The sequence below is a fragment of the Larus michahellis genome, chromosome 4 (genome assembly GCF_964199755.1).
Source record: "Larus michahellis chromosome 4, bLarMic1.1, whole genome shotgun sequence".
NCBI classification, from domain to species: domain Eukaryota; kingdom Metazoa; phylum Chordata; class Aves; order Charadriiformes; family Laridae; genus Larus; species Larus michahellis.
The window spans coordinates 85,493,125-85,565,213 of record NC_133899.1 but is presented as its reverse complement, the minus strand read 5'-3'; the positions used below and the strand labels follow the sequence as shown (position 1 = coordinate 85,565,213).

Sequence of the window (72,089 nt, the reverse complement as noted above, 5' to 3'; positions counted from 1 at the left end):
TTTTAACAAGTATCAGTCAATTAAAAAAGCCTTATATTTATTGTCTTTCTTATTGTATGCAGGCTTGTTTATGATCTTGTTTCTAAAGAGAAAAAAGCAATATAAAGTCACACTCCCCAGATTAGAATAAAACCATCTCGGGAACCCTAATTATACCTTTGCCTTAGTAACTTTTTCTCATTTGGATTCACAGAGAGCTCCTGAAATCAAAGGCTGTTAAAAGCAAAAGATCAGGGTTATTATTATCAAGCACTTAACGTTGTGTGTAAATTTACTTAGTGCTTTACAAGCAGAGATAAGATACACTTCCTAACCCAAAGAGCTTAGAATCAACATAAGATAAGGACCGCAAAGAATCGGGTGTAAAAGGGAGAATGCAAGGCTAAAAGAGGGTGATAAGAGATAGGGTAATCTGAAGTGACTCACTTTTATCACACAATCAGACTGCCTTAAAGGACCAAGCCGCTTCCTTCCTATCCGACGGCAGGTGGGGCTGCTGCAGTGCCAACCTCCGCTCGGGAGGGCCGGGATGCGCTGCCGTTACAGCCTGGCCAGGGCCGGCACAGCCGGGAACCTCCCGCATTTCCCGCTCACCTGCGGAAAACCGAAGTCTCAAACTCAAAACCACTGTACAAAGGGGCCTGATTTTCAGACGACTTATTGCATCATTCCCCTTGGCTTCAGCAAGGTTAACCGAAACTCCAGAGCGCGTTTTTGCGCGTGACCAGCACGCGCAACTTCAGAAATACACTTGTCCCCAGTCTGGATCAGACCTTTAGTGGCAAAGCTCCACTGGCTTGTGATACAAAGTCAGTCTGCGCCAGTTGAGGAGCACACCTGAATGACTCCTGAAAACTTCAGAACTTTAGAACATATACTGCAGATCGAAACTAACCATTTATAATATAAAGGTCAACTCTGTGTGCGGGTTGTTCCCGTCACCTTCTCAAAGTGAGAAGCACATAGAAATGACATTCAAAGTAGAATGCAAGAAAAAGTCCTGAGGACAAATCTTGTTAGCCGAAAGACGGAGATTATTTTCAAGTCCAAAAGTCCAATTCTTCTGGACTGAATGGGAAGCTGAGCCCTTTTTCAGGAGAGGCAATGGGCACAGAAATGTAGTGGCTTAGCACCCAAAAACTACTTGCAAGGATGAAAGATCCACGTTCTAGACTCCACCAAGCAGGCACAGTTCAGCAAGGAGAAGTCCTGGCTGCCACTGCAGAGCCCAGATGCTCAGTTCAGCTCCGTGGACCTTCTTGAGCCTGTCAGTTTACATAAGCCACGCCACAGGGTAAAACACGAGAGCCCCAGGGATCAGTCTGTGGCAGGTAACATCCGTATATTGCTGTCCGGGGTCTGAGGCCCAGTTTTCATGCTCTATTTCTACCACTCCTGAGTCAGTGGCAGGTTGTTCTGCAGCATGACACAGTCTCTGCCAGTGCTTTGCTTCTTCCAGAGTCAGGCACCATGGGAGGGTTTTAACAGTCCTGGTCATCATTTCTCTGGCATGGGCTCGTACTGGAGCACTGGAGTGGAAGCATCACTGTGTCCCCATCCCTCCTCTGACGTACCAGCTATAAAGTTGCTCTACATAGGAACCAGTCTTCTCTTTGTTTGCCTCATTTTTTTTATCGTTAGCCTCTTAGCATTTATCCCATATGTGCTGAGGATGTGTCTGGATGGACATTTACACTGTTCACCCAGAACACCATCACTGTTTCCTGTTAGCTAAAACAGGTACATCCCATCCATAGCAGTGTGGTACCCAGGACAAGCTGCAAAAGCCACCCAAAAAGCAGAATAAATGTTGTGGCAGTTATTTAACTTGGTCATTGCTCAGTAACAATTCACTCATTGTGAAATCGTTAACAGCTATCTCAGGGTATCCCTGCAAGCAGCAGTTGCTGCAGTGTCAACATACCTTGAGATATACACACAAGGTCTCCGGAGACTTTATAACTTGGTTGCTAGCCAGTGCTGCTGCATCCTCACTGCTACTATTACCTCTGCCAGTTAAATTAAGACAGGCCAACACGCTACAATCACACCTTCATTTTGCCGGGTAGACCTATGGAGATAAAGACAGCCCCAAATCAAAAGAGAGTCCCTGATCACAGCGAGAGACAGATCCATAAAAGACAGATCAAACTGTAATTTTTCTAGTGAACATAATAATTCTACTCTTTGAAGAGCAGCGCGCAGAACCCAAAGATGCTAAACCAAGCGTGGGGCTGGCCATGTCTCAGACACTGCTGAGGTAGATAAAGCTGCTTCCTAACAAGAACACAGCACTTCTCAGGCCCAGGTTCCCTGCCAGCCGGCCACAGCAAGACAGCAAGGGGGTGTGGAGAACAGGAACAGTAAGAGGGCATGGTGCCAAGTTAAGGAATCTCTTGACCTTTTTTCCTCTGAGTGATGCTACCTTTTCTCACCTTGCCATCAGGTGTGTGATACCCCTACATGTAGGGCCATGCACGGCTCCCTGATGGCCACAGTGGAGAGACAGCAGGGTTTTCCACTGACACAGGAAAAATGGCCAGATGGAAGCACGAGGGACAGTCAAAGGAAGAAACAAACAGTTGGAGTCACCTTCAGAGGGAAAACAGACCAAAGAAAGCACTGCTCTTTATCCAGCAATTTTTGCATTCCCTGAAAAATGCTTGTCAGTAGAGGCACTCAACAGGGAGAGGAGGAAGAAGTTGCTGTCTGAACGACGGTATCAGAGCTTCAGGTTTGCATACACACCCCTTTGGCCAGTCCGTGCATCACAAGTTTAGCAAATCTGCCCCCTCCAACACATGGCCTGTTTTCTCGCTGACTTGCATTGCAAGGAGCCTTTGAAAGCAGAGAGTCTGATTCTTCCCCAAAGCCATTTTTATACCAGGCTAATTTCATTTTCTTCAGCAGGCTTAGTCCAGATTTGCACTTTTTTTCAAGAAGCATCATTCCAAATAGACGCCTACCCCTCACAGAAGGGCACACTCTTAAATGTGGTAATTAACAGGCAGCACTACAACAAATGCTGTAAACATTAATAATGTGAAATCTTTAGCAGACTTTTTGCATCTGCTTGTAGAGGGTTTGTTTTTCATGGAAGACAAAGCAGTGACTGCGTGTAAATTACTCTCATGTCAAGTGCTAAAATGCAATAATGTACCGCTCTAGAACATGCATAGAAATGACTGCTTTGCCATGTATTTTTGTACTAAAAGCAGTAACCTAATCATCTGAGTAAAGCTGAATGGGCTGTTACGCACCCTCAGCACAGCCCAGGAGATCTTACATGTCGTAATTTGGAATTGGCAATTCACATTTCTCACGGAAAGCCAAGATCAAGTGGCACAGAGAAACTCCCTCACCCACATCAGATGAATGCCTGCAAAGAAGCCCAACTAGACCATCTAAAATAATGTCCCATGCTTAGTCCTTGTGGCAGTCAAGGCTGCAATATCCAAACAACAGAACTGGCGGTCCACTCTCTCCATCCAGCTTGGATATTGCTCTCTCTAGCTGTGCTGAACTACAAGGAGCCTCATCCATGGACAAAATTACGTAGCATCCCTGCCTCAGGACACCCCTGACTCCCTTGTGAGCTGCTCCAACACAGAAATCCAAGAAGAGCCATTTGCAAAGGGGATTTCTTCCTTCTCATCATGCATGCCTTGAGGCAGTGGAGAAAAATGTCACAGCCAAAACCTGGTCTCTTGTGAAGAAGTCTGGATTTGCCAATGCAACAGCTCTCTTCCCCCCTAACACTTGTCCTGTTCCTCTAACTCTGTGCTCTGGAGTTGCCAGCGCAGGGCAGAGATTGCTGCCACTTATCTGCTGGGGAAATCCCTGCCGGGAAGGGTGAGTTGTGGTTTGAGAACTGGCACAGCCGGCATCTGACATTTCCTCGCTGCGGTTGCCCTCACAGGGGGAAGTTGACTTTGGCGGGAGCACTGTGTGTTCTGGCTAACCCAGCTGGCAGACAAATCCCCAGGGACTCCTGGCAGCGCGAACCAGAGCAGCCTGAGGCTGCACTCCCGTGTTCAGGAAAGCCTGGGGCAGAGACACCGAGTCCAGCGCAGAGCCCAGCCTTCACTGCCCCCATAAAAGCCCGAGCCAGCTTACAGTGAGGTTGGTGCCAAGGCTCCTGTACGAAAGGGAATCCAGCTTGTTCAGAACAGCGTCTTCTGTGTCACTGCCAAAGCCCACAGGATCTCGAGTCCAGGGTTAGTCATGCTGCTGGTGGTAGTACACGTTTATGGGGTCTGTTGTTGAGGCTCTGCCATTTACTCCTTTGTTCATTCAAGGAAGTCAAGTTGGCTTAATCTTATTGTGTTAATAGGTCTAAATACGGACATAAAGAACTTGAGCATACATAAGCACAATGAATATGAGTCTCTCATTCATTCCTGTATAGTACACGGTAAATTGCCAGTGCAGTCCTTTCAGCTTACTAACATCTTTAGACTTTGCCTCACAAAGATTACATTCCCCACTCAGCAATTCAACCTCCTTCTAATACTTTTAAAACAGACGAAAGGCCAAGACCCCTAGAGAAGATGCCAAAGATCGACTGGTTGGCCCTGAAAGCAGATGAACAGCAGCAGCCAGTAAAGCAAGCAAACCATGCCAACAGTGGTGCGCTCAGCAAAGGCAGTACAGTCTCTGTTCTGGCACCCACGTAACCCGAACACTTACGCACACAACACAGATCTCTGCAAGGCAACAGCAACTATCTGCTTGGAAGGAGTCTTTGCTACTTGGAACTTTTTCAGGTTTTCTCGATGCTGTGGCTTTTCTTACGCTTCCCTCACCCTTCTGGTCATTTTGGAAGAATAAATTCACTGGAGCCCAGCCTGCCACTCTTACTGGACCCCAGAAAGCTGCAGCAGCTAAAGGCTGGAATGCACTGGATGATAATTTGTTTTCTTTCTAACAAAAAAGGACTTCCATTTCCCTCTGAACCACACTAAGCACACATCAGAAACGAGCATTTGCAAAGCTGAAATCTCAGCATCGAGCATTATTTAAATTTGTAGGGCTATTTAATGATCATCACACACTTGATCCTAACAGTGCAAGTGATTTTCTATCCGAGCATTTTTTTAACCACTTCAAAAAGGGAAACTGCCCCTCCAAATATAAGCACTGCTTGTTATTTTGAGGCAGTGAGGCAAAACATACAGCACATACACCACATTTGGCTTGCTTAGCAGATGTCTACAGATCACTTGATGTTAATTTCAACATAAAAGCTATTATATTTCTGGCCTTGCCCTATTAGTTGTTAAATAATTATTTATGCTTGGCAGATAAATTCTAGGAACGTTGAATAAAGCCCATCAACCCTACTAAACTAACCGTATTTGACACAACAGTTTTCACTCACAGAAGACCCTGGATGTAATATTTGTTGCCTATATGATTCTGCTTCACAACCTAAAAGGCAATCCCATATCTATGTTTAAACATAAACTGCATATAATATGCATTCCAACATTACTTCATAGGCAAGGAATTAGCTTGTCTGGTTCACTGGCATTTACGACTGTGTACTATAGCTAGTTTCAGTTCATAACTCAGTTTATCTAAATAATCTCCTATTCACTTCACAGTTCTGACACGAGTTAATATGTTTTTCCACAGCTGCTTTGGCTTTGCCTATCTAGTTGGCTGTATTTGTGATCAGTTAGGAACCGGTGTGCTGCAGCCTTGACGGCTACAAAACAAAGCAATAATTGGAAACGCAGACCTCCTTTAATTAATATACTTACGCAGCTAACCCTTCTTACATGTGTGCTATTTATACACACTCAGACTGCAATTGTTGTGCATTCTGGTTGAACGGTTTGTAAATTCCAAATAGTCAATCTACGACAAAACTCAGAAAAGGTATTGAGTGCAAGGCCCTGTACGAAAGCCTTTCAGCCAAGTCTTTGGACATCCGTATGTTGTTGTCTGAAGAAATTTAGTTGATGCGCTGTCCTTTGTGAGCATATTTTAGTGTAATTACACTTTCACGTCCTTAACAGACATGTTAGAATTTAAAGATTTGGAAAAATAAGGAAGTTGAGTGTTTCGCTGAGGAGAACTCATTCAATATGCCTATTTCTATTTCATCTGTCGGGTTAAAAGAGCACAGCTTCTCTATGATCGCAGTAATGTACATTATGTCTGCATTTAAGGTTGTGCGCAGTTTATGATTTGTTTGCGTGATAAACTTAAATAAAAATTAGTGATCCAAAAAAAGAGGAAAAGGAATTCATATTGCTTACAGCATGCTACGCTTCCTGTCCTAAAAGCTGCGCAGTATTGTTTGGCACTGTTGACAATTAAACTAAACTCACTAAAGTTACTCAAATGCTTTCAGCTGATTTCAGTGGATATCGGACAGACCCCTTTCGCAGTTGGTGTGCCTCTGTTCTAAGGTACCTTAATTTCAGTGGGTGACGGTGCTATATATTATCAATAGAAAATGTCTAAGCTTAGAGGCAGTTTCCCCCTTTAATTTCCAAGCCAGCCCTGTTCTGCTTCTCCCAGAAAGCCAGCTGCCTAATGAGAGCTAAGTCTTCGCGTTTCTTCCCACTTACACCCCGAACCACCGAGGTGTGAGCCGGCAGCACCTCTGCTGCAGCTTGCTTTAGAACTACAAGCTATTTTGTTAGGCCGCAGTATATGTCAAAATGAGGACCTTAATCCAAGCAGAGAAATCACTGTCAGGTCTGAAGTTTGAGATACAGGAGGAACCTGGAGGCAGCCACTAGAAGGTGTTCCCCATGGCCACCGTTGCTCGTAGCCAAACCAGCCTTTCAGAAATCTCTACAGGAGCAGTGCAGGAATCCACAGGTGCTTCAGGAAGCCAACTGTCACCAGGGCTTCTTGTGCCATTTCTCCCCTAGCACAAGAGACACAAAATGGTCAGTCTTAACCAGGAGCTTGCCATTTAATGATACCCTAAGAAGGACCTAGCAAAGAAAGCTGAGTTCCCCTGTTCGCCTGGATTCCTACATTACAGGCTGCTCTGTGGCTACGGCCTTTATGCATCTCTTCGCCCCATGATGAGCCCTGTCTACACTTGACCTTTGCACATGGAGATTTTAAGCCTCGGTTAAAAATGATCAACAGATGAGAGCTATGGATGTTGTTTCACTTCTGCACCCAGGAAGCAGAGGTTGTGGCCAAAAGCAGGGTTTATTGTAGGGTTGGTTTTACAATTATTATTAATGACAAGCCAATTTCTCTTTGTTGATGTCTGCTGCATGTGATAACGCAATGTTTCCTTGAACGTCATGTCATAAACTAGCAAAGGTGAGCAACTGGCGGGGTGGAAAAAGTGAGGAGGAGACAGAAAATAAAATCATGCACATCAAATGCTATTTATTGAACACGTATGCTTTTTTGACATACGAGTTTGATGTTATTATTTCCTTTGCTTTCTGATAAAATATACCCACTTGTTAAATACAAAATGCATAGCTGGCTAATATAGCACTTTTTCACATGCCCGCAGGTTCCCTTAGATTTGTTAGCTAGAAGCAAATAAAAATATGGAGACCATGTAGCGCAGGGAGGAAGGCAAAACCCTTGCTAGAGCAGGGAACAAGAATCATTAAACCCAACGTTAACCCCACACGTGGCATTAACCTAGGCAAATCTTTTCTCATGCACACCTTTTTCCCTGTGTTGGAATGATACTGCAGCTCTGAGGGAAGCTTTGCAACATCAGCAATTTCTGGGATGAACTTCTAAGATCTTCAATCGCACACCCGTGCTATGAGTTTCATTAACTACTGACGCCATTTCTCAGACGTCCCTAGGTTACTTGCAGGCTTTTCATTTTTAATCCAGTGTTAATAATACCTCACCCTGTGAATAACCATAGGGAATCAAAATATTGTTATTCACGCCAGTGATGATCCCCACTGTCCCCTGAACTTATTTAGGAAGAGGCCAGTCCAGTCCTGAAGAAGACATCCTAGCCATGGAAAGCAGAGGACTGGATAATTACAGTCAAGCATTTTGTCTGGCTGTGATATTGGTCAGTCAAAGAAACTGGCCTATAAACAAGGTTTCAGGAGGTCTAGCAGTGCTGTTATTACAAATCTGATTTTGCAAAGAGTGTGTATTTAACTTGCCAGGATCTCAGTTTGGCTATCCCTATAATTCCAAGGCATTGCCTATTCCCTTCAATGTGATACGGAGTCTGAGGAGAGGCCATCCTCAGACAATCACACGCTGAATACAGAAATGACAAAGAAATGTCCATTATAAGTGAAGTAGGCAGACAGGCAAAACCTCCAGCAGACAATTCGGCTTGATAGTTTCTGTCAGATGATAAAAAGCCTGACTTTGTATATTTTTTTTCTGGTACAGTTTGTTTTTCTTAGGTAGGCACCCTAGCAGACGCTTTTTAAAAATCAGGGATGTCTGTAGCTCCAAGCGCTGTTGCAAGGTTTAACAACAAACCAGATTACCCAGACATGGGTACCTTTCAAATTCCACTGGCATCAATAGCAATTCTTGGCAGGCTGGCACAGCTGAGAAGTGCTATCAGTGCTGCCATTGGGTAAAGTATTGAATTGCTAGTTCACAGAGAAATTAGAGGGGAAAAGATTAAACCTTACAATCTGGGAGTTGTAGGCAGGCCTGTAAGAGTGGCAAACGCCCCTGTACAGATACCAGGGGATACAGATTGGCAGTATTTTAATCTCCAATTAATTAACACTCTCCACATCTACTACCTCTAGCACAAATAAAGTTGCTCAGTGACTTCAATAATTTTGTTTCCACTCCCTACCACGGTTCTGTTTGAGAGAGACCGTGTTTTTATGATGAAGACAATTCAGTGCTGGCCTAAAGCTTCCCAACTTGCTTTGGGAACATTTTCCTTACAAACTGGGATCTGACTAGGTACGTGCCTCTGGCTGCCTGCAGTCTTTCTCTGACTCTACAAATCTCCACTCTCTTTAATCAGGGCATTTCCTCATTTAATGGCTGGGGCAGCGCAGCCTTCAGTAATGAGTAACTTGAGCACTGATTGCAGGACTAAAACACCCACATTCCTACTATTTAACCACAAAGCAAAAAGAATTCAGCAACAATTTCATTCTTCACCAGAAAAGCAGAACCTTTACTTAACCAATTTTCTTGCCTGCTTTTTTTTTTACATCTTTAACAAAAGACTCTAGTTACAGGTTAGAGGCTTATCTTATTTTCATACCTCCAGGGTTCTAAGGTTACACAAGGACTAGCGTGTATGCAGATCAGCATTCATATCGATTCTTTTGTTTCTCTTGCTTATGACCAAACAAGGGATAACTATTACGAGCTTCCTCTCTGCTATTTCTTCTTTTCAGTAACAATGCACTGGCCCTTACAAGTATTCAGCCACAGCATGTCTGCCTTGAAAAACAAAGCTGCTCTCCCCTATCCTCTGTAAATGATTTGAGGAGGTTTACACCTCGGTACAAACATCTGTGGCTACAATTCCACCCCTGCACGCTCGCACTCCATGTTTACAAATGCAAGAACTTGGGTTTAAGCAAAACGCGGCCCTGCGGTGTATCCAAGTCTCTAGACTTTTATGCCCTACATACACTGTGGAATTTCCACTGTGCATACAAAATTATTCATGACAGAAACGTTGAAGGACCACCCTCCCCCTCCCTCTGTGTGAATACCAATGAGAAAAATAGCAAGAGGTTTTCTTTTCCTTCCCGATCATAGGGAGGAAAAGAAATTTAACAACAACGTGTATGGGGGAGGGGAAGGGAGAGTCACTGCAAAATGTTGAAGACCAGGGGTGCGAGTACATACTTGTATTAACATCTTCCATCCCTGGAGCTGCAGTAATTTGCATGACATTATCTACCTGGGATGTTGCTATGGTTATCACCATACATAAGTAATTACCAGGGCAAATTGCACATACAGCGCACAGATTCATGCTGTCAGAAGCAAAGGATCTTTTTATACACTTGAAAATGTAAATGTTTGAAAAAACACTAATTACAAAGATTCCTGATAAGAGAAAAACTTCAAGACTGCTCCTGAGTAATCTATAACGGTTGTTAACTGTGCTTATTGACAACAGTACCCTGAGGGTCAACTCAGACGGTGACCAAGTGAGCCAGACACTGCACAGGCTCAGTAGAAAATCAGTAGAAACAGTTACCAGTAGTAGTAACCAGAAACTAATCAGTAGAAACAGTAGAAAATCCCTGCCCAAAGAGTTTACAGCATGATTAGATGAAAGGTACAGAGCAAGAGAAGCGATGTATCACACAGAGCAAAGAAGGTTGTCAACCTCATGGCATTGGCATGATTATTTTGGGTAGATTATGTCAAGAAAACTTGCTTCTGGCAAGCTAGCCACAAAAAAATGAAAATAAGAGAAGGATGAGGGACTGATGCAGGCTACACACATGCAAAAAAAATAAAATAAAAGGGACACGGTGTTGTGATGAAGCAGTTAGTTGGGACAGGCCAAACCTAAGTCTAATCAAAGGGGTTCTCTGAAAGTTCTCCCACTTCCCCTCCTGCAAAGCTTCTGCTGCTGTTTGCAGGTTGAGATCTGACTGTGCTCTGATCTCTTAACTTCCAGTTTCCTACAGCAGCTGAGACAAAAGTTACAGTTCACCCAAGCTGAAAAGAGCAATTAACACCTTGGCTGAAAGTACAAATACAGGGTATCTAATGCTAGATCATCCAAAATAAATTAGACATAAAAAGTTCATTCTGAAATACTGCTACAATTACATTTCCAATAAAATAACAGCAGCACCATATAAAACCAGCTTGAGCTGCAGTCTATTGGTGTCAATGGAAGTTTTTCAAGAACTGTGATGGAGGTGTTCTGTGCCCTATGGAAAATACAAGGTTTTTTTAAAAAATAGTGCTGCTGCTGCGATCTAAGTAAAGCACATTAGGCTAACTGGAATGTAAAATATAAATCTGGAAAATACAAAATAGTTTTCTGTAATTTAATTTGAGGCGACATACATTAGCCTCATATCCATCCAAACCAATACGTTCTCTGTACAGAGGAATACTATAATTTAGTTATTCTGAATTTACAGAATGTCGTAGAATTGAGGAGACAAATTGTTATATTTTCCATTTCTAGCTTCTCTGAAAAACAAGTTATTTTGCTTACTTAGAAACCATCTGCTTCTCACCGACATTTACCTTTACCTCCTAATAATATTAATAGAGTTATCATCAAAGACCACCATTCTCCCTAACTGAGCTGCAGAATACATTTTTTCAGTGCTGAAATAGGCTCCAGTCCTAGACCCAGCCTTTCACGGTTCTCCCTGGGAAACCGGGCAGTCTGCCACACTGCCCCTGGGAATGCTGGTACTTCCCAACACTCACCACCAGTAAGTTACGCTCGCGTGTGTTTCAGCATCCAGCCCCAGAAAACCATCATTCCCTGATAACAAAGTGCCACCATGAGAGCCGGGACTGCTGAGTTAAATCTACTCTCTCATTCCTCCAGGATGCCTCAGGGGACTATTAATCATAGCTACACGAGACTCTGAAATGTACTTGATTTGTTGATGAGAAAACCAGTAACTGTACCAGTGTTTTACCTATTTACATAGCGATCTCTATGTAAATGGAGCCAAGCTCCATGAGGCACTCCATGGGAGCAGGAAATAAATGAATTTTGCAAAGGACAGAAGAAGAAAAGTATCAGCCCCAGGCATCAGCCAGGATAAGCGTACCTTTGCATGATGGTTAGGAGAGCTGCACAGTTCGTAAAGATTTAGACAACACAGAAGATTTCAAGCAGTTTTGGGGCCTGACTTTTTAACCGAAGATACCTTTGCACTCTAAGAACTGTTAGGTGCTACCTCACTCTTACCTTCACCATATCCTTTCAAACCAAACTACGACTCAGTCTTTAGGTCTGAATCTCATTCTACTTTTAACATGGACTTCAAATGTAAGTAAGAGTACACAAAGGTAAAAAGTAAAAAGGTAAAGAGTACACTTAGAAAGCTACACTATGACACCAAGTGTTTTGACTATTTTAGCAGATAGGACTCGAAAAACATACTAATAGAGATGATATGTTCCGAGAAGAGTTTTGCTCCTGAAAGCATGTTAAGAGCGGGTATTAGCCAGCAGGCAGTCAGAAACATGGCATCCCTTAGGGATCATTTACGTGGCCTCAGGAGAGGCACAATTAATGATGTCCAGAAATACTGACTAAAGATGCAAGACATAAATGTACCCTCATTAGGGTAAATACAGACTGAAGACAAAGTAGGATATGAAACAAGTCCTCTCAGACTTTATCCAGGTAACTGGACCCACATGATGACAGGCATATTGTAGGTCTTAGTATATTTCATACAAAATAGTTTGTTGACTGTAAATATATCAATGAAAGGGAAAGTAAATATGTGAAGAGCAAAATGCAAGATGGAAAAAGTGAGATAAATATTGCTAGATTCAGGGGAAAAATGCTATAAACAGTAAGCAAAGCTCTTTGATTTGCACTGTTTTCCAGCCCATAAAACCCTAATATCTGCCAGCGTTTCATTAAAAGCTTATAAACTACCCAGCATGCCTGCTGCTGCATGAATGTATTGCTAAAAAACATTGTCGATGTTGCAGACCTGGTATTTTACAACGTTTCAAAGAAACCTTATGTGTATGAAACTCAGATGTGTTACTAAAAGAAGCGTGGATTACGAAAATAGCACCTTAAACTCTAAACCTAATTAATATTAACCATTCAGGAGCAGTAGGTTCCTCTCAGCAGAGATGTTCATAGTAATACTACTAAACCAGAAAATACCAGCATCTCAGAAAAAATCATTCAGTATTTTAAGAAACGAGTGTTGTGGATAAAAGGTTTAAGAGAAAACTTTTACCATTTTGTGAATTGGGTAAAAGGAGTAGAAGGCATGACTTTTTACAGAGAATTGAGAGTTGAAGGTGTTTGATGAGGTCACGATAGCCCAGCGGCAAAATCTGTAAATATTAATCTGAGTGATACAAAAATCTGGCAACACTAAGACCGACTGGATCAATGACTGTTTTACTGAATGTGCAGTCTATTCTCGGCATTAAAATGTAAGATTTCAGCGCTGTACGGACAAATAATTGCAGTATCTTTCCTTTTCCACAAAAAGTCATATTGGATCAATCAAATTTTTATTGTTATTACCAATGGTCCCAAACCAAGTCTAGAGGAATCGGAACATTCATGATTTCCCTGCTTTCGTAAGATCACCGCATTTCAGGGCTCGCTCACACTTGAACCCAAACACAGGGCAAAATTAAATTGTTCCGACCGCCAGAACCCATATCCCTGAGGCGAACCTTCCCAATGTCTGGAGGCTTTCAAATGAATGACCGCATCTGCACTTAGCCCATTCTGCATTGCTATTACTGTAGCTTTTCTCACAGAAGCAGCTCCGAATTGCTCGACAACAGAACTTATGGATTCATTTCCCACATCCCTCAAATAACTTCACGTTCCTCTAAGATCAAACAGCAAGCTACAACATTACAACACTGAGGGGATGAAGAAGCAGTAAAACATACCTGTTACTCACGCAAATGACTTATCTCTTAACTAGCGGCACGCTCTAGCAGCACATGGATCAAGAAGGTAAAAATTCAGCACCTCAGCAGAGCCTCACCTCTGGAGTAACATTAGAAACAATACTATAGATACAGGAATCAGGGACAGGAACGTTAGAAGACTGAGACACAAAAAAGGGCTGTATTTGAATTACCGCACAAAAATTAGATTCCTGAATATGCTAATGAAAACGCTAAAAAACTTTTTACAAGTATAGGCTTAATACAAAAAAAATACCAACCCAACAATAAAAGCATTGCATCTCACTTTGTAAACTCAAACACAGTTGGTATGATCAGCTGAACTATTTTCCAGCTGCCACATGCATACAAGAGCTCCCACCGAAACAGCACTGCAGCACTCGCTCGGCTGCGGACGTACAAACACACCTAGAGCACGGTCTGTCCGGGCCTAAAGAGAAGAGCAGCTCACACGACTGAAATGGAAAAGGTGCATTAGTGTTTCACTCTGTCTTGACTTAAGCAACAAACCAACATATTTGACTATTTTAATCTTTGAGATCTGCTACTGTCACCAACGGTTCCAAGGCAAACCCACCGTTAGCCGTGCACGGCTCTCGTTCACACTTTGCATGTGTCACAAAAGGCAGAAACCAGCAAACGTGGAAGTCTGTGACTCCAGGTTTTTGCTGTCATCACAGCCAAGCCCTGTGCCAAGCACGGTTTGTCTGAGCACGAGGTTTGGCTCAAAAGGGTGTCCACCAGGGTAACAACAGTGGGAGGGAGGTTGTGGTTGGGTTCAGCACCTTGCGTGTTAGTGGTCCAGCCAAAGGCCACATCATACACGTGGTTTACGCACTCCGATTCGCTAACAAATCAGACACTGCAATTTGAAACTAGGAGTACCCTCAGGTCCAAAGTACCGATGGACAGACAAGCCCCCGTGGTGGTGCTGAGCTGCACGGTTCGGTCATATAGCTTAAAACAGGACCCCTCAGCAACAGGATCATTAACGTACAACATGTGGCACAGGACAATCCTCCCTAGTAGTGAAGTAAGGATATAACATCAGAAAAGGAAATATACGAGGTGCAAATTTCTCTGTCTAGAGACTTTTACAATCTGGAGCAGAATTAATTGTAATTTCAGGGGAAAGAAAAAACAAAGCATTTTTGTATGCTAAATGGTTTGGGCTTTCTTTCTCCTGCAACTTTCAGGATCTTGAGATAGCTTCACTTACAGTAAACAAACGTTACAATAAATATCCCCTACGAGAGTGCTGACCACCTTTTTTATTTCCCTACCTTTTTTGGGCATCAGCTTGCTGTAACACTCAAGACAGAGCCAGGGGGTTGTGGGTTTTTTTTAACTTATAACCTTATTGTTACATGCCTTGAGAAGAAATCATACATTTGTCCTTCCCCAACTTAACTCAGGACGACAGCAGAGGCCATCAGCCTGATACTCTGGATGAACGAACTGCACCGCACAGACAGAACTGCTCCGCTGCTGTGTGCTGACGTGGCTTTTACCAGCGCTGGACGCGTCCCGCGATACGATGAGAACCGAGCGGAGCAGGACTTTGATTTGCCGAACGGGCTTCTCCGGCTTTTCTCCGCAAACCGCCCGGACCCCGCGGCGGCCGTTGGGCGGCTCGCGCCGCTCTGCAGACGTGGCGCCGGGCCGGGCCGCCCCGCGCCGCCGGCGGCCGCTGCCCAATCGCGTCCCGCCCCCGGCCGGCCGGGGGAGGAGCGGGGCCGGGCGGGCGCGGCGCGGGCAGCGAAGGGGTGCGGGCCGCCGCCTCGGCGGGGCTGTGGGTGCGCGGCGGGGCATGGGGAGCGGCGGCGGGGCCGGCTGGCGGCTGGCGCTGGCACTGCTGGTGCTGCCGGGCGGCCTGGGCAAACCGACGGCGCGGCAGGAGCGGGCCCGGCCCGGCGCCGCACAGCACGAGGACCGGCCGGGCTTCCAGTACGACCACGAGGCCTTCCTGGGCAAGGAGGAGGCGCGGAGCTTCGACCAGCTCAGCCCGGAGGAGAGCCGGGAGAGGCTGGGGTAAGAGGCGCGGGCGCGGGCCGATACGCCCCCCCCCCCCCCCCGCCATCCTTCCTTCGGTCGCGACAGCGCGGCGGCCTGCGGAAACGTGGCAGGGGGAGGGCCCGGCCGGGGAGGGGAGGTCTGCGTGTCCGAGGGGGCGGCGGGGGCGCTCGGCCGAAGGAAGGGAGAGCGGCTGGAGGGAGCTGGGCGCTGCCTGCCCCGCTCCGGCTCCCCGGCGAGCCTGGCCCCGTCCCACGTTGAAGGGGGTGGGTGGAGTAGCCCGTACGCCTCTGCACAGCCGGTTACAGAGTCCAGCCTCCTCGGTTACACTTCTTCCACGGCCCGCTGATTTTGCAAACGAGCAACCACCAGTTCATCACTTGTGCGTTTTTCTCTCCTGCCTTTTCTGGTCCTACAGCAATAAGGCTCTTGGAGCAGCTGCCGTGCGTGGTGCTGTGCCTGGTGTTGGAGAGACCTCACCCGCTGCTGGAGGGCTTTGCTGCTACAGCTCCTCACCTCTGGGGCACTCGCAACCGTGTTAGTTTGAACCAAGTTTACACCATTCCTTTTTCACAGCTCCATTTACCAGTCCACTTGAAGCCATCATCCCACAGCTTTTACACTTGTGACATCTTTGGCCACTGTCTTACAGTGTTGCTCTCGCTTCCATGCTGCTCTTTACGCCAGGAACAGAGTCCATGTTGCCGTATTTTACAGCTTTTCCTTCCTTTACATCTACAGGGAGTCAGATCATTAATTAGAACTAACTTTAGTTAAGGAAAGATCCTTTTATGTATTTACTAACAAGAAAACTGTAAAATATCTGCACGTTCTCACTAAGATGAGCTTTGCCTTTACTCCCCTTCAACAGGGAGTGGTTCTTACGCATTGTATGTCTGTCTAGTTCCATCATAAGCTCTTAGTGCAGTATCAGTGTTATCTCACAGGCTGACCTCTTGATCCTTCTGGAAACTGTCACTACTATTTACCTGTATCTCAAACAGATAAAGTGGTTATCAGAAATGACCAATTTCATCCACATTGTTTCAAGAAGGAGCAAAAGAAACCATGTTCTCAGCATACGTGATCTGTGACTTAGGTTCTCATAAAGTGGACATATCTTTTAAAAATTGTTTTACACTTACACAAGTACAGATGTTTTAATTGGGGATATGATTTAACAATCGAGTTTTAAAGTTCTTACACATGCTAACTCAGCAAGCGTGGAAGCTTAACTTTTAGTGATCTCACTGTGTGCATGTTGGAGACGTGACACAGACATGTTAAACTGCAGCCACAGTCAATAACCTTTTAAATGGAGGTGATTAAAGTGTCCCTCTGAGGACAAAACCACACTGTGGGGTGAACATTGGGCAGTAGAACATGAGACGTGGTTCTTGGGGGGCCTGTGGCACAGTTTCATAACTTTATTTCCTAACCTCATAATTTCAGATATTGTACTGGGAGGCAGAGGGGAGAGAGAATTTTTAAAACATTTCACTTTCTTCTTTTTATTGTGCTTTAATAATCAGATACACTGAGAAAAACAGGTTTGTTACGGGCAACCTCTGCAGTGAGGATTACAAATATTGTCACTTCTCAGGAAGTGAGTGATTTTTAGGAAGAAGACATTTAATGAAAAGCTCTTTTTTAATGCTTTCTGGGAGAAAACAGGAACATGTAGTCTGCTGCTCTAACCAAAGTGCATGCTGCTGCATTTGTAAGTCATTTTACCTTGCTTAGGAAGGGTGGCAGCACATTGGTCATACCAATGAACAATGCTGGGGTTGGAATCCCAGGGCTAGAGGCAGTAATGCAAAGCTACTCTCACCTTCTTCCAGCAAACAAAAAGGAACTAGCTAGTATACAGAAAATGCCCTGCAACTCAACTACCTGCAGCCTCAGTGGAGGAGCAGCTGCACAGTATGATCTTGGTTTGAGATCATGGCACATACCAGCCCATAACTGCGTCATGACCTGGGAGTGCACCTGCCTTTATGACAGATTCCATATCAGGGGCATCCCTTCTCCCTGTCCTCCCACACCGGATCACTCGACAAGGGAAGAAGAATCACATGTTGTCCACCCACGTGCAGTACCACAGCTCACCTGGATTTGGAGAAGCGTGACATAATCCTGGGGCAGCATCCAAGGACTGCATGAAGAGACTGGAGATGGGCTAAGAAGGAGGGGAGTGGGGCTGCAGTCCTCTGAACCTGCTCCCTGCCATTTGTAATGGGCCTGTCATTTTCAGAGAATATAGAAGATGATTACAGATCCTCACAGTATAAATGTTTCTCTTCTTTATGCAGGCCAGAGTGTATCAACATAGAGTTGTACTCACATCAGGTGCGGAGGGGAAACCTTCCTCTTTCAGCCACTTCATAGCAATGATTTCCTTGCCCCAACTTTATTTCATCACCAGATGTCTTTGCAGACTGGCAGCTTAAATGTCTGTAATAACAGGTTGTATGTACCTGTTGCATGTGCCCTCTAGCTCCTTCATTATGAGGTGGGAAATTAATATCTACTGTAATCCCACCTAAGTTAAAGGGATACAGTAAGCTTTCAGGTATTGCACACTCGTGCACGTAAATTCCGTGTATGAGCTAGCGTTTTGTGTCTGTTAACATGTTCCTTGAATTTTTGCTGTATTCCGGAATTAACTATTTAAAATAAAGGCACTAAGGCTTCTCAGACTGACCAATGTACATTAGTTTCGCTACAAACCTTAGAATGATCCTGAGCTGTTTTACAGGTGTAAAAAGTTAAGTCCTTTCCCATGGGAGCCTGTAGCTTCTTACCCATGGGTAAGATTGTCCATTGTGCAGTGAAAGGGACTTGACTCCCCATGAGATTTATACAAAAGAGAAAAGGTTTTCCAGTCAGTTAATTCATACTTCACTACTTCAGGAAGCAAATTCAGCAGCCCCCTTTTCCCCCTGTAGCTCAGAAATAGCATGTTTATAAATTCATATAAACTACAAGACTCACACAAGATTGCGGGAAATTCAGCAGAAGCTGCTGCTGTTATTTGACTGTACTTACCACTTTCATAACTAAGGCTTGGGAGAGACACTGCTTTGCTAGTTGAGTGGTTCCAGTTGGCCAGGGTCGGTTTCTTTGTGGAGAACCAAGATGTCGAATTGCAATGAATATGTAAAAGTGCAGAACATTTACCAGGGTCCTTTGGCTAGCTGGAGATTTAGGAAGCTCACCTGTTGAATCTCAAGTTGGAATTTAGACAAGTCAATTCCTGCTTTTACCGCTCCTTACAAATGTCGTATAACTAATCCATAGGCTTGGTGATTGAGCCTGTGGAGAATGGTCATTCACATTGTCCTGAGTTGGCCACCGGGTGGTCATCAAACTAAGTGCAATGCAACTACAGACAGTTTGCTCCTGTACCACAAGGGTTAAAACAGCTGATGTGTCTAAAGCCAATCTGGACACCCAGAAGAGACATGGTGCCAACTGCCCCAGTTCCAAGCGCAGGGTGCATAGTTTCCCACAGGCCAGTGCCCAGAATATAATACGCTTACCTACAAATTGTTGGATTAAAGCTGCATTCTTAGTTTAGATAAAGGTTTTTATCATCTGGGCTACAGCTGTAGCTGGGACAGAAGCCAGTTTTACAAGCTCAGTCCCAAACTGGTGGAGTTTAGCAATTACAGGCATGCCTTGAGAGATTTATTGCAGAGAACCTAAATGGTAGAGGAGAGCATTGCCTCTTTTTTTTTTTTTTAATATAGTTTTTCAGGTTGTTTTTATCTGCAGCTGTGTACAGAGCTTTTCAGAGATGGAAGTTTCCCTGGGAGCACACCAATACCTTCACTCCTGCTGATTTCAACAGGACTTGAGGCTAGCAGTTTTACAGAGGACAGGGGCTTATAGCCCAGCTGCCAGCAGTGACCGGAGACCTGCTGCAGGCTAGCTATTGCTTTAGCGAGTAACAGACATTCCTGGTAACACAAGCAATATTGCTTTTTTGCTGTGAAAGAAAGAAACAGAAACGGAGGAACAGGAATGGAAGGGAAGACTGTAAATGGTCTACATGCCCAGCATTACACAGTCATATAATTCACTCCGCCCTAGCATCAGTCTGCTGGACAGGCACAGAAGAAACTACAGGTATCCAGGAAATCCTATCTTTTTGCCCCGATTGCCTACAGCAAGCTGCAATACAGGCTTTCTCTCAGGGTGAAGTCAGTGTCTCCTGTGAGCTCAGCATGGCCACTCCCCGTCAACAGTGAAGAACAAGTCCCACTAAGTTAGTAGATACAACCTAAAGGTATTATCTGAGGTACTTTGATCACTAATTTTGATCGTGTGAGTTCCATTTCAATTATTCATAGAAATATTGAGTATATCCCTTAAGATAATCTGCAAAATGCAAGAAAGCCTTAGCCAGTAGGGCAGCTTTATATGTTTTAGGCACTGTGTTTTTGTAGAACATCAGGGCCAGGTAAAGATTATTAAAATTATTAAAGAACTGGCTTGACGGCCGCACCCAAAGGGTGGCTGTCAGTGGGTCCATGTCCAAGTGGAGGCCAGTGACAAGTGGAGTCCCTCAAGGATAAGTACTGGGACTGGTCTTGTTTAACATCTTCACCAGCAACATGGACAGTGTCATAGAGTGCACCCTCAGCAAGTTTGCTGATGACACCAAGCTGTGTGGGGCGGCTGACACGCTGGGGGGAAGGGATGCCATCCAGAGGGACCTTGACAGGCTGTAGAGGTGGGCCTATATCAACCTCATGAAGTTCAATAAGACCAAGTGCAAGGTCCTCCATCTGGGTCGGGGCAATCCCAAGCACCGATATAGACTGGGCAGTGACTGGCTCGAGAGCAGCCCTGAAGAAAAGGACTTGGGGGTGCTGGTGGACGAGAGGCTCAACATGAGCCGTCAGTGTGCACTAGCAGCCCAGAAGGCCAGTCGTATCCTGGGCTGCATCAGGAGAAGCGTGGCCAGCAGGTCAAGGGAGGTGATTCTCCCCCTCTACTCCACTCTCGTGAGACCCTACCTGGAGTACTGTGTCCAATTCTGGAGCCCCTACTGCAAGAGAGATATGGACGTGCTGGAACGTGTCCAGAGAAGGGCCATGAGGATGATCAGAGGGCTGGAGCACCTCTCCTATGAAGACAGACTGAGAGAGTTGGGGTTGTTCAGTCTGGAGAAAAGAAGGCTCCAAGGAGACCTTATAGTGGCCTACCAGTATCTTAAGGGGGCCTACAAGAAAGCTGGTGAGGGACTTTCTAGGATGTCGGGTAATGGTAGGACTAGAGGGAATGGATTAAAACTAGAGATGGGACGATTCAGACTGGACGATAGGAAGAAGTTCTTCACCATGAGGGTGGTGAGACACTGGAACAGGTTGCCCAGAGAGGTGGTGGAAGCCTCATCCCTGGAAGTTTTTAAGGCCAGGCTGGATGTGGCTCTGAGCAACCTCACCTAGTGGGAGATGTCCCTGCCCATGGTCCCTTCCAGCCCTAACAATTCTATAATTCTGTAAAAATTGGACTGACATGCAGTTTGTTTTTCTGTCAACTCTTAAGGATGCTGGTCTATTTTTACAGGAAGATTGTGGATAGAATAGATGACAACAAAGATGGCTATCTCACAACAGAGGAATTAAAAAACTGGATTAAACGGGTACAGAAACGCTATATCTATGAAAATGTGGCCAAAGTTTGGAAAGACTATGATCTAAACAAGGACAATAAAATTGCCTGGGAAGAATACAAACAAGCCACATATGGTTATTATCTAGGTAAGACAACATTTTCAGATTATATGATCAAAGACTATTGAGATTATAAGCCATGATTTCATGCTTTACAGTCAACAGGAGTTTGGTGTCACATTTAGGACCTTGAAAATTGCATTACATTTTATAGATGCTTAGAGGTCAAAAGTGCTTCTTAGTATTGCAGCCATTTCCACATGGGTCACCAGCACACAGAAGGTTTTGTAGAGATTATTAAATGTACTGACAAAGATGAATTAAAGTCTCCTCTAGTTAGAAATATGTTGGGTTTTTAATATTAAAAATGATACTTTAACTAAAAAAAAAATATATTGCAAGATTAACCAGTGTTTGTTAATTCAGTGTCTCTAAAATCTCAAGAGTCTGGATGCTAAAAATTTAGGCTGGGTCTAAGCTATAGCAAAGTTCTTGCAAAATAACATGCTTCAGACTGTGGTAACTGCAAATGAAAATCCTTAACAAATCAGGCAAAAGCAGCGCGTATTAAAAAAATATACCTGAATCTTCCCCACTCCCCCCCTACGTTCCCTTTGCTTTTTACAAGTTAATGAAGGGAAAGGAGGAGAAGAGATCACTTAAGCCAAAGGGCAATGCTGACAGAACAACAAATTGACAAATTGTTATTAATTGACCATTTATACTGGAAATGAGAAGACAATACCTACCTACCATAGAGGCAGTTCCTGGAGCAAGCTCCCAGTAGCAGTAATAAGTACAAAGTCTACTTTAGATTAAAGTGGATCTTACTACATTTGTGGAAGGAAATATTTTGACACGCAGTCCCTGCAGCAGTATCCCAGGGAGCCCTTCTCAGCTCCTTGTCTTTGCTCTCTGTAATCCCCAAGATTGAGAGAACAGCTACTCCACTGTGGTCTTGTGTTAATGCACGCTTAAAATTCCCATCTGTGATACCTGGCCTAGTCTTTTTCAACTGTGTTTTTCACCCCAACATGTGAATTGTGAAATTGTTACGAGTATTTTTCATTTTTGAAGTGAGTTTAGTGATCCTATTTTAAAAATTATATCAAATACCATTCATGTTATGCCACTGAACACCCTGAAAAAGTGTCATTGTTTTAAACTGAAAATAATTGTTATGTTCCCTGTAGCAGAGGCGTAGCAGTTAGATGGTTTCAGTCAGTCTGCCAGCTTCTGAAATGACTTTTCTTTGGTTTACTTGCTTTTTGGAACTGAAAAGTTGTGTAGAACATACTGATTCCTAAGAAGAATAAAACTTCTGTGAATGAAATCTACCCCAAATACTGCCTAAGCAATGCTTGTAAAAGCAGATTTAAAAAAAAAAAATCTATGAAGAATAATATACAATACTGCAAAATCCATTATCCTGGATTCCAACAGAAAGCTTACTTAGACATTTACCTATACTACTCAGTCACCTTTAAAAAAAAAAAAAATCAAACCAGGTGTTTGAATTTAAAACTTCAAAGGAAAGAAGTTCCATTTTAGCACAGCAGCTGTTCTGGCAATAAACCTTTGTGTTTCTAGACTCTTAACAGCAGATTGGGGTACTTGGTTGTGGTAATATGTTTTAAAAAGAACACAGTTTTGAGATCGTCCTGATTAATTTGCAGAAAATCCAGAAGAATTCCAAGATGCAACTGATCAGCACAGTTTTAAAAAAATGCTGCCCAGAGATGAAAGACGATTCAAAACTGCAGATCTGGATGGAGACTTAGCTGCCACTCGTGAAGAATTCACTGCTTTCCTTCACCCAGAGGAGTTCGAGCACATGAAAAACATCGTTGTCTTAGTAAGCAGAGCAAAACCAATGACATTTTTACTTTTATTTTTTGGATGAGCTGTGAAATGCTTCTCTGACCTTTCCATGCAAGGCTTTAAAAGAGACACACATAATAGCCAAGTGGGGAACAGAAAGGGATGCCTTTCATGAAATTCACTTGATTTAGATCTCTCAATATAAGAAAGACTTGTTAAATGCACTTAGACAGCTTCTAAATGGGATTAAGAAACAGTCTTGGGCCCCAGACTTAGACCAAAATAAAAAGAAGGGTATGCTGGCATGCTGCAGTTAAGTGTTTGATGCAAGCTTATATCTGCCCCTAACTTAAAACTTAAGCACGGTGTCCAGTTCATTCACGCTGGGAATTTTTTCAACATGAAAGGACATTTGTATATTCATTGCATAAACAACAGTCACACTGGAGTCCGTGAGAGTACATTTGCCTCTGTACAAGGGCAGGTCAAGGCCTTACAACGTGAAATGATCAGAGGGGCGAGTAGCCATAATGGTTAGTTCTCTCTTGATTACTTCGATGCAAAACTATTTTCCAGGAAACCTTAGAAGACATCGACAAAAACGGGGATGGTTTTGTGGATCAAGATGAGTACATTGGTAAGTGTTGGGATTTGTTTCTTATATCATCTCTGTCTCTTTTGTCCACCTTCACTCAAATTTGCAGCGGTAGTAACAACCCAAAAGATAAACGTTTCTGTGTCTCCAGTTCAACTATTTTAAACCAACCATCCAACCCAGAAGGTGTAATTTCATTTTAGGCAGACAGCAACGTCACCAGTAAAAGGTTCCTCACACTTTACAGCATAAGATTCTCCTCTTATTCTCATAAAATTTGGTTAAGAGGGTCTGGAATAGTGTTTTTCATGACAGGAATACTCTCTGTATACTTGACCGTATTAACAGCTTTTTGAAGGCATTGTTTAGAAATGCAAAAGGATCAGAAAGTGAATTAGTCTCTTCCCAAGTCTGAATGGTACTTGAATATGCAAAATAGCTGGGAAGCACACATTGCCAAAAAGCAAATTCACCTTTTTTGGACTATTTTCCTAATTTAATTAGTAAGTAAACCCCCACACTTCTCTAATGATTTGTATGGTGATGCCATTATGTTTCTTCTAGAAATGTAAGATGCATTAAAAATGAACTGTGTAAAAATAGCACTAAGGCTTAATATTCTCAGAGAAGTTGTGAAGTGTGTGAAAGTCAGCTGTGCGTTACCTCAGTGGCAGTAAGAGAACAAAATGGGAAACATCAACAGCAGATCAGTCCCAGTTAATTTGCACAAACTTCAGTCACACCAGGCAGTTGGCTGCTGTCTTGCGCTTAGGCCTATGAAGACAAAACAGAAGCGGGACTGGAGATCAGCAGTACATAATATGTTTTAGCCTTTTGAATCATTATGCTGATACCAAAAGCTAACTTCTCCCACTACACTCACTTTGATGGGTTTTAAATCAAGAAAGTAACACTAGGAAAGCATTAGTGTAAACTCAGATGAATCTTTCTGTTTCTAGTGGTGCTATAAAGATCACTTCACATATAATCAGGAACAATATACACACATTAATTAATGGCAGGGGGTTTCTATTCCTTGTAAATTATATTTAGCTTCAGAATGTGAATGCTATTCATTTATGACTGAAATAACAGAGCAGCATAATTTCCACAGTAATTTCAGTTCATTCAGTGACATTACCTACGTATAATTATAAGATAATTGTCAACATTTGTTACCATGTGAATGCTGGTTTTTCTTGTCTTCTATAGATAGGAATGTAGAATGTTCTAGTCACGATCACCCCACATCGGCAAGGATGATAAAAATCAAATTGACAGGACATGTCAGTTGCTTCAAATAAACAATATAATTTGCACTTTAAAAAACGAAAAAAGGAAGTGAATGTGTTGTCTGAAGTTTTCTTCATGAGTTGTGGAAAACTATGCTTAAAATATTCCCTTAAAATATTCCCACTTCCCTTTTTCAGGTGTAATATTTTTTATTTTTGATCAAGCTGGGGTTAAAAAACAAACAGAAAACCATATCTCTTTGGTAGTTTATAAGGAACAACAAAAAGAAGTAAAAAAATTTCAGTCTCTAGATTGGGTATTTGATGGGGAAATGTGCCAAAGGTTGTAGAGTGATTCTTCCCTCCTCCTCCTTCCTTCCTCCTATTTTGTCTTTTATAAAGTTTGGCTTAGATTTTACAGAAGCAGCGGAGCAAAATATCCCTAGTCACATTAAGCTGTGAGAACTATATTCTTATTGTGCCTGAGCAAGTAACAGAGGATTTCAGGGACACTGTGGAAAGTTGTACCAATAGAGAACTTCAGCCTAGTGAGCACACTCCCACTGAAGGGTGGGGGGAGCTTATTCCTAGATTTGAGACCAGCATTTATACTCCCTATAGATACCAGCCAGCCTCTGGCCCTAATGCCATCTACATGGAGTGGACTTTTCCTTAGCGCTTCCTTGAAAACTAAACCCACAAGGCAGAAGAGTAGTATCACAAAGCAGGTTTTAGTTATAAACAGAAAAGTGGAAGACTTGAGGAATAAGAATCCCTGATGAGCAGGAGACAATTGATTGGCCACAGTGACTAGAAGAATAAAGTAGACACACATAATTTGGAAGACCTATGCTGTAAAGAACAGATACAAATCACTGGCTTTTAATAATCACTGCTACTCTCCCAACCCTGTTTATACAGATAGCCGCTGCCACTGTGGCATTCTCCTACTGATGCTTCTTAAATATAGCACAGGACTGATGTACAGAACATGTGTACGTAATCTATGCATCCTATGTCACAAATGGTACTCCATCCCAAGGAACCAGTCTATGACAAGTGCACTGCCTGTGGTTTCTCACAACGCACCACTGATTAATGACTTCTCCGGGTCTGTTCTTTGTAGAAGAATGCCTTCTAGTAGAGCATGCTGCAGCACTGCATGGTTAAAAAAGGACTCATCTACTAAGATGAATTTCTCTTACATAGACCTCTCTAAAAGCAGGACAAAAGCATTCAAGTTCCATTTAGCAATTTTTGTTTTCCTAAATTTCCTCTGTGCCTTTTTTCCCCTTAACCACTCTGGTGGCTGGAGTCTGATCTTATTCACAAAGACATTTAGTGGCAGGGACAAGATTAAATTGCCAAGTTCCCTTCTCCCCATGCGATTGAGCCCCGCACTAAAGCTTATGATTGCTATTTAACTAAAGATCCTTAAAGATTTTTTTTCATTCTGAAGTTCAGTGGATGATGGCCTTTGGACAGGTTTACCTCTCATGTTAGCCTCACCAGCACAGTTACAATACAAGGGTAATGCAAGAATGGACAGAATCACCAGCAGTAAAGAAATAGGCCTGAGAGAAGATACACGCAGCTACTCTGTCCACAGCCCACATTTCATTTTTTGTACAAAGAAACACTGTGCAAAGATTGAAAAGCTTAGTCTTCCTCCGAGGAACACTGTGCAAATGTCTTTAGTTTGTGCGTATTTTGCAAATTAACTATAATTCGAGTGAGACCTTTATTTCCTCTCCAGCTGATATGTTTGCAAATGAAGACGGTGGACCGGAGCCTGACTGGGTGATTACAGAGCGTGAACAGTTTTCGGATTTTCGTGACCTCAACAAGGATGGAAAGATGGACAAAGAGGAGATTCAGCACTGGATTCTCCCACAAGACTATGATCATGCACTAGCTGAAGCCAGGCACTTAGTCTATGAATCGGATGTAGACAAGGTACTTAGTGTTCTACTATACCTTTTAAAAAAGTTGTATAAGATGATGTGTTTTTTTTAAACTTACCAGCTTGCAAGAACTTTTCGTATTAGTACAGTTTAAATGGAATTTTAGAGGCTAGAATTGCTAGTGCATGAATGTATCAATGCCAATTTCAGCTGGTAGGGTTAGAATCACAAAGTAAAAGTAGTAAATACAGGTTATCAGCTCCCAAAGTCCCCTTGTCTTTCATTTGGTTGGATAAGAAATTATATATCATCTTAAACCTGGAAATTTTTAACACAGTAGAAATACTCTTTTTCCTTTCAAGAACAGTCATGGCTTTTGTATGCTAATTTAGATGGCAAGAGAAAAATAAAAGACACATTAAAAAGGAGGTAGCAAAAAAACCCCCATTTCTTATAATCAAACATACATCTTTGACTTTAAGACTGTCTCAATACATCCACTTCCTTTAGTTTGGGAGATTAATGGTTCAGTAGATCCCAGATGGTGATCTTCAGAAATGTAATGTAAGCAAAATTGGAACCTTAAAAGCCAAAACACTCTCACATAGCAAGTGTGTAAATTGCTAACATAAGCAACCATCTTCGACAAAGTACACCAGAGGATTTTCATTTTTACTGTCAGGAAGGCAAAACCAAACCTAACCACTGCGTACCAGATAGCTCACTGACAAACAGTACATGGGTTAATTACAAAGAACTTTCAATTAGCAGTTTGACCCAACTGAAGCCAGTGTGACTTTTGTCTTCCACTGGGGTCCAAATTTCACTCACCGGGACAGCCACAGTGATTCCCGAACCTGCAGTCTGCTGCTTTGAAGAACTGTCTATTTCCCAGGGCTCTTGTAGGGCTGTATTGGTGTCTTTTGCTTAGCTTTGAAAATGTTCTTACAGAGATTTTCTTTTCCTTCCACCAGGATCAAAAACTAACAAAAGAGGAGGTTCTAGACAACTGGAATATGTTTGTCGGAAGTCAAGCTACTAATTATGGGGAGGACCTCACAAGAAACCATGATGAACTATGATACAGTGTACCGGCCAGTATGCCACAGACCTATTCTCCACTTCACTGAAATCACTGTGTCCATCCCCTCTTTTTGGGAAGATGGGCAAGGGACACACTCACAACTGAATGACTTGCATTAATATATTTTTAACATGCCAGCTTATTACCTCAGAAACTGCATAGAAATAGCTTTTTACTCTTTTCACATGGTTAAATGTAATACCTAATTACTACAGTTTTATTTTGGAGAAAATAGAAAGGTAACTTTTCTTAATAGATTAGAGCCTGACCTGGAAAAGGCACTTCTAAAACATAATTGCAAGGATCTTTAGAGTAATGAAATATTTTCTTCAATTACCTGTTTTTATTATAGTGAAATGCAGCTAGGATTAGAAAGCAACCTAATGTTTAAACCGACTAAGTTATTTGGTCGTCTGTTTTAATAGCATATAACAATTTAGAGTTATACTTTGACCCTCCTATCCATAGAAAAGGTTTGACACAACAAGATCCACAACCTTTTTCTCCACGCCGTTGTTTTTTCTCTGCCAGTTTGGGCCGGAGGTGGAGAGGAAGGTATCCAGCAGCCCCCTGGTTCATAGCTTTACAAGTGCAACACGTACAACTGGCCCTTCTCTCTAACCCCCATCACAGTGCAGAGACAGCACGCGTGGCCCAGCACCCTGTGCCGGCATTCCTCAGCAAGGGGTGTAGAGTTCATAGTGACAGCTGCTCCTTCTGACAGCAGAATAACGTACAATTGTTTGTGGGCTGTTGGTTGTGCCGTTTCCTGGGAGGAATTATGCCACATGGAGCATAATTTATCTCATGCTTTTCGCACTTTACCCAAGCCATACTCTTGTTCACACAGTGTGAATGGCAGCAGTTCTGTGATGGAGAAAGAATGAGACATATCACCCCTCTGGGCCTTCTGTCTTCTCTACCACATAAGAGGACAGATTTATGTGGCTAAAGTTCTGGTTTTGTATGTATATACGTATAAGTACGTGTTACTGAAGCCACTACATGAAGACAGCTTTCCTCCTAAAGAAAGGGGTAAGCTTTCCACACAGGTGCTTTCTTTTTTACTGTATAATGTGAGCTGTTACATGTATATTTTTATATACTCAACTTAGATAATTTTGGTTGTTTTTAAATGTACTGGTCTTAAAATAAGCACAATAAAACCAATAATTCTTTTTGATACTATGAAGGTGCAATAACACTAAAGCACTACTACACTAATACTAGGAGATTAGGGCTCCACAACACAGCTCACTTGCAGATTCCTTGAGGGTTTGGTGTACAGCATCGCACACTGGTGATCACACAACCGTCCAGAGAGGAGCTTTGAGACTCCCAGGTTGTGATATACTTCAACAGTTTAACAAGTTTGTGAAAATCGTCATGAGACAATGCAGAACTGTGACCTGCATAAACATGTCATTTTTGTACAGTCATATAAGAACTGTGGTGAAATGTTTTACATCTTCCAATTGAAGATAATTAAATCTAGGTATTAGAGTCTGGCAGAGATTACACGTTCTTGCTAATACAGTTATTAAGCTTTTTGTGTGCGCTTCTTATGACATTGCCAGAAATGTCTGTGAAAAGTCCCTACCTCTTCCACTAACATACAGTAGGACAAATGTCATAAGACATAAGCGAACTGGTTTTGCTCGTCCAGTACCCTTGAGTTAAATCCCTAAATGCAGTGTTATCTGAGAAGCAATAAAGTTGTATCTTGGCACATGTGAAAGATTATCTGTTTTGTTTATGACTTGGATTTTGAAAGGTTTATTGTCTTCAATAATCCTAACAATCTTGAGAACTTTTTTTTTTTTAAAGTAGTCCTTTTCATGCTACATTTTAACATTGTTATATTTTAGTAGCAGAATTGCAGTACTCTTTCTGCACTCAGATTATCTTCTGTTGTTTCAGGAAACAATACCTCAAAAGACCTCAAAAAAGCTTGTTTCCTGCAAGTGAAACTGCTCAGACAGGATACTCAAGCCAAGGATTTTCACTGGAGCCCAAGGGAAGGTTGTTTGCTAACTCTTGTTGAAATTCAGTGGGAGTTGGGTGCTGAGACACTAAGCATTGTTGCCTTCAGCTAAACATGACACTTCCAAATCCACTGCGTTCTGCGTTCTGTCCCAACAAAAAACTGCATCTGAGCTCTGACAAGCAATCACATTTTCTTCCATGTTACTCAATGAATTTGGAATAGAATTAGCATCAAACGAGAGCAAAATCATGTTCCCATGTAATCCTTGGAACACATGGGGCGTTTTCCAGTATAAAACTATACTCACATGAGTAACAATGCTAAAATCAGAGGACTTACTCATGCAAACAGGAACTGGAAATTTAGACCCATAGTATTTTACTGTAAAATTTTTTACAGGAAGAATGGTACTCAGGTAGACTGTATCCAGCTATGACAAAAGCAAACATGCCAACTAGAATGAGGTTTACAAAAATCAAATTATTTGTCAATAACAGGTAATGGGGTCATACTAAGATTAGCAGCTTTTTTATAAAGCAGAATACAAAAACATTTTTATCACTGATGTGATTTCACTGTAAAGGCTACCCTCTTTCTGCAGCTCTTCATAGTGTTTCACTTACCAACATTCAGTAATGCGCAGTACATTTTATGCACTAAATTTTCCTTTCAAGCTCAATGCACTAAGGAAGAGTAACTCCAAAAGAGACTAGAGCTTCTGGGTTTAAATTTAACACTATTTAAGGAAAGCAAACCTTTGCTAGGGGATATAACTGTTAACATTGTGATTTTTCAAGCCTAAGGTTTCTAATGGGGTTTGACTGTTCCAGAGATAACATTTGTTTTCCTAGGTAACATATTTCAAGTCATATTATGAGCAACCATTACAAAATTTTAGTGTAATGTGAAATACTGTAATGTCAGATAGCATTATTTATCTGCTTAATATGACTAAAACCATTAATTGCTGGGAGCCATACTTCATCCCAGCAACATGAAAACCCATTTTGTGCCTATCTTGTCAGTTATTGCCGATTTTCTTAATGAATTGTGACGTAGTGAAATTCTGTTGGGAAACGTGTTTATATATTTCCAATAGCAGGTTCTGTATGTAACTCTTATTACATAGATCCTCCATTAACTCAATGTTTTCATTATGCCTATGCCACAACATATCAAACGTACCTTACTTCGATATCTGGAATAGCCATTATTATTGCACATGCAGTTTTAATTATTAGAGTTGATGAAATGAACTAAGTGGCTAATGTTCTTTGTCTTATATTTCCATTTAATGATTCAATCAGGTTAAATCTATCTCCTGTTCCAATCAAGGTACTGTACATAACTCCCTGAGGAAAGGAGAATGCAGCTCATCCTGATCTAATTACACTGACACAAGTATCTTACAGTAGTTGCGTAATGCTTTACTGTTTGCAGTGCGGAAGTTGATCTCGATCCCGGTGAAGTTAATGGCAGAACTGCTAGTCCCTATATAGTGGAACTAAGGCCTTTGCCACCCAAAGGCAAGCAGAACGATAGGAGGGTGTGACATGAGGTTAGAAATAACCTTAGGACCATCAGATCCTGATCTCCTTACTACTGAACACTAACTTTTAGAAATTTAGGCGGATTCATACCCATGTAAGATATTTAGGGCATAAATCTAGTTCATGGAAGACACTGTCTAATGTTTTACTGGTCTGTTCAAGTAAACTTAGCCATTTTACTGAGCGGTGGTGGCGTCACTGCTTGGCAGCACGTTACCATTAGCAAATGGAACTAGTTTTACAGGGGGGGCAGAAGGAGACACAGAAAACATTTCAAGGCTGAAGATTTTGCAAAACCTGACTCAGCTTGTAGTCAAACACTTGGAATCATCCACCACTAATCAGCAGTGGTCTCTTTTCATTACTCCAATTTAGTGTGTGCTATATTCCAATTAATATGTCCAGCAAGGAGCGTATTAACCATACTTGCTAATTACAAAGGGAGAATTTAGGATTATTTTGCACTGAAGTTTCAGGCACCAGTAAGACTGATGTCCCTCAAACCCAAGTGCTGCATAGATTATTCCAAACATGGTGAATTTCAGATCAACCTCCGAAGAAAAAGGTACCAGCTTTCCCATAGTGTGAAGCAGTGTGCAAGGGACATACGTGCGTACGTGACATAACAGGCAATTTCACACCTGCATTCTGTCTCTCCACAGGATAAAGTAAAATATCTTCCAACAGATGGGAGCGTCTCTTCACTATGCCAGTGACAAGAATACAATTATCATGTATGTGCATTACTACTCCTATTGATAATTAAGGGATATCCATCTCCAGCACAAGTGTTGACTCCGGCAAGCAGAGTTCTGGAGCTCAGTTTCATAGAATGCACATGTGTCGTTTTCCTTGTGGAAGAATTTATTTCGTAATCATGAATTGTCCAAACATGCTGTGGTTGGCTAGCGTTTAGTATTTGCTTGAGTGTTTTGTAATTGGCCTCACATTTGTGAAGTTGGTCACATTTGTGGTCTGAAACCACCATATACCTGAAATTCCAGGACAGCTACATAGAACAAGTCATAGCATGATACTGAACCTGAATAGTAATTAAGGGTGACACATACATTAGAAATGACAATGTTTCATCGTATCAACAAGATCTTAGATACACATCAAGACACTTTCACAGTTAAGTGGGAAATCTTTTCTTAATATGGGAATAGCTCGACAACCTTTAAAATGAAAGTCCATTGGACCAAGGGCAATACAAAAACTTAACGAAAAATTAGTATAGCTTTTGAAGACGTACCTTAAAATCTCAGTAAGGCTCCTTGGTGCTTTTGTGGATGGTGTCACAGAAACGTAAGTTGATAATCCCATAGCACATGCCACATTCTCAAACAATTCTAGTACAGCACTGTCCGAGAAACAGGCATCGCTGAAGAAGCTGCATTCGTACCCAACAGATTGATGAGGTTTAGGTAAAGATAAAGCTACACAGTAGGCTGCTCCAGCATGTAGTGTCTTCTCCCACCTAAGGCTGCTGGTGGATTCTGAGGAAGTTTGATAGGTACATGATGACAAATGCTGTGTTGGTCATCGTGAATCCCAGCACGAGGATTGAAGTTAACGAGTTGATTAACAAGGCTGTAGTACCTAGGAAAAAAAAAAAAAAGTCAGGTACTGACCATGATGTTCTTGGAACTTCATGGGACATATCTTGTGTTTGTTTAAAAGCCAGTGAGTTTAATGTTTTGGGAACAAAAAAAAAGCAGGGGCAGGGGGAGGGCGTTTAGCATTACATCAACTGTAAGGTAACACAGACATACCAAAAATAGTACTGACTAGATTTACAGGTTAGACACCTCCCCCCTAAATTACTCTCAATGATGTACTTTAGGAAGGTAGAATATTGACGTCTGCACACTGGGCAAACAACCCCGCTTTGGGACAACACCAATGCCCCCCCCAACTTTAAATTCAGCTAAACAGTTGGGGGTTCCTGCTGATATTGCTTTCACTGCATCTCCCACGGCCTTGGTTGGTGGGACACAGAAAAGAAAGGAATGCTACTTGACAATTCAGCAAAGGAAGAGGTGCAAAAGCATTCAGATAGCTAAAACTTCCTGAAACCTTTAGTTGGTAACATTTAGATGAAACATTTAAAAATCACAGGGAGGATTTTTTTTTGAAGGTGAATTCACAAGTGAATTCCACGGGCAGTAGAAATGAAGGGAAAAAGAGTGGCTGGAGAGGTGTCCTTGAATGAAATAAAACCAAAAGCTTCTCCATTCCTGCTCTTCGTTTAGAAGATTTTGTATCAATTTCTTTGCCTGGGTCTTCCTACGCTTTCTTTGTCCTCAAGTTTTAAATTCAGTTAACAGTGCAGACATAACATTTCTGGGACACCCCAAGCCTCCCCAATTACCAGTAACTTTGAAGGTCTTTATGCTGAAGAGAGGAAGCTTTCCCAACTATTGCATCTGCTCTGAACTGGATACAGCAAAGTACAGTTAAACAAGAAACCAAATGCAAGATTCTAGAAAGTATTATTCCCATCTATATTTGTAAACAAATAGGTGTCTAACTTGGAGCAGACAGATTTAGGGTTATACTGAGTTGGAATATTTACTTTACTACAAAAACATTTAAAACTGAACTCTATACAAGAAAAAGATTTGTATACTTCTTGTAGGCTACAGAGTTCTGTTTCCCTAGAGACAATAAATGCCATAACTCACACTTGAGTTTAGTCAAACTAGCACCTTGTGAAGCAAATGTTTCCTGACTTGGTCTTTCTTCAGTGTAGTTGCATTACTATTAAAATTCTAGGACACCTTCCTGAGCTAACAATCAAATCCCATGACTTGATAAAAATCTGTTATATCGGCTCTATAATTGCTGCATGTGCTGGGTGCAAAGTTTGGAAACTCTCAATCATCACAAAAAGGTTATGAAATTATTGCGGTATAAAAAGAACCTTTCAAAAGCCTTGCTATCAATAAGCATTAGGTTTACAGAACAGTTATGTAGATATGTGAACGTATATAACAAATTTTTCCCCTCCTTTTGCAAGGAAATAAATTTTTCACATTTGCTACCCCAAGGCTTGTAAAAAGGGAGTTGCATACCCACGTTAAAATGGGGTAAACACAACATGTAAATATCAAATATTATACACAACATAGATCTAACCAAAGTTTATTCAAATAATCTGTGTATTACAATCAGGAACTTGGGGCTAAAGTAGGTTTTCCCCTAAATCCGACTGCATCTCTGGTGCAGCTTTGCAGTGTATTCAGAGAATTTTCTAGGCGTGTAACTGTGGTGTAAATAACCATTAGCTTGATAGCGGGAACCTAGGTCCAAAATACAGTCAATATAGACAAGTAGGGCCCCCTCAACTACAGCTTCAGAAGGTATAATTATGGGTGCATAAAGCAGACAGTGCAAATATCCTCTCTTTATGTTTCTGCATCCCTTCATAACATATACAAACAGTTGAAATAAAACAGGCAAGATGAAGAGCAATGAGAAACGACATGATGAAATACCGCCTTTAAAATCTACTTTATTCAACTGGAAACAAAACATTTTAAAAGGTGATAATGCTCTAAAAGCTATTTAACTCACCAGCCAAATCAAACTGACCAAAATCTAATTTATTCCTTGTCTTGTTTAGCAGATGCTTAAAAGATCAATATAGTTGTCTCTGTAGATCGGCATGAAATATTAACCAGTCTGAGTGTTCTGAAGCTTTTTACAACATATTCAGCCTCATTAAACATTAAACAGCTTTGAAATATAAATACAAAATAACTATCAGCTTCCTATCCTTCAGACACAGAACAAAGGTAGCTCAAATGTGGGAAGCAGGAGGAGAAAATATTAAATGAACTGGGAATTCACAGACAAGTTAGCTTAGGAAAGCTATCAGTATGAATTGACTCAATCAGCTACACTTTACCATAAGGAAAGATAATATTGCAATATCAGAAGAATATCTGCTAAGGAACAAAATAATAGTGTGACATTTATAGCATGAGAAATTAATAAAAATATGCCTCTGACCACAAATATAATAATTTTAAGCCCAGTCCTCATTTATACCCCAGCTCTTTTCACCCCTTATATTGCTATAAGACCCACTCCATGGGTTCAGTGAGAACGAAGCCCTCTTCTCTGCTTTTCATTACTGTCTGGTATGTTAAAAATATCTGGGCAATACAGCAGAAAAGAGTTTCAGGTTCACTAAAGGGAAATGTCAGCTTTGGAAATCACTGAAAGTAACCGGACATAAACTGTCAAAATAAGTCAGCAAAACAGTGTGGTTATTGTCAGTGCGTAACTCAAATCTGCAATCCGAGATATGGCTAAAGGTTATAGACAATATAGCAAGATGGTTCTACTATGATGTATAGATCAACTAATTCAGCTAAAAATCCTGCTTCGTTTTAATATATGCAGCACATTGAACACCTTTTCCTCCCATTTATCTGCTTGTTTTATTATTACTGCATACCAATAGTGAAGAATAAAATTGAACCTCACATAGCATTGCCTTTACCACTGCAGTCTGTCAGGGTCTACAAAGGAGCTTTTTATGCAGCTTTCTTATTTCTCCTTCTTCTAGTGCTGTTAGTATTGATATTGGACCAGACATACCAGCATTAGAATTTATTACAGCTGCCTTCTTTCAGTTTGGCAAGATGGTAACAGCCAGAAGTGAAACTGTAGGATTCATTCCCCTGCAGAGATACTAGATTTTGTAAACAGTAGACTGAGCTATTAAGTTAGAACTATCAAATTTTCTTAGACAACGTGATAGTAGGAATACCATCAATCAGTCATTGCAAGAACCATAAGGAGTTGAGAGTGAAACTAAGAAACTAATTCGGTACACCTAGAGGCAAAAAAAATATTTTTAAAATAGGTATTTTTAAAATTTTGTGGCATAAGCAAGATATCAGTGGGCTCACATAAAGAATAAGTGTATCAGACACATTAAGAAATGATGTTCAAATAGCATTTGACATTGGGCTATTTTTGCTGCATTCTCAGAATAGAACTGAAAACATACTTTTGCATTCTACTGTGTACTTTTATACTTTACCCGCATGCTACACTGTTAACAGGCGTTGATTAGAAAAGCATCAAATCACGTGTTTTACATTTATTTGCATGCCAAATTTTCAGATGTGCTTTGTGGATAGGGTTACACCATCTCCAAAAACACGTTTTAAAATTAAATTAAAAAAAATGTGTTTCATGGGAGAAGTTTACACGCATTGTGAGTGGAGCCCGGCACCTTCCAATGTAGTCAAAGGGGCAAGTCGCAGCCTAACCGCAGCGCAGGCTTGAGGAGGGCAAGCAAAGCCTTAGATTTCCTGCACCCTCTTTAGTTCTGCACCATCCCACCTTGCTCCTGGGTAAAAATCAGAACAATCTGTGTTAAAAACAGACCTGTGTTACCAGAACCACAGTCGTTCCTTCCCTGTTATGCCTTTTTTTTTTTTTTTTTTAATTTAATTGATGCATGGGGGATACACAGAGCTGCCTCCTGAGCTCCACTGAGCAGGGGCACTTATGCAAGGAGTCGCTCACATTTCTTACGGCCACGAAGGAGCACAATGAAGCCATAACAAGGCACGTGGATGAGGCTGCGTGATGCAAAGTGGAACGTACAAAATTCATGTAACAGCTTAAGGAGCACTGTGTGGTGCCTTGCTTGCTTCTTTAATCTGAGTGCTTTGCCTAAATTGCAGGTCCTACAGGTTGTTTGGGAAGAAAGGTAATTTGACAGTAGTGTCAAGCATTTCTTTGATACCATGGAACAACACAGAGGAGTCGAGCAAGACAGAGCTTTCTTGCTGAGATTGCCACAGCGCTTTTATCCAAAAATCCTCTTCTCTCAAGGGTATGCTCTTGTGTCATCCTTGTATCTCACTGAGCTTCTGGCATACAGAAAACAAGCCAAACACTGGAATTAGAAGGTCACCTAAGTGCTATGAAATTGGCATTGAGACAGGATAGAAGAAGCAGGCAAAAAAATGGGGATATATAGGCAGCAGTAGTACTGCAAAGGGAAAGGATTTTAGCTATCCAGCTGCTCTCAAATCAAACCTGGAAAACTCGTCTTTGCACAGATTAAATCTGTTTCACTTTTTGTGCCCTGCCCCCCTTGAAAATTTGAGAAAGATGAAAAACACTAGTGCCAAATTTACTGTAAATATCTGCTCAGGCAAGGTGTAACAGCCTGCTTTGATCAAGTTGCACTTAGAGTTCTCTTCGACATCCATCCAAACGCAGTTTCTGGAATGCGTTCTTTGAAGTCCACACAGCTAAAATTTTTAACTGGGCAGTCTCTCATTACCTTATTACTACAGTATCTTTTTTCTGATAACAGATTTGCACCCGCACATGCTCAGCTCAAAGCAGAGCCAACAACTCCACTCCCTCCACTCCAACAAACTCCAAGCGATTCATCTTCACTTTCAAAGCTCTTCACAGCCTACAGTTCCCAATCTCTCACCCACTGCTGGAAGTTTTATTCCTGTCATTCACCCACGACACAAACGGTTCATTTTTTAAAGGGCAAATAGAAGTAAAAAATTTGGGGTGTATGTTCCCATGCCGTTCCTCATATTTGAGAAGGTTTTCTAAATATCTCGTCTCACAATGCTGTCCCAAAGCTCTCCTCAGCCATGATGTAATGTATGTATATGTATATGTATACATAAAATGTAACCGCAACCAGCACATCACAATGTTTTCTTTACCAGCAAGACAAAATGGAGAAGAAGAAACAAAGCTCTCTAATACACCAATTGACATTTCAGAGGGTGAGGAGGAAGAAACTTCTTAAGACTTCCACCAGTCCCATCCTGGGCATTGAACACAGCCTGCACGCATTCCTTCTTTTGCCTCCACCCATGTGCTTTCCTTTTTCTTGTGCTGTAAATTCTTCAGCAATGTCTTTTGGCTCGGTGCTGGTACAGTGCTTAGGACAGTGAAATTGTGCCTCATCACTCAGATTCCTAAGAGTTACAGTAATACAAATAATAAAACAATCACAGTTTTAACTACTTGACTAAAATTCATACCTCAAGACCACCAAACCATGAAGAAATAGCATACAGGGGAGAGAGAAAACAATCACACAGATCAGAATGGCACATCACAAATGCATCCACCCTCAGATTGTGTTAATTGGTATGGCTCCAAAAATATATTTTATCTCTCTTTTAATGTACCTATTCTCATTTACATTCATAGCCACTGTTTAAAATAAATTTGGCTGTAAATAATCCTCCTAGATAAAAAGGAACACTGAATAAAGGATCCCTATACCATTTTTTTGCTGCTGTAGAGGACACGTAATGATATGTGTGCAGCACCATATGAAAGACAGATGACAAAGCAAATTCTTCAGCTGTTTGGATTAAAACAGAATAAAAGTGTTTACATATATATGTATATTTCCTTCAGTGAGGCCTATAAAGATAGCCTGGCACTGCTGTATCTTCCATTGTCTCTAGAAGAATTGAAAAACTATTTAAGATCAGGACAAGGACAGGTACACACATATCAGAGGGCAGTGAGAATGCCATCAAAACATGTCAATAGGAATAAGAGAGCTCTCTTGGAACGTCCTAATAGAAATCTATGGCCTACTCAAAAGCCTTTGAAACTCTGCTTACTACCAGTTACTGGTAGTTTAAAAAAAAAAAAAAAAAAAAAAAAAAAAAGAGTTCCTGGAGCAGATTTCTAATTAAACTTCTTTTTCTTTAGGAGTTATATGATTATTTGATACATATATAATTAGATACAAGCACACGTAGAACACAGATGAACTACCAGCAGCAAAGTCACTTGATCACTTATTATCTTGAAGTGTCTGATATTCTTCAGTATGTTTATTTTCAGAAGGCATCGTGCTAGATTTGCAAACAGGCTGGAAAAAACTAATTAGAACTAACTATTGTTGAGAAATGTTAATGTAGAATGGAAGGCATTTAAAGAACGGTAACAGAGTTTAAAATATAAGTTCATTCCAGTAAATCAGTGTCAAAATGACAAGAGAAGCCAACATGGCTCAAGACAGATATGTGGAACAATACATAAGATAAACAAAAAAGCTTTTGAACCCATACACAGAATATGAGAAGTGAAAGATTTGATTAAGTATTAAAAGAAAGGCTAAACCAAATGAAACAAATCCAAAAGTGAATCATGCAGCTCAAAATCTCTCAGTATGAGGGTTTTTTTCTGGTTTGTTTTGGTTTGTTTGTTTGGTTTTTGTTTTTGGTTTTTTTTTTTTCATTATTTGTTTTTAAATCAGGACAAGCCCAAAGAATTTGGAATTCACTTTCCAGAACGAGAGTGAAAAAGATCAAACTGCAATACAGTGACAACCAGAAATATTTAAAGAATTAATTGGTTACTATTCTAAGATACAACTGTGGTGCAACATACCTGAACAAGGGAGTTTTAAGGCTTTTCCCCACCTTTACTGCTTTTTTGTATCAATGCAAATTATGCACTGACAGCACCCACCAAGGGCAAGTACTTTAACTCACATTCAGGCAAAATGAAGAAGCAGCAGAGTTGATCACCCTGTGAAGCACCACCAGTGCATAACCAACCTCACTTCTGTACTAGCAGACATTCGAGAGGCAATTCCTTGCCTTGATTTTTGCAGTTACTGCACCGCACGTTCACTCAGCATAAGCGAAGGTCCTTCTTCTCACAGACTGGAATTATCGGTGCGTGGTGACTGGGAGCTGTACACATTTCCTGGTTAAGGTGCTTAAGAAGCTTTGGCGGAGCACATGGCTGTAACTCATTGCACGCACTGTCCTCCCCCATCTCAGTCCCAGAGCATTCCCAGCACGTTACCTCTGGTTGACATGAAAGCAGATGGCATGGACTATGCCAGCCCTTCACTATGACTGCTTTACAACAGGTTACTGGGACAAAGGGGACTTAGCAGACCTATTTGTCTCCTTAACCTGTAATAATGATAAAAAGTGGAAAGGTGAAGTTTTTCATGATAACTGGGCTCTACTGAATTAAGAGACCTATGATAGCATTGGTTTTTTGCATGATTTGTCTAGATCAAAGTAAACTTCTGAGAGAAACAAATTAAAATTACCAGCATGCTGGGTGTTCTATAGATCTTCCTTAATCTTTCCGGCAACACTTCGCATAACTTTGACTTTACACGTAAACCAGAGCTATATCCTAAAAGACTTCACTGCTCTTTTAGTCTGAGCTTTCTAACTTTGATTAGACAACTAAGCGAAGGATGCGGGCAATATATTGGCATATCTTGATGTAACCAGTCAGAAGAATTTAGTGCTTGATCCACTGATAATGTGAACCATGCCAACTTTTTCCTGATACAACTTATTTTCCCTATCAGCTCAGAGGTAATGGCAATTGACCCTTATCATTTGCCCTCCTACGTGAACAGCTCGTGCCAGGGAGTGGGGCTATTATGCCCCTTTCTTCCCTTGCAAAAGGATCCACAGCTACTTATAACCGAGCCCTAAGGAAGCCCGCAGACTAGACATGAGATATCCAAGAGAGCAAAAAAAAGTGGGAACAGAAATTGAGAGAAGTCTTCACCGACACTTTACAAGTTCATGTAGTTCAGGAGAGATCCCTGAAGACAAGAAAGAGACCATCATAATGCCATTAGTTAAGGGAAAGCCTGGGGATACTGAAAACCTACGTAGGGAGAACTCAAAAATCATTTTAGAAAACCAAGTGAGGGAAACACTTTAAACAAGCACACTAGTGGTTCAATTAAGTGTTTCAGAGATGCCTGTAGGAGAAAATCTCCAAGGATATTACCACTAGGATAGACAAAGGGAAGCAATGGGAACCTGGTGTGGAGATGCTCAGAATCATTTCCCCAAGTTTCATATTGGAAGCTAAATGCATTAAAAAATTTAGCACAGCAAATGTATTCCAGAAATGTGTACAAAGTGCATCCAATAAGCTGTTTAATCAGGGCAAACAGTGGGTTAGGTTAATAATTTTACAAACAGAATCAGCACTGAAATGCAAAGAAAAGCAAATCTTGCTTAATAAGGTGGCTGAGGGGGATAAGAGATCGTTTACTTTTCAATAAAATAATTAGGACATTTGTTGAAGAGAAGACGCAAGTCCTCTTAGGAAGAAGTCTGCTCATCAATCTATCAAAGAATCCAGAATGAACGCAAAAAAGCAGAAAAAAAAAAGTTGTAAGTAAAGCTGCTTTAAATTATTAATAAAGAATTATACTTGGACTGACCAAGTGCTTTCCAAGACAAAGAATACAACTCAGTGTAAATAATACGGTGTAGATATTACTTAATTATGCATTTTTTCATTAATTTTTTTTTCTTTTAACAAGGTTGAGGTTTTTTTGGGGCGTGGTGGAATTTAACAATAAATAAGGGTACAGAATTAAAAAGATCAGCAAACTTTATCATTTAGACCTTTCTTTTCCAAAACAGGGTTACATTTCCCCTAGAAGCTCAAACATAGGTATTTTCCATCCACCAACTAGTGTGCATTTTGCAGCCCCCAAACTGAGCCCCTCACTTAAGTGCCGACTTATTCAGCAGAGAAATCTAAAAGCTTCCTCACCCACCACCAATGGCACGACTACTGTGCCACATACTCCCACATCCATTCTCCACGATCATAGCTGTATGGCCTTCATTTAAAATTAGGTCTGCATTTGCTATTGCCTGGTTCACAGGGAATGGGAGGTTTTTACTGTAACTACAAGCCTTTAGCTCTAGCTGCAGTCCCAAGCTTTTAGCTTGGAGGAGTCCAGTCTGATTTCCCATGTGTTGAACAAATATCAGAGTTCACATAAAGAGAGAATATATGGATCTATAGGAGCACAAAACCTGGGGGGAAGGAGAGAGAATAAAAACAGCTAACACCACCACAAACACTAAATAAAAGCAAGCCATTTAATAGGGTTTGAAAATACTGACTGCAAAAATTCTCTTTACCCAATATCAATCCAGCTGAAATAAATTTTTAAAAAGTGTACTACTCAGCTGTTTTCTCAAAACAGTAAACCCACATAGTCTTTTCCCAAAGATCGGCTTCTAAATAAGATGATGTCACTTCCAAAACAACTAAAAAACCCAATATGATCAAGCATAGTTCGATTGATTTTCAGCTGTAGCAAACCAATTAAACAGAAAACAATCCCTACTCCTCTTCATTTGGGAGTCATGTTCATAAATGGAAGCCATCAGCCGGACTCGTGTTGGCAGAGGTAGGAGGGACGAGGAACAGCAGAGGATGGTGCTCTGCACATTCCCCTGGCTGGGCTGGTTATCCTGCGCTCTCCTCAATCCTTGGCAGTGACTACAGCCTGCAAAATAATGGCCTCAACAGCTTCTTAGGCCACTCGCTGTTATAATCTGTATAATAAGTATTAGTTTAGCTTTTCGTATGGAAAGTTAATCCCCTAATAACATTTCAAATTACTGAACAGCGTTTGGAAAAAATCATAGCTACCATTCAGAAACCTGGGCTGCAATCAGCTACACAAGATATACAGCATTCTGTAATTAGCGCACACCTTTCAGACTTGGCTAATTACCTCTTATGAATTAAAATTGTTCCCCACCCCCACTAGCCACTATACTTGAGAGAAAAAAAAATAAAAGAAGGTAAGATAAGCTCTATACTTATAAGGTAGCTGAAAATTCAGTAAGATAATGTCACTGATTTGGTTATTTCCAGGTGAACATCAGGTTATTCAACCTAAGTGAATTTAATGATTCTGAACAGGTTGTGCAATGAATGTTCCTATAAATCACTTATAATTGCAAACATAAAAATTAAAATCAGTCTGAAGAGAGAGATAACACAGTGTTAATGATGGAAAGCAGTAGTCTACAGATAGCGGTACTGCCACTTTAATCAAGGCCATTCTGATGAGAAGCTTCTGAACCTCATGAGAATAGCACTAGGATGAAGAGGCTAGGGTGTCTAACCTGCAAGAGTTTTTCAATCACTACATGTGATTAAACACATTTCCAATAAACTGACATAAAAGCTTCAGAGTTTTCCTCTCTAATATAATGTTCTGTTACATTCCTCAGAAAGACCAAGCTCAACTTGGCTTTCCACAGCTCCTCCCCAGTATCCATTACCAGCTGGCTGTTACCCCTGTGCTGAGCTGTGGATTAGGAGATTTCCTTGTGCTAGTATCCTAGTATCCCACGTCAGCATTTTCAATAATGCAGAGCATTTCATGTATCAAATTCCCTGTGTAGAGACCACCTCTTTTTGTATCTCGGAGTGCTGATCGGCTCAACGAAGCCATGACCTACTCATAAAAGCAGCTGGAACAACCAGAGAGGTGGTGGAGGCCCCATCCCTGGAGACATTCAAGGCCAGGCTTGATGAGGCTCTGAGCAACCTGATCTAGTTGAAGATGTCCCTGCTTACTGCAGGGGGGTTGGACTAGATGGCCTTTAAAGGTCCCTTCCAACCCAACACATTCTATGATTCTATGACCTAGATCAGGGGGAGACTTGTGCCCCAGCTCGATAGCAGTGCTGAAGTCTCCAGTTCAATCGATGGAGAGAGCGTCCTGTCCTATGACACAGGCTGACAGTCCACTGTGTCTGCCTGCCCTTCCCATCCTTTCAAGCACAAAGGCCTGTCTCATTTGTAGGTGTCGAAACACAAGGGCTGGTATAACACCTCCAGCCCTGTGGCTCCACAGTCCTCCTGGAAGTTGTCACTGCACAACCCACACAGGCCAAGTACGACAAACAGCAAAAGGATGACTGACTCCAGACCTGTCCCAAGGGCACTTCTACTACTTAGAAAAGCAACTGAAAAATATAGCTTTTACCTTCACACTGAAAAAGGGGAGGGGGTTTCTCCTCCACTTACCTGCCAAGGGCCTGTAGCAAAGGGTTACACATGCAGCAAGAAGAGTGCACATGTCCTCTGACCTGGGGTAAACGTGTTTCATTGGCTTCTAGCAGGAAACCCAGTCTTATTCACGGATCTCATCTAATGAAGAAATCCTGCACCTTTGAAAAGAAGCGCATTTTAATCGATCACCTCTTTGGAGTTTCTGAAAGATTTCATCCCCTTTTATTTTAGGCCAAAGCTTTTAGGAATATTAGCTGTGTCAAAAGGAAAAATTGAAAGCCATAGAACAGACTTTCAGAATTAGAGATGACTTGAATTTAAATCTAGGAGCCAAACTACTCTACTTTGTCCAGTATGAAGTTTGGAGCCAAGATTAAAACCAAGCTTTTTCTGGTCATAATTTAGATAAGATTGAACTTTTCTGACATTAGCCATTTTTATTAGATTTTGGCTCCAGATGAAAGAAACCTTGCAGGTACAATCATACAGCCAAATGACTAACTGCCACCCTTTGTGCCTGTTAATTATTTCTGGCCACAGCATCCTGTACATAATGGAGCACGGACACAATATGATGGCTTTGCGCCTTTTTTTTTTTTTTTTTAATTTGGCTTCTAGGTCAACATTTTGAGAAGTCAACACTCGCTTTGCTGAAAGTCAAGGGATAATCAGCCTGGAACACCTTGCCTTGTTTTGTGTAGGTAACTCAGTATTTGCAGCTCCCAATGACTTTTCACTGGAAATGTGAGAGCAACCATAATTACAAAATCAGGCCCAAACTGCTTCCAAATTAATCACTTCAAAACCACAGGAACTATTAAACAAATATGGACACGATGCTGGGGGGTAAAGGAGGTGGGTGGAGAAGGAATTTGATCCCTGTGAAAAACACAAACTCCTTGTCCCAAGCCACTGTATTTTATTTTTAACTTCTTCCTACTTGTCATGGGACAGAGGTATTGAAATCTTTCTATAGTATCACATTAATATCAAATCATTCCGCTTTTTTTCTTGTATGATAGCGAAGTGTAGTCACGTTAGCACATTTCATTGTAAGTTAGTAAAAATGAACATTAATATGACCTGATACTAATCCACCATGACAGAAAATTCCTAATACGATAAAACTTTCATATCATATTAGTAGAAAAAAGTCAGTTCCTGCCTGTTCCAGGTCACTTTCAATGTTGCCTTTGAGCATAAAGTAATGGCAAGCATTTGTCTGTCTGCAAAAAAGGGTCCCTAGCACTGTTCAATGGCAAAATAAAATTATATTCAAATGTGCCTTTTTTTCCCCCCCAACATGTGACTTAGCCCATTGCAGGAGAGCTCTCAAATACATCATATCAATTAGCACTCATTTCTAAATTTTAACTCTGAGTTAATCAGAATGCCGCTGTAATGAAGACCAATCTCTTTTTAAATGGTTGTTTCTTTGTATTGAAATTATAACAGCTGCAGAAATAAATATTAAATCCAACATGAATCCTATCCTTATTTTCATGCCCAGTCTTTGACAGGAAACAGTCAACCATGGGCAGCATATTCAGCGAATCCTTCAAAGAAAATGCCAGGTAGACAAATACTGTTATTTTTTTCCTGCTAGAACTCAGTAGAGGTCTGGACGAAGCAGAACCAACCCACAGCTGGCTCCACAGCAGCATGCAGTCAGCTTTCAATGGGGCAGCTTGGAGAGGCTTTGTAGGCCAACAGCCATACCAGTCACACTGGCTAGTTTGAACATTACCTGTTCTTCAGGTTGTCTACATTACCATTTACAAAAGCTTGAAGTCTGATCCCATGTTTGCCATCTCTGTGATACCTCTACTTGTTTGGAGCAGGATTTGATGAGTAATCATCCTTTCCATAAGACCAAAGTGGTAAATCTAATCTAAAACATCTAAATAAGATGATCAGATATCATCTAAATAAGATATCACGTGTAAATAAGAAAGTGCTTTTCAGGACTTGTTGACCATTTCCCAGAAACTAATAGAAGATTTTAGAGAAACACCACCGACTTACTACAAAGCTTTGCAAAATCTCTGAGCAAGCTGGGTCTAAATTATAATTAAATCCATTTCCTTTGTCCTTGGTGACCCAAGGGAGGAACACTTGGGTCATTCTGTCACCTGGTGTAAACTAGAGGAGCTCAATTTAAAACCAGATCTTGATGCCAATTTCCAACAAACTATTGTCTGGTTTTCCTGGTGTAGTCACTTTTTCATTGCACTCTTGTTACCCTGGACTGGAAGAAGAGTGGTACGATCAGGTAATCCTAAGGGCTGCAAATACTGAGCTTCCTTACACAGGCTGCATAATTCACAAGTTAGTTAGTATTACATAGAATTTAATTTTTCAACACGAGGATTTAATTTTATCAACAGAAATACATCCAGTCAACAACAAAAAAAAACCCCCACAACAATCTACTAATTTTATTTATCCTCCAGGGAAAAAAAAAAGAAAAAAGGAACAAGGGCTCAATTCAACTGCTGTGGAATAGTACTGAAGACAAATTATGCAATGGATCATCTTAGCGTAGAGAACATCCCACAAGTCAAAGAGTGTAATACTTACTGCAGATTGTTCTTTAACTCCCATCATTAGATGCCCTTCTTGTTGAAGATGCTAAAAATCCCCAAAACTTTTAAGTAACTTCACTGTTGTACCTTAAGAGGAAAAAGAAAAAAATAAGTTATTCTGATGGGAGCGGCCAGGTTACTAAAACAACAACAACAACAAAAAAAAAGAGCAATTTTCAGTTATATTATTGCCTGTGAAACATTACAAGTGCAAAATGTAATTACCTTAATGCTATTTTTGATATCATATCAGCAAATTACACTGAGTCCCTACTGTGACACTTATATCAGGGTAAGAATTATCCTGTTGTGAGTGTCGATCCCAGGGGAAAATGAGGCAGCATAAATGGCTGTGATTCTTGAGCAATTAGCTGCTCCAAGGCTGCAGATACTCTTATTTAAAAGATACTTATGGAATGTTTAACCTGTAAACATCTTGAACATTTACCTCCTATTTGTTTTTTCAGTAATTAAGCCTCCAGGGGATCATCCTATGTAACAAGCATTTCTTCCTTATTTTGACACCCCTTTTTGTTTTTAATCATGAGAAAATCCCTTTCTGCTATTAAGATACACACCGTGAAATTTGGAATTGTTTGTAATAACTATGTCTTTCCATTAGTACTAATACCCTAATGCCACAGGACAACCATGTAATGTGCTGAAGGATTATGTAACTTCACGTCGAGCAAAAAGAAATTACAAGTTTCCATCACCTTTGGGAGTTACTTTTACAGTTGTCAAAGTTCTTTAAGAGCTATTTAGGGAAGAGAGGAAAAAATCAATCATTACAACTAATTTCAGATCTTAAGCATTTACTCTAGAGTCAAAGACATTGCCCTGAAAGAGCCAAAAGTAGAGACAATTGGATAAGGCAAAGGCTACATTTACACATGATGATAAAAGGCACAGGATACAAACCAGTTCTGCAGTCAGGCACCAAAGGCACATGCAGCTCTTCAAGGAAGTTTTATTTACGCAGCAAGAGGAAAGGAATATAATATCAGTGCAACAGTACCATTTCAGCATCAAATTATTCAACAATATCTATAGCCTTACTTTAAATTTTGATGTTTATAAGCTCATGTGTTGCAAACAAAATTCTGGATGAATGTAGACCTTGTATTTTTCCGTTAATCTATCTGTACAGGTAAAAGCCAGCCCACCCTATAACTGAGAGTAACAGCACATAGAAAAATACACTTTAAAATTATGAAAGTGTGCACTTTCAAAACCATTTTCATCTCTAAGCACAAATGGAAGATAAACACATTCTGAAAAAGCATTCAGAAATCTCTTTTCCAGGCATAAGCAATAACTTTTTGTAATATTTAATTTATAGACAAAATACAACTGCACAAAAACATCAGCTTATAATTACATACTTTAAAAAAACGTAAATATAATCTTTCTCCTTGTAAAAAATATGTTTCATGACAAACAAAACATCAGTTCGACATCTCCAAATTTCTGATATACTATAATTCTGCTAAAAGTCATTCTTTCAAACTAAAATAAATTACAACTATTACCACACTTCCATCATTTTAATGCACCACTGAAGCAAACTGAAAGTATATGCTTTGGTAAACATGGAAATTATTGATTTGTTAAATGCTTTATACGGCATACAGAAGACTCACAATATTATCCATATACATGCTAAGTTATTCTACCATCTTTCTTTTACCATGATTTCCTTCCTTGACTTACAGTTGCCATACCACTCAACTTTTCTCCTGACTAATAACTACTGATTTTTCTTATATAATTAACTCTTTAGCAGATGTTATGTTCTGTTGGAAAAGAGCATCGAAAGGGTTTTCTTTACAGTAGTTAAAGGGCCTTGAAATACACCGGCAAATGCATTAAGCTCTGTTCCAGCTGTTGGGAATTTTAAATCCAGACTTTGGGCTGTTTTTATTAGCTGCATGTGTGTCACTACAGCTGCTACAGAGCTCTGTGCTGCTCGCGTGAAGCACACTTATAGAAGGTCAAAGTTGCCTTGCACCATGTTGGTGAACACTGAGCATACGCACAAAACTTATTTTTTCTTCTGGCAGGACAAGGGTCGTATTAAAAGCACAAAGTATTTGAAAACAGCAAAAATACCAAATGATGAACAACTGTGACATCTGTTGAAACATTTCTGCATTCATTCTTACACTTGCAAACTGCATCAAACTCTCATGGGTCCTATGTAATACAATAAGAAGTTATGAAGCATAACAGATTTTTTCTCAATGCCAAGACCATGAAAACGGGTAGCTTTCACTGCACTATATTTTTCCACTAAGTACATAAAAGCGTTCAGATTAATTCCTTCATACGAATTCTGACATCACTAGCAATAAAGTATAGGTTCAAATTCTCATTTAGTGATCAGTGGAGCTAACTTAGCCTACACTGGCAGAGAAAAAAGGAGAAGGGAAAAATGACTCATTATAATGCAGTCCTTTGAAACAGTGCGTGCCTGCAAATATCAGGAACACTGACAATTACCTTTAACGTACCAAGAGTTGCAAGACCATGTTTAACATCCACTTGAGAAGAACAGATAATAGCAAATACTTGTGAACTATCCAAACATCAACAGTATATTAATAAAAAAAAATATGGAAAATTATCACAAACGTACATAAAATATGTACATCTTCCTTGCAGTTTAAATTGCCTGAATGTATCTGTGATGAAGACACAAATCTTAACTTTCTTGAATTAGAAAGAACACAGATCCAGCCCACGTGCATTTTCTGTATCTCCCAGATCGCTGATGACTCCTCCCTCACGTGGAACAAGGGACAATCAAGAAATATGTACCGGTGTGCCCTTCCTGGTCACGGAGACAGTGATCCTCTCAATCTGCATTAACAAGATCCGTGACAGGGAGATTCACAATTCTGAAAATAAATTCAGTAAACACCATTAAGTTAAAATACTATCATCACAGAAATTGATAAAGCAAAAAGGATCAGGACACAGCAACAAACAGCTGAATTTTAGCTGTCAAGATTTTAGAGGGCAATGTCTTTATTTCCTGATAATTAGTGCTAAGCGCTACATAGAGAGATTTTTTTGGACGGAATATAGCTGGTCTTTCTCTTGCTGCTTGATATTTCCTTTCTGTGTATCATCCCATTATCTTCCATTATGCTCTTCTGCAATGGAATCTATTTTTAGATGAGACTGAAATGAAAAGGGGGAGAGTGCGTTTCATGCAAATTGTCCGTCTAACAATCACCAACATAGAAGTAACAACAGCAGGAGAAGGAAACAATGCTAACAGCAGGAGAACTGGTCCCATCTTTAAAATTTGTTGTGAAACAGGATACAGTTTAAAGAATAAGGACAATAGGAGACCCCCAAACATCCCTCTGGCACGCAAATCCTTCAGTCTCGTTTTCTTACCCCTGAAAATGATGCAGGCGCTATTACTTACGCAAAATGTTTTTATGCAGTCACTCTCCCAGATCAGCCAAATTTGCTGCCTCAGAGTTTCTCTTTGCAGAAAGCGTTATAATCAAATAGAGATTTTGATGTACTTTTTTCTCCTTTTGGCAGCTACATCATAAATCCAAGCGTAAATACAATACAGGGTTTCTATAATTAGTTGTAATGAATCTTGTATGCTAGGGGGACTTTCAAATTAAAAAGGGACAAATCTTGTCAGAAACAGAATACTTTTGAATATCTCATGATATTCCTTTTTATGATACAGTCTACTTGAAAACAAAATCATTAAGCAGTGCTTCTAAAAGCATCATTATAGTTTTAGCAGTAACAAAGACATATATTAAAAGATAACAAAATGCTTTGTAGCAATCTGTAATAGAACTAAAGTAAAACTTAAAATTACCTTAACTGCATGCTTCCTTTGTCCATACCACACATTCCTAATACATATAGAGAAGAAAACGTGCACACGCAAAACACTGAGATGACCTTAAAAAATAGCTTTATGATGGATAAAAAGAAAAAAAAAAGTCATATGAAGCAAGTGCAATGGAGGGTAATTTAGAAAAAAGGAATTTATTTCTATATAAAGCTGAGTATAAATATTTATCAGATGCATAGATGGTCTAAAGATATTAAGAAAAATAATGAAAAATTACTCTTTCATTGTCATATGCTTCTTGCAAATACATGCTGGGATAATGCTTCAACTATAATAAAACTGCTCATTATCTGGAGATGCGGTAACAGGAGAACAAACATCGTTTATATTGCTAAGAACAATTCTGTGGAGGCAGCGAAGGACTACAGGAACAGAGATTCCTTTTTGATATTTGATGTTTATGTAGGTTGATTGAAACGGAGTGATTAAAATCATTTAATTAGAAACTGTACAACGGAGTTCTTTGCAAAAGAATATTGTATGTATTTGTTCAAGTTCACAATATCCAGTTTGGCAGTAATACAAAATCACTTTGGGGGCAGAGGGAAAGGAAATAAGGAGAGGATATTTGTGCTGCTCTACAGCTGACCAGAACACATTTGATTTAGTGTTTGTCATACAGGCAGAATATTGGATGTGCTATTCGGGATGTTCTGTTCTCCAGCTCTCACCGGTTATCCTAATGGGATTGCTCTGTTTCCACTACTCCCTCCATACAGAGTGTCTGCAGTAGCTCCCATCTATAAGCCACACTTCAGGTTTTTAATGTCAGTCTAATGCTAAAACAATACCAGTCTAATTCCTGCAAAAGACAATGAGTGTAATTTCTCAAGTAATGTGGATTTCTTTTTTCTGCAAATAAGACTTAAAATGTAGATGTGCACGATGGTAAAAAACCTGTTTAATAATAATACTTTCTTCCATTTAAAGATTTATAGAGGTTCTCTATTATCTACAGTCGTCTTACAATATACTGAGAAAGTATTATTTTCTCTAAGTAATGAGGATAAGAGCAGCAAGATGTGAAGCAATTTACTTGAGGAGAGCCAGTAGCTGATCTGAGCTGAAAGCTGAGGAATTCCTGGATGCTATTACTGCACTTCTCTCCATAATCTGCTGTTGCCTTTGCTGTAATAATCTCCCAGCAGCATTTGTATTAATCATTTGCACTGCTGTAGCATCCAAAGAGCCCGGTCAGGCCTGTTACAGCAGTTCATGTACATACACAGAAAGAAAGGGAGTATCAACATCAAGAATATTTCACACAATGAAACAACTTTTTTTTTTTTAATAAAAAAACACCAAAGGGAGAGAATAATCTAAACTGCAAAACGAACGCCGCGTGACAAGCATGTCTGTTACTTCCACCTTGTGATACAATACACAGCCCAATAAGAGCTGTTTTTACTGCACTACTAATCTAAACTTACTTTACGCTACTTCGCTAATTTAAAATTCTTCCCTTCCTCTTATTTTTTTGCGTGCAATTATTAAATTTTAACTTTGTTACTTGCAAAGTTATAGGATTAAAAACAGTTGCACATTCTGTTTTGTATGAAACAGTATTTTTCTTGTTTCCTGGCAGCGCCATTCTTTTTGGTTTGTTTTCAGGTTTCATTAGAACTTAATATTTATGATAGAATATTTTTATATATATACCCATATCAATGTGTGAGATTAGTTTTCATAAAACATTCTGTGTATTTTTTCAGATATATCAGCATTATTTGTCAGTCAGGATGGCTACAGTGTTTTGCTTTTGGACTCCCACGTGTTCGCACTGAAAATTAAAGCCACATCCACACTAGGCAAGACAAGTTAATATGAATTTTTTATATTTGTGAAATAACATTTTCTACTGACAGCAGAACTACAGCTAGCATCTGTGAGTATTCACATGGGATCATGAAGGTCCTCCATGATAGCATTATACAAAGGGAACATATCTGGGATAGATGGTGTAGGCACCCACACCTGCCCTCCTGGCTAGGCAGCCCTGGGGGCAGAGCACCTCTGAGTCACTCCCTGATTATCAGAATGTCAAATACTGAGTTTGTTTATTGAATTTTATTGCAATTTAAATGGTAGACAGGTCTCCAAATGAAGCGCTAGGAAATGAGCCAGTTGTCCATAGAATCATTTAGGTTGGAAAAGACCCTTGGGATCAGAGTCCAACCATCATCTATCATCTCCACTCCACAAAGTTCTCCCTTACACCATATCCCTTAACACTGCATCTAAATGAGTCTTAAACACATCCAGGGATGGTGACTCCACCACCTCCCTGGGCAGCCTATTCCAGTGTCTGACCACTCTTCCTGTGAAGAATTTTTTCCTAATGTCCAGCCTAAACCTACCCTGCTGCAGCTTGAACCCATTCCCTCTTGTTCTGAGTCCAGTTAAACACCATTTAAGAATGGAGGCAGTGACTGAAGATGGGATAATGAACAGCAGAGAAAGATGTCCTGGCACTGAAACCAGCATCTCCTCCGTTCAAAGGGGGTGAACTGAGCAGATGAGAGGTGTGGGTGGGTGGTACAGACACTGACTTGGGGCAGTTTGGAAAACTATCACCTCCGAGTTTCTGTATGGTGTCATAGTCCTTCATAAAGAGCAGGAGGAATATCTGACTCTAGCACCCTACAACTGAGACACAGCAAACACAGAGGTTACAGCAGGAAAAAAGTGAAAAGACGGTGACCAAGCATTACAGCTGTGTTACGAAGATGGAAATCTACCAGCGTTATAGAAGTGGGAGGCAGGACTCGCATGTTAACATGAAGGAAAAAGTACTGGAAAATAGAATAATTCAAGTTACAAAGTCTGGCCTATGAAAAATGTGTACAGCTGATGGTTTAAGAAAAATGGCTAAACTCTGTTCATTGAACCCAAAACTAGTCAGTAAAATTTTGAAAAGAAAAATGGTTCTGTTCTACCTCAAACCAGGATATTAAATTAACTGGAGTATAGAAAATAACGGATTAATTTTTAAGATTCTAATATTTTTCTGGCAGCAAAACAAACAAATAAAAATATTCCTATCCGGAAAAATCTCTTACTTCTCCTGCATCAACAAGCAACAGGGAGCTGCCCAAAAATAAAGTTCAGGGATTTTTGGGCATTGTAGATTTTCATATGCAATACACCAAGCTCGTGAGTCAGAAGAAAAACACTTCAATTAAGAGGTCTTGCTGTCATTTTTGGCGTGGACCTGAAAGAATTCACATATAACGTTAAGACCGCAGCCAGATCCAAGCGTTCAAATCTAACCTGAGACTCAGCTCCTGGTTTCTCTGTATCACACAACTTGCTCTGCCAGAACTCCCTCCAAGTCCGCCTCTCACACACGCTCAGGACCAACTTCTTCAGCTGCGTAGCTCAGCCCAGAACTGACAGATATTCTGACCCGAACTGGACAGAGTTCACTGAGCACAATTCTGCCTGGCAATGTCCGTTGTCAGGCTTCATTCTGCTTTCACCTCTTCCTGGGACATTTAAGAGTTGCAGGGAATTCCCTTCGGCAACAGCTGGGGAGAAGCTCTTCCTCCCAACACCCTGAGGAACAGGGGCCAAATTGGCTGCATTTCATAGCTGAAAAAAGAAACAGCCCTTAGAGCAGATGGCAGGCAGAAAAGAGTGGTGTTGGAAACAATCTTTCAAGGCAATTCAATCCAAAAATCGCAATTCTACAACACAGCTTTCAAGTGAGACCCCGGCTACCTGAAAAATCTGTAACATGCTAGCAGAGATAGTTATGGTCCTTAAAAAAATAATGGTAAAGACCTAACATCTATTATTATTAAAAGCAAAGGTACTTCAATACAGATCAGTGCTTGGGTACCACCAGCAGAGATGCAACAGAAAGAGACAACCACAACACCAACACATTTTTCCCCTCTGTGTGGATGTCAACAGTAGCAGACAGGCTGATATTCAGCAACGATATGAATCTCGTAGCAAAAAAGTGTTCATTGAGATCACTCTGAAAGAACCCATTTTGCCACAGGACTGGAAGTATCACATCCTCCTTGCTGGCTATGGCTCACTCTAGAGCACAACATTTTGTGTCAACTAGTGTATATAGTAATACATCTATAATAATAGGTACTAAACTGATCAGTTTCACATCAAGCTAAATTGGCTTATTCTGAAATTTAAATTTAGAGTAGAAACTAATGGCATTCAAATAATTTATTACCCGGTTTTACTCAACATAACTCATGCGGCTGTTATATGCTAAATATCATCATCATCAATGTGCCCCCTTGCCCATTCTGCCAATTAAAATCACCCCAAAAGTACAACATCAAAAAGATTATGTTTTCTTTAAGTTGACCTTTAAAATTGAAGTTTACAATGCCCTCGTAAGAATTTAGTATCTTCATTTACATAATTTTTTTCTAAATTACAAGTCATGTTTTATCGGAACAGAGTAAGCCAGAGGACACGAGGAAGCTATGAGCCAGCAGCAAAACATTCAAACCCCAATGGGCTAAAAAGTTCTCACAGACAGGTTATACAATTCAAGAAAACAAAAAAAATCATCAGCTATTGAATTTCCCTTGGGGGTTGCCAATCATCATCTGCTTTTTCTCAAGATTTTAAACAAATATCCAAATAAGACAGAAAATAAAAGTTAACAAGTATGGAATTGCTAGGATTATTCATAGCCATCTGGAATGATACAGCAGCACGACTTCTTGAAATAAGAAAGGTTGTTTCCTTCACTTGCTGCATGGAAGTACATCTGAACTGAAAGTTGTTGAGCTCTCTTCTAGCCCCAGGAGCATCACAGAAAATTAACATCAATCCAGAAGGAAAATAGTGATGACCACTGGATTCAAAGTGTTCTGGCTAGAGGAAAATCTCCCTCAACACACGTTAACACCCAGCATCCATCAAATATATCATTGTTCCTTGACAGTGTGAAAATACAGAGCGGGACCACAGAATAGTCCAAATTTGGAAAATATTTCATGCGCTAAAACAAGTTTGCAAGCATTTATTGGGTGGAATGGTAGTAGTTAAAGACCCGTATGCAAGCATCTTCACACATTTTCAAGGCCACATGCTAGACTTCCAGTAACTTAAAAGTATACCTCGGATGGGAAACACTTTTAAAATTCTTAGGCAGAAAATACAGGGCTACTTTTGTATTGTCTGTGGTGCTGATTACTCACATTTAGAACACCTTTGCACAAAAAAATGACTAGAAATGAGAGCATGTTTGGCACCCCTCCCAAAACACATTACGTGATGTGCTAGAAACAAAGATTATTTTTTTTCCTCCATATTAACTAACCCATGATTAAAAGAATATACACAGGTATTACAATTTTTACCTGTTTGATTTCAGAAGCAGACACGGTCCTGATAGCATATCACGCACACACTTAATAAAATATATATACTTGTCTTCTTACGAAGGACTTACACTAGAAAGAGGCAGGTTTGCTGAGCAAAACCAAATCAGCTGTTCTAGAGCAAGCTCTGCAATTCAAGTTTCTACGTTATGCCTTGGCTAAACCTGCATGTGATACTCCAGCTCTTCATTGTTGGACTGCCCTTTGGAATTAGACACATAGACTTAGAGGAGGAAAAAAAAAATCAAAATAATAAAATGTTTATACCCAATACTCCCTTTCCTTTTAGATAATATGATTCAAAATAAGAATTTGATATTAAAAAAAAAAAAAGTCTTTTCCCCATTCCCACTGGGTAGAGTTCTCACCAGGCTATTAGTAAGTGAATTGTTTCTCTCTGAAGCCGCCTAACCACCTGTGAAGTGTTAGGTTCTCACACCTTGACTAACTGCAGGCAGGAAACAACAAGTAACAACTCATGTCCATGCTGAGCCATGTTGACTTCTACCAGCCAAAAGCAACCGTGCAGCCACTCATCTCTCTGTGCAGATGCAGACATCCCAGCGATAGCTGTCTTTCAGCATTGGAAAACCAGCAAAGCACAGTTCTGCAGGCAGTGGGCCTTCCAAGTATTCTTTAGATGCCATCTCCAAAATCCTCCAATCCTTGAGCCCTTCTGGCAAGCGACTATCAGTGGCAATCAAACTTATTTACATTACAAAGCTGCTCTCAAGAGATTACCGAAATCCCCCTGATTTCACTTATTTAATTTGGTAAGCAGATTGTGTTGCTGCAAAGTAGATTTCCTATCTGGATGAACTCTTGCTGTATGCAAAACGTGATACTGAATATAGGCTCACAGAACAAGTTAATTTTTGTAACTAGGATGGTGCTGTCAGAGATACACAAAGGAAATAAATAAAAAAAACCAAACGGTGCTACAAATTTTTGACATCATGGCTAGGTTATGGCGGGCAGAGCTGCACAACACCAACTCCTTGAGCACAGAAGTAAAGCATCTGTTTACTGTCATTTGTGCCAATGCTGTAGTCCTGATTTGAAGCAGCACTTTAGTAAGAGGGAGGGGAAAGAAAAATCACATTTTGTATTAATATTTACCCCTGCTTATCAGGTACTTGCATCATTTGCACAGCTACCCTGTTGGATAAAATCCTCTCTGTAGGTACAATCAGATCCGAAGATATTTAAGAAATAAAAACACTTTGTTGATCCACTACACTAGATCTTTCCTACATACGCAGTCTAACCTCATCCAGAATTGTAACGCATGTTTATTAGCCCTCTGAGCACCACTGTGAAAGCTTATCGTGTAAAAATGTCATTTCCCTTTTGTGGTGACAGCTATAAACGTGAACTACCAGTTTCAACAGAAAGGAGCATTTCATAGCATGGCTAGACCTCCTCCTCTCCTGTCACCAGCCAAGGAACACGTTAGCTGCACTTACTGGAGAGGAATGCTCTATACAAGGATACAGAAGGCAAGAAGTCATCTCTCTGTTTTCACTTTGGAGGATGCGATTGAATAGCCCTGCCTCTGGCTCATCTGCCCAGCAGTAGATTCAAGAGCCTGGCTTGCACAGATCGGGAAACATGAAGTACGTTTAAAAACCACTGGGAAACAGTTTACTGCAGAAAGGTAGAAATATGCTGCAACAGAGACAGTAGTTGTCAGCTGCGGCCTCGCAAAGGTAGACCGTGACGTTCTCTTAAACAGAATGCTCTTCTCTATAGTCCTGCACAAAGAGGAGAGAATTAGGGGAAATACCTATCTAAGGTGTAGCTCAGACAAAAGTAACTCAATCTGCTCATTTTATAGAATTATATACATGCAATCCATCCAAGATTAGGAAGTTTCCCTCACATATTCCCACACATTCCCCCGCACCCTGTGCACAGGAGGTACAATATTAACTCTGATTTGGAAAGGTAAACAGAAGAACATGAGGCTCAAATACATTGATAAATTAATCTGAACTATTACAAAGGGATATTATATATATTTTTTATATTATTACAGTATTTTTGACATTTATAAAATATAGATATACATGGGTTCTTATACAGTCAAGTTGTATTTTGAAAGCAAGTATTATACTTGACCCACTCAAGTAACAAGGCTCTTTCCCTTCAGGATGATCTATTTCTTTTATGATGTCATACTACTTCAGGAATTTAATCTGCTACTTTTTCTAGCCTCCTTCCATCACTCCTCTGACTTCATATAGCATTTCTAGTTTCTGAAGAATTCTGAAATGTTTTCTAGGTAAGGAGGTCCAGTACAAACCCAATCATTTTTAGCCTTTATGTTTGCAAGGGGCATCTGACAAATGGGGTGGCTTTTGACCAGTCTCCCCGTCACAATAACAGGGTGGTTTGGGCAATGTGTAATTCTCTGTTGTTGAAACACAAAGCTCTAACTGTTAAGTCAGACACGGAGAAGGTTTGCAGCCTGAGCTTTACCAAAATGTCATAAAAAATGAGATCTCACCAGTGCCGACCTCAGCAGGAAGGGCTGCGTGGTCTCACCTCACCCCCACCCAAAAGTGGGGCGTAGCTGCTCAGGGCTTCACTCACCACAGGCACAACCAAATAAAGTCTTCCCAAATTCCAACACCTTCTTTCTCCTGTATAGAAAGGACAGATTATTAATGAAAAGCATACTACAAAATCTTGACTTTTTCCAAGGATGTTAAGAATCTGCAACTATATAATCCAGTTATAATACATATGTCGCCCCTACCTCAAAACTCTTAAATACAAGCGTATGTTACTTGAAGTGTTGAGGGTGTGTGTTTTTGTTTTTAAGAAGAGCTCTATTTAGCTGCAAGCACCCAGCTACTAATTAGATCTGCAAGAGGCACTCCAAAGTTTTGTTGTTGTTGTTTTCTGAGTAAACAGGGAAGCGATGTGCGCTGCGCTGGCCTTGCCAGGGCACCACATAGCTCTCACTTCCGAGGGTGAAGTAAACAGCTTAAGGAAGAAGAGCTTCGAGGATTGTGTCATACAAGCATTAATATAATGCTCACATCAGCAGCACTGTGGCTTTTTAATTTAAAGCATGTATTCCTCCGAGAGTTACCATTATCTCATTTTTTTGCACTCTACCTCTTATACAATTTTTTTTGGAGTTCTTAACGTGACTGTCAGGGCTTCTGAAAAGCAGCAATCGCTACCCCCAGCCACCACCAGCCCTTTAAAAGGGCCCAGAGGGGAAAGCCAGCACATCAATTGTTACAGCTTTCAATTCTTCTTTTTAAAAGGAAGAGTTAAGTGTTATTTTATATATTTTTCATGCATAATTTCAGTTATTTCTCGGTAAACATATATCCCAGGGCTCTGGCATTTCATCACAGAAGTTTAATTGAAAAAGGGGGGGGTTGAATGCAAAAAGCGGGGGGGGGAGGGGGCGTGGAAAGATTGGGACCGGGGGCAGTTCAGCCTTCGGGGGGAGCCATCACGCCCCGACACCCCCACGCCCGCCCCGGCCCGGCCACCTCCCGCGGGGCCGCGGCCAGCGCGGCGCCATGGCGCCCCCTGGCGGCACCTTGGGGGGACGCGGAGGTAAGGCCATCAGCCAGGCGGGGGCGGGGGGGCAGGAGGTGGCGGGGGGAGAGCCGGCCTCGCTTGATGACTACACAATGAGGAGTGATATATTTTAATTTAAACACCATAAACCTATTGAGTGCTTAATTAACTTTAACCGTCTTTAGGGGAATGAAGCCAATTTGAGGGGGTCAAAAGGAGTTGTTTCAATATCAAACAGTTTTACATAGTCAATCCATTCATTCAGCCTACAGCTACTGATTAACACACAAAATTAACATGTTAGTAAAAATTCATATTCAGGTCTCTGGGGAAATTAAGATGCACATGCACAGAGCATGATTAGCACAACTATTGTTTTCCCCCAACAATATAATTTAATGGGTTTTCAGAATTACAGAAAGAGAGACTCGGTGCTGGTTTGAATTGATTATTTACCACAAAGCTTTGAAATATAGAGAAGACGGAAAACATCCTGAGCCAAGAGGCCAGCAACGGAGAAAAAACAGGAGCAGAGCAGGTCCCTGCCGCAGAAGGGTATGGCTGGAGCAGGGGACCCGGCGAGCATCAGGCCCTCCTGTGTCCCATAGCATGGCTGCCCCATCCATCGGCTACCCCAAGAGCTCTTCCCTTTGCCCTCACCTGCTGGTGCCTTCCTCTCCACCTCCCCTCCTTCCCTTTCATGTCTCCATGTTATTTTTCCATTGTGTCATTTGTTTTAGTAAGAGAACAAACAGCTTGAGGCTTCTTCCTATGCCTCAACATATTGCACATGCCAATTACTTTTCAGAAATAAGAGGATTAGGAAGGGCGCCAAACAGACAAAGCAAAGGTGAATAAAAGAGACGATATTTTACAAATATACAACTGGCAAGCCAATCAAAAATCACAGCCTGGAGGATCTGTCTTAAGTAATACTGAAATAAAACGAGAAATCCTCAGTAATTTCAGCAGTTTTTAGATCAGGCCCTCACACGGGGGAATTACCTCCCCATGGTATCCCAGAGGGCAAATCGTCATTTCCAGTCCCGAGTGGCACTGGGAGAGTGACCAGCCACGCAGTCACACATGGGGGGGGGGTTCATATGAGGCCACCAAAGCCCAAAGGTCAACAGCAGAGCAGGAAGACAGAGTAGCAAATGTCTGATTTCTTGCGTGACTAAACTATCAGTAGGCTTCTTTCGTATTCAGCAGGTTAAAAAAAAAATAATTAAAAAATCTAGTCATATGGGGTTTAGATCAGCTATTTAGGTTAAAAAAAAGACCCCTTTCCCTTTTATCTGAATAATGTATCCGAGGTCTACACAAAGACAGATTAACTGTCAAGCTAATAAAGGTCTTGTGACTAGCAAATGGTCCCCTGGCTTTCTAGGTCTAACCTGTTAATTGTTTTACGACAGTAAAGTCAGAGAGATGCGGAATTCCCTCATCATAAATGCAGATGACCGTACATGCAGCTGGTTAGAAGTCTAGCTACTACATCCATCTACTATGTTTGAGCTACCAGACTTGGGGTCCCACAGAGCTCCAGTCTGCGGTGAGCGAGAAGTTTATAGCCACAGCACCTGTGGATACCAGCAACATCCACAGTCATGAGGACAGTCTGGAGCAGGAACTGTTGATCCTTCATGAGATAACCAGGATGAAACTGGTGCCCAGAAAGACTGTGCAATCTCCATCCAGGTCATTATTTTCCAAAACTCAACTACTGCAAAGCCCCGTGCAACCTAATACAACTTCTGAGTTAGCTCAGCCTTCAACAAGAGATTGGACTAGATGACTTCCAGAGATCACTTCCCACCTACTTCCCACGTACATTAAATTCAATTAGAATCCCAAGTGCTGGAACAAGAATACAGGTATCTATTTACTTGGTATTGCAGAAGCATTTGGCAAACGAAAGCAAACCAAAATCTAATAGAAATCAGCAAACGATTAGTTGGGTCAGAATTTTTGATTTACCTTAACAAGACTTAACGGTTCCACAGTTTAGCATCTGGGCATCTTTGTACAGGTCTAATTTAAACACCTAACAGAATTGAATTATTAAGATGGCTAACAGTTATGAATCTATATTTAAATGATCATTTTTGAAACAAGGACTAACGAGACAATAGCATAATCCCATTCATACTTGCGTGTGATTTCCATTCTACATCTGATTTAGAGTAGTTTTCTATGTAGGAAATCTTAAAGACCAAAGAATTTGAAAGACATCTGGAGTCTGACAATCAGAAAACAGCATTAAAGCAAAATACTGGGGGTAGTGGAGAAGAAGGGGATCGGGACCTGAATGTCTCACGAGAGCAGAGCTTAGGAAACTAATGTTTGGTTTACGATCAGCTGATTTTTTGCAAAAACTGTGGTGAAGCATGCGAAAGTGGAAAGTTGGTAGCTACCTTGGACTCAGCCCTTACTCAAACACTAGAAGGACCACAAGAGAATAAGCATGGTTCAGCAGTGGTTATAGTTAAGGTCCTTGCAGAACACGATACCATGTAATAGCGATCCACAGTAATATTTTAAGAAAGGGAAGTGGCTTGTTTATTGCAATGATGGAAGTCAGGAATAGCTCATAATGGGAAAAGTTAGAAAACTTAAAAATAACTCCAAAGAAGAAAAAATACATTTAAAGTGATGGTGTTAAAAATGAATCTGAAGTGTGGGAAAGCAAGATATAAAAATCAGGATTGTGATGTTACAGAGATATGAGGACTCTGCAGAACAGACAGCCAAACTTAGGGAAGCAAGGAGGTTAACTAACCTTCAGAAGACTTCTCACTACTTAATCTGTTTAACCAGCAATACATAAACAGAAAAGGAGAACTAGGAAAATACAAAGAAGCAAAAGTATTTCTGTTAACGGGATTCAGCACAAAAAGAATCTTGCCATTTCACAGATACTGAGGACATGGTCTGCCAGAAAACCTATTCATATTCAGTAAAATATCCCATAAACAGAGACACTTGAGAAAGGAGGTGGTTGTTTTCAGTGAATTTGCACTAAAAATTAGGACCAGACAAGGCTGACAAAGGTTTCCAAGAGAGGCAGACATTGTAGCTATTAAAAGAAATTTTGTTTGAATACCGACATACACTTAAAAGAAACAGCAAAGGCCAAAGGATGATCATACTTAAAACCTGTGTAAAAGACAGGTGTGTTGTGGATGGGCCTGAAAATCGTGAGTCCATTTCGCTGGATCTCTCTGAGTCTACAAGCCAGAGATCTGGATACGTTCTGTCGATTGAGCAGGCAAAGCAGCAGAGAGAAGGAGTTGGAAGTCTGCCTCTGTCTGAGTCTTCTTTACATCGGTATCAAGCAAGAGTAGTTAAAAACACATCAGGTCTTCTCCCAGTGCAGTGTGAAACCAAATAAGTACAGCATCTGTAAAGATGAATGAAAGCCTCCTGTCCTACAAACAGGATTTGCCAAAACTGCCAAACTAAGAACATGTGGTTATTATTTAGGCAGTATTGAAAACTCTTTTGATCAAAGCGCCTTCTAAGGATCTGCTAATGAAGTCATCTAAATTGACTGTAAACGTGTCAGGATGGGTGTTGAGAACAGGGAGCACTAAGATACTGTCAAAACTAAACATGAACCAGCCAGGTGACACCACCCCGTTAAGGGCTGAACTCCAGGCAAGGCTCAGTAAACCGTTCAGGAAGAGGCATGTCGCAGTTTGGGCCGGGCTGGCCAATGACAAGACAACAGATGCTCTCCCCCAGCTCTTGCTCCAAGGAGAGGAAGAAGACAGATAAAGAGAGTTATGAGTTTAGAAAAAACTAAACTACTTTAATGAAATATTAATAATGCAATTTAAAAAAAAAGGAAACAATGGAATAGATGCAATATACACAGATATACACAAAACCGTCTCAAGCTCCCAGGGAGACGTCACTGGCAGGCACTGGGGAAGTTCCAGATTGGACTCAGTGACAAATGGGAACTGGAACACACTGACCGGGATCAAAAGGCAGATGAGCTGACAGGGTCCTCCTCAGACATCAGTCATTGAAGAAAGAGAGCCACTGGAGAAGAGCCCACTGGAGAAGATCTGAAGAAGAGCCCTTGGAGAGGAACCAACCTGATCCCTTTCATCCCTCAGCTTTTATACTGAGCATGGCAGATGGGATGGAATACCCTATTGGTCAGTTTGTGTCACGGGACCTGTCCCCTCCTCCCCACAGGTGCAACCCCTCCATGGGGTAAACACCCAAGTCAGCTGCCCCTGGTGGCCACAGCAACAGGTGTGAGCAAGAGCCTCTCTCACTGAACAGAAGGTTGGCTCTGCTTCACCCCAAACCAGGACAAGGCGTCACCATGGGAAGAAGCAAGATGCTGGCTCTAGACAGATTTCTGTATTTATTTTTAAATACTTGAAAAAAGTGGGCACACGCATTGTGTAGATAGTAGAAGTCTCTACTTTCAAAATGTTCTAACTTTGGAAAACCTCAGAATTTCTCTGTCTTTGTAATGGGCAATTCAGAAACACAACTGCATTCAAATTTCATGAAAATGAGTGGCAGAGCATCCACTAAATAAACTGCTTAGCATTACTTGTGACACTAGATACTAAAAAGTGTGAAAATTAGTTTCCGTGGCTCATGTTCAGGGAATTTAAATGTGTAGATAACATTTTCCCAGCGTAGAAGCACTGTAAATAAAAAGTGGCAGTACAACTAAGAGGAGTACCAGTACACACTACCTTCCAGGAAGGCAAGAAATAAAAACACCGCTATTACATTAATTACTTTTTTTAAAAAATCTTTAGTTTTGGCTGCTGCAAATCAAAGGATCCCGTGACATTTTATGGATGGAGATACTTTATTCCATGGAAAGGCATTAGCAAAAATAGGACTATTTATGAGCAGAATTCTATAAATGACAGGAGATAGGGCATATACACAGCAAGAGAATTTTCCACTGGCCTTTCTCAGAATCTATGAGCCAAAAGACTCAAGGAGAAATTTAGAATGCAACAGCATAACACATATAAGATGTAATAGAAGGGCTTGTACATAAAAAATATTACTGAACCAAAAAATTATATTAAAAATGAAAAATTGTTTCAAAATATTTGACTAGAAAACATTTACATTTATAGCAAACACAAGATAATTTTTATAACACACACAGCAGCAAAAAAAGAAATTTTCATCATGATAGATCAACAGATACGTACTGAGAAGCATCTTTCATGAAGTCTCCAAGCCTCCTGGCAGAGAAAGTTGAGGGAGTGAATGAACCACCATGTGTCTTTGAAGAATTTCAGAAAAGCAGCCACTTATTTCCCTCACTTACATAAGATTACTTCCTATCAAAAAACAAGTGATAAATAATGATGGAATTACCTCATCAGCTATTTAGTTAAACCACATCGTTATAAATTTAGCCCCATAATTTGCTTTATCACAACATAATAAATCATAAGTAGGTGATTCACAGATAAATTGCATGCAAAGGCCAAAAGATACAGTTTGTATCTAAGAATAAGTGAGCAGGTATATTTTCAATAACATAAATGATTTAATCTAACACAGAATGAGCAACACAACTAGTAGGCAAAGTTTGTAAACTCTGTGTGTAGATCCTCAAGCTCACACAATACCATTACTTGGGTATGCACCGGTACACGGAATATATTTGAACTTATTTAATATAACTCTCTGCAAGTATACAAAAAGTTCTGAAGCACTTTTGCTAGCTGGCAAAAAGAACGTTTAGAAAAAAACCTGAATTTATTTCAGATTACATGTTGTCTGGCAATTGTTTAACTTTAAATAAATGAATAAATGGAGGCGGGGGGGGGGGTGTGGAATCGTGCAGAAACTAAGTCGTCCATTCACAACTTGCATCAGTAATTCAAGTTGAAATGCACGAACACACGTGACATCTGCAAATTCTGTGTATGTTTTCCACTGAAACTGCACAGGCACTTACCAGTGGTGTATGACAGGACATGAGCATACATATGTTTTATAGAGGTTCACAGTAGTATATTCTAGAAGGCTATGTGGTTTTGGATTTGCAAAAAGAGTGTTCCTTTATTTTACGTATGTGCTGAAAATGGTACTGGATACAATGACATTTTTCTGTGAACTTTTTGTATAGCACAAGTGAGAGGCTGAACTCCATTTAAAACAGAAGAGCAAAAGCTTTTCCTATTATGATCTTTTCAAGCAGAATAAGTGAAGAGTTATGGCAAGTTCGTGCCACTTCTAAGATGTTTAACACAAGTATCATAATTGTCACTTAATGGGTCAGGAAACAAAGACAGACTTGTCTCAGCGGTGTTGTCTGTTCTCTATAGATCACACTTATTTTCCTTTCATATTTAGGAAATGTAATTATGTCTAATTCAAATTACAAGAGAATAATTACACAAAGCCATTTTTTTCTTTACAGTTAATCCTCTGAATATTTTATTTGCCAAGGCATACAATTTTCCAAAAAGAAAACATTAACTTATATGGCCCATATGGAATTTATTTAATTATATGATATTCCAATATGGTTCCCTGCAATTTATTACGTTAATTAGTTAGATTATGTGTGAAACACTTTATAATGACCCCATTCCTTTACTTTATGCGTATTTTTTTTAAAATCCTTCTAATGAGCCATTTTTGGCAGTTGTAAGAGATAGCTGTGCTTTGCAGTTTAAACAAGACATATTACAATTTAAATCAACTTTGATTTACTGAAGATTTTGAGCACCTTAAACTGCATATTTTGTAAGACTGCAATCTCCTTACTATAATGAAACACAAGAGTTGGATAATATTGTGTATTTCATATCATAACTGAATTCTACACTACTTTGGGAGTAAATGCTATGGTATTGATTACAATCGGGGGCAGGAGGGGAAGTCTTCCAATAGTTCTTCAACTAGGAGGGCAGAAGGGGATTAAAAGAAAGCCTCTAACAATCAGCATGTGCAAATCTCTCTTGGAAACAGGCCAATGAGCTAGATCAACACGGATTTTTGCAAGAAAGCAAGTTACTGTTTGTTTCTTGCAACTTAACTACAAGTTACTACCATGATGTGATCAGAGAAACAGACCATTAAACATAAAATCTCTTCCATGATGCCTTCTGCGGGAAACATTTTGCAGCCGTCATGGGGTACCGTCTCACTCAAAACTGCATTTTACACATGCGATTTTCCTTTTCTTACTAAAATGAGGAATGCACTCTACTTCCTTGCCTGAGTTTTCAATAGCAAAGGTGAGCACCTTTAGGTAGATACCAGGGGTTTTGTGCCAATGCAGCCTTACATGTCAGGGCTGGAAATACATTTCCAGGACCATGCTTGGACTCCTAATACATCCCGCATTTGGCTGTGAATTCAAGTCTAGATATTCAGTCTCCAAATACACCCTCTGTATACATAGGTGGATGAAGTATTGACAGAATGTCCTTTTCAGCTATAGATGCTAAACCTCAAGATTTACCCACCCGGTACTACACACCTATCACTGAATACTTGATAAACATTGTTAGGTTGTGGGTTTTTTCATATTCATTCTGTAAACTGAGAACAAAATCTCACTTTCTTCACCACAAGTTTCAGCCTAACACTGCACGGACCACCACTGTACCACAGTGACACACGAGCTCACAGAGAAAAGTACTGGTGAACTGGGATGTACACCCATATACATGACAGCAGAAGTCTTAAACTAAACTCACTCTAACAAAAAATTCACTATGGCAGGAGAAACACTCTCTCACAAACAGTATAAAGAAAAATCCAGACTTAGATGTCATGATAGGATCCATCTTTTGCAAATAGTACAGATATCATTTGCTTGTAGGTAGTAGAAGACAGAAATAGGGTTGCAAAAAGCCCTGATGCTCAATGGTGAGGGCAATGGATGCTTAACACACAAAAAATCCATGAAGAAATTCAAGTTGAACAAGCCTCTCTCCTTAGATCCTGAAAGGTTTTGCCAATGCGTCATCTGAAAATACATTAACACTTCAGAATCACTGATGTTGGCCCAAATGTCACATTTGAGTTAGTTTCCAATTATTATCTTACCATTTATATTCATTTTCTCTTAATGGGAGCACTGTTAGAGCACTATAAAATATTCTGCTGTGGCCACATACATTTCAAAGACTTGACAGGCCAGACAGTCGCAGAAACCCTATACATACTTCAGATAACCTAAATTTTTTGACCAACAGCTACTGATGTAACAGTAAAAATAACAGATGGCGGCAGAGGAGAAGGGGTCAGGGTTTATTCCAACCAAACTAAGCTTGTGTTGATTTCCTCCAGCTGTTATATTCAATTTTCATCCACTTCCATACACAGTCCATATTCTTAAAATGTTTATATACTTTGTGTTACATCTTTTGGCTTGACTGTAGTTAACAAAACCAAGAAAGTTCAGGACTACATTATTCTTTATATCTGAAAGAACAATGGAAATATTGCTACATGTGCATAGTGCAACAGACATTGCATCTCATGCAAATGCCATGAATTTTGGCTGCACTGGAGATTTTTCTGGCACCAGGTCCACCAAACCTAACCCCAAGTCATTAAAGATTGCAAATCAAACCCCTACACCTAAAAATACTCACGACAATTTGCAGCTCTATTTCATAAGGTATAAGCAAAATCCAAACATAATTTCCCTCCAGGTCTGCAAGCAACTGGTTCCTTAATTTTGCATTTCACATGTCTTCATACTAAGCTAGTACAAAACCAAAAAAGTCAGTCTTACCAAAGTGGTCATTTAGGTGTCTTCCTGTGTCATAAAATGCAGCAAACATCAACCACAAGATAATCAATGCAGATAATTTAATATATTTACATTCTTTCATTTCAATAAAACGACTCACACGCTTGCTCCTGAAAGACTGCTCAGTGAAGGAGCTCTTCAGTGTACATTCCTTTATCAGGATATCCTTGAAGAAAAATTTCACAATCAATTTACTAGCCTAAGAAGGTGTGTATTAGCCCAACCACACCTTTTTCAAACTGCAGTTTTGCAGAATCAATATCCTATATATTACTGTATAGCAAGGAGGAGGTGTATCTCAGTGTCCCTTGGATCACAGAGGCACTAACCAGCAAGAGGAAGGAGGACTGTCTAAATTGTTGCAACCGCTTCCTTGGACATCTCCCACAATGGTGCTTGCTTGCAGGTCACAGCTGAGAGCACACCCCAGACTAATAGTTTAGTTTTCAGTGCAAGTTCTTAGAATGTCATTAAAGGCTCTCTGACAGTGAGCTTTTAAAGCACCTTATCTTGCTTTAATGCTCTTTAGAGAAGAATTAAATAGGACTAATACATTCACAATGAAGTATATATGAATAGTTCAAGGATGTCTGCTTATGCCCCAAATATTTTTTTTTTGCAGAGAGTGAAGTAGTGACCAGATATAGATCATATAAACCATATTCAGTTCCCACCGCTAAATACCTCTGCACATCACAGCTTGTCTCAGCACTTCCTCATGACCTAACAACCAACTAGTCTCTGAGGCCTATACCGTCTTTCCCCATCAACACAGAGTCCACCATCAGAGCAGGGATTACACTCTGTGTCATGCCTTGACTGACGGGAATTGCAACACTCAAGATCAGTTCTTGAATCTTTTTGTGGTAGTTGCTGGATGCAACTCACAACAGCCACACAGTCTTAAGCCACAGCACTGTGTAATCCTTGACAAGTCTTTCCTGAAAAAATATCTGTGCACAGAGTCACAGGGCTCCTCAGTTCTTAGTTCCAAGTCTTTCAATACTGCAATAGTTTTAAATTAAATGATCAGTGATGAACAAATATTCTTTTCACGTGTATTGTACACTTCAACACATTACTGACAGTTTTAAAAACTCATGCATTAAAATCATTGTCTAGCTATGTATTTAAAACAATTAAGTCATCATTAATCCAGTAAATGCCATAACAGGCTTTTAGAAATTACAAAAGAATCCTTTCCCACTACATACATCGATATGGTATTTGTCTGACTAGGTGATCTTATTATGCACCAATTTAATGCTTTCTTAAAATATGTAGCAACGAAATGCACGAAGGAACAAAGTTACCCTACGTAATTATTTGACACTGTAAGTTGCAAAATCCTGACATGCCAAGCTAACTAAAAACACATTAGTGCCAGCACAGGACCTCCCAATACACTTGGCACCAAAGGGTTAATCTCACACGTTTAATATCCTACCTCAAACAAGAATAATTGTAGCAAGAAGAAAGCTCTTATGGTAGCCTTAGTAAGACCATGCTACTTCTTGAGAACACAACAGTAAAAAAGCCATGCAAATGGAGATGAATGGAGCACAACCCACCGAGGTAATTAAAAATGTATTTTCCATCTCCTAGTAATTGAATTGTGTACAAGCTGCAAGTTAATGAGGTCATCTACACTCGAGCACTGACAGGAAAGCAGGAATAATTATCTTTCAATTTTTTCTTATGTAGCAATTAATTTTAACCATTCGCCTACACCCCGCTCCCACTTCCCTCATTCCAGTCAGTCAAAGTCATAGCTAAGCCGAATTGACAAGCAATTGATACGGTAGCGGCACGGAGCCGCCGAGGCGGGCAAGGTAATCAAGGGGCTGCAGCTGTTGAGGGCTAAGCGCTTCCAGGTGAATGTCACCTGAGATTTTGCATTCTGCCACTCGGAGGACTTGGGACACACAGTAGTGCCTGACAGCACATCTGGTGCCAGGTGGGCAGGGAGGGGACATTGCTGATTTGGGAAGGGAACAGAAGGATGGACAAGGATTGATGAATGGACAAGACTTGAAACAAAAATGTCTTATTTTTTTTTAGGCCTCATCTACTATCATTGAGTACTGCATACTACATGTGGTAGCTGTATGAAAAAAAGTGTCATGCCTTGGCTTTTAATTCAAAAACAAACACCAATTAGACTCAAACCCTTATGTTGCCTCCTGTAACTGTCTGACATGGACTTACAGCAATTCTACACTTAAAAGGAACTAAACACGTGCCAAATCAAATCTGTGAGAGTGGGACACAAAGCGCAGTTTGGTACTTTGACCTGTGGACCGAGGCCTCCTGAGCTCTGTGCAGATGCCCACATTTATAATTGAGCTGGCAATCTCTGCGGTTCTTCCTTTGACCTGCACCATCTTTCAACAGCTAAAACGAGAAGTTCTGTTCACAGAAGGGCAGGCAGCTAGGATCTTTTAATAATGACACCACCACCAATGTACTTAACTCAAACATTTCACTAAAATGGTAAAGATCAAAGGGAGGAGGCTTACATGTTTGGTTATTAGTACAACTCCTACATTTCATCCCTTAGTTGAGACTACAAACATTATCAGCACATTGCATGCTAAACGGAGCACACTGCTGGACTCAAAGGTGGCCATGTGAGCCCATACTCCAGTAACAACTTGTCCCCGTGTGTCAGTGTATGTCAGCTTGTCCCACTTGCCCTCAAGCTAAATTTCTTCTACAATTTTTAATTATTATTTTTGGCTAGCATTTTGAGGAAGAAGCCCTTTCCTGACAGCAAGAATTCTGATTCAGACGCTCTTACATTCACGAATTATGACAATGATTGTGTCACACTCACCTGGCTGAGCAGAGCAGCAAGCCTGCCCAACAGGGTAAAACTCCGTCGCATTTGCTTTATGACTGCAGAGAAACACCATAAAAACCGTAGAAACTATTCTGCATCAGCAGTGGTGTAAACAGAGAAGAAATCTCAGACCATTGCCTTGGACTCCAAGTCCACAGTCCAGCTGCTTTCTCCTTTTACTAGCCAATTCAAGGGTTTTTTTCCAGTTGATTCTATGTATTTATTTCAGAAGTTTCCAACAAACATGTTTCCTTTTAGATGAGCATAATTTTCAAAGCAAAGCTTGGAATAAAAGGTAACAGAAGTTAGTGCCTGGTGCTTTACTTCATTAGAAATGCAAATAATGATTATTGTGTGGGTGAAAGTTAGTAGGCAACACCTGGAAAAGTGGTACACATAAAGGTCACCTCAGCTTCAATTTAAAATTAGCATCAGGAATGAAATCAAAGGCAAGCAAATGCCAGCATGTAGAGACTGGAGGGAAAAGGACTCGTCACTTTCTTTTGAGCACATAAAGAATGTAACAACACATGACAGTGCAGTAATATAGCAATAGCAGTAATTTCTATAAATTTATTTTATTATCTTACTTTCTATATACTTTGCAACAGAGTCTCTGCTTTTCTTCCCATTGATGCTGTATTTCATGATCTAAAAGCTTTTGAGCTGAATATAAATAGACCAGGAAGTGGCAAATAAGAAGTTTGTTTCTCCTGAAATGAAGATCAATTTTTGCTTCTAGCAGGAGACTTCACAATCTCGATTTCTCGTGTCATAGG

General features: G+C 40.6%; 1 protein-coding gene and 1 long non-coding RNA gene across 2 annotated transcripts; one reads left to right on the top strand and one right to left on the bottom strand.

Annotated features, from left to right (window-relative positions):
- The first annotated feature begins 15,315 nt into the window (after positions 1–15,315).
- On the top strand, positions 15,316–31,025 carry RCN1 (reticulocalbin 1). The gene is made up of 6 exons (XM_074586214.1): positions 15,316–15,606; positions 21,166–21,359; positions 22,949–23,127; positions 23,670–23,730; positions 26,677–26,876; positions 27,799–31,025. Exons 1-6 carry the CDS (start codon positions 15,386–15,388, stop codon positions 27,904–27,906), a joined length of 963 nt encoding a protein of 320 aa, XP_074442315.1. The 5' UTR covers positions 15,316–15,385; the 3' UTR covers positions 27,907–31,025.
- Positions 23,765–47,887, bottom strand: LOC141742836 (uncharacterized). The gene is made up of 5 exons (XR_012586892.1): positions 47,807–47,887; positions 46,881–46,972; positions 44,316–44,458; positions 32,701–33,047; positions 23,765–24,462 (listed from the first exon to the last, which is right to left on the bottom strand). It is a non-coding gene; the product is annotated as an uncharacterized LOC141742836 (long non-coding RNA).
- Positions 47,888–72,089: the final 24,202 nt, after the last annotated feature.

Coding starts and splice junctions, on each gene's coding strand:
- RCN1 (XM_074586214.1), top strand. CDS start 15,386: ATGGGGAGCGGCGGCGGGGCCGGCTGGCGGCTGGCGCTGGCACTGCTG. Junction 23,128..23,669: donor TGAAAAACATCGTTGTCTTA/GTAAGCAGAGCA, acceptor ACTATTTTCCAG/GAAACCTTAGAAGACATCGA. Junction 23,731..26,676: donor GGATCAAGATGAGTACATTG/GTAAGTGTTGGG, acceptor TTTCCTCTCCAG/CTGATATGTTTGCAAATGAA.